At 44.4% G+C, this 68,178-nt stretch overlaps 10 protein-coding genes across 11 annotated transcripts in view; 4 read left to right on the top strand and 6 right to left on the bottom strand.

The window, feature by feature from the left end:
- LOC8080084 (jacalin-related lectin 3) overlaps positions 1-799 on the bottom strand; it is a 9,836-nt gene extending 9,037 nt beyond the window's left edge. The window contains exon 1 of the mRNA XM_021448189.1: positions 75-799. Coding sequence (XP_021303864.1) covers positions 75-555 — 481 coding nt within the window. The 5' untranslated portion in view covers positions 556-799. The remainder of the gene's footprint in view (positions 1-74) is intronic.
- Positions 16,222-21,026, bottom strand: LOC8080082 (calreticulin-3). Of its 2 annotated transcripts, XM_002439993.2 has the most exons (14): positions 20,824-21,025; positions 20,215-20,322; positions 19,595-19,787; positions 18,780-19,038; positions 18,640-18,696; positions 18,516-18,563; positions 18,123-18,209; positions 17,984-18,041; positions 17,753-17,820; positions 17,553-17,648; positions 17,408-17,464; positions 17,204-17,293; positions 16,655-16,678; positions 16,222-16,559 (listed from the first exon to the last, which is right to left on the bottom strand). In XM_002439993.2, exons 1-14 carry the CDS (start codon positions 20,933-20,935, stop codon positions 16,548-16,550), a joined length of 1,269 nt encoding a protein of 422 aa, XP_002440038.1. In that variant the 5' UTR covers positions 20,936-21,025; the 3' UTR covers positions 16,222-16,547. The 2 variants fall into 2 exon arrangements, 1 of the variants encoding a protein (XP_002440038.1); XR_002447651.1 differs by having other exon boundaries at positions 16,655-17,293; positions 20,824-21,026.
- LOC8067484 lies at positions 24,724-25,582 on the bottom strand. The gene has a single exon (XM_002439992.2). It carries the CDS (start codon positions 25,422-25,424, stop codon positions 24,927-24,929), a length of 498 nt encoding a protein of 165 aa, XP_002440037.1. The 5' UTR covers positions 25,425-25,582; the 3' UTR covers positions 24,724-24,926.
- LOC8080081 (ribosome production factor 2 homolog) lies at positions 25,885-29,176 on the top strand. The gene is made up of 6 exons (XM_002441305.2): positions 25,885-26,170; positions 27,316-27,519; positions 27,904-28,149; positions 28,228-28,464; positions 28,564-28,629; positions 28,716-29,176. Exons 1-6 carry the CDS (start codon positions 26,099-26,101, stop codon positions 28,821-28,823), a joined length of 933 nt encoding a protein of 310 aa, XP_002441350.1. The 5' UTR covers positions 25,885-26,098; the 3' UTR covers positions 28,824-29,176.
- LOC8080080 (GDSL esterase/lipase At2g27360) lies at positions 30,206-30,828 on the bottom strand. Its single transcript, XM_002439991.2, has 2 exons — positions 30,535-30,828; positions 30,206-30,448 (listed from the first exon to the last, which is right to left on the bottom strand). Exons 1-2 carry the CDS (start codon positions 30,796-30,798, stop codon positions 30,326-30,328), a joined length of 387 nt encoding a protein of 128 aa, XP_002440036.2. The 5' UTR covers positions 30,799-30,828; the 3' UTR covers positions 30,206-30,325.
- On the bottom strand, positions 30,928-43,049 carry LOC8067483 (protein RNA-directed DNA methylation 3). The gene is made up of 21 exons (XM_021446924.1): positions 42,727-43,049; positions 41,287-41,531; positions 41,049-41,204; positions 40,381-40,539; positions 40,189-40,272; positions 39,507-39,574; positions 39,014-39,394; positions 38,885-38,933; positions 38,661-38,813; positions 38,187-38,336; positions 38,056-38,113; positions 37,823-37,981; positions 37,724-37,760; positions 37,526-37,584; positions 37,241-37,292; positions 35,265-35,314; positions 32,933-34,336; positions 32,635-32,679; positions 32,416-32,526; positions 32,262-32,312; positions 30,928-32,157 (listed from the first exon to the last, which is right to left on the bottom strand). The coding sequence occupies exons 1-21, from the start codon at positions 42,983-42,985 to the stop codon at positions 31,112-31,114; spliced, it is 4,776 nt and encodes a 1,591-aa protein (XP_021302599.1). The 5' UTR covers positions 42,986-43,049; the 3' UTR covers positions 30,928-31,111.
- LOC8080079 lies at positions 46,447-47,082 on the top strand. Its single transcript, XM_021448188.1, has one exon. The coding sequence runs from the start codon at positions 46,447-46,449 to the stop codon at positions 47,080-47,082; it is 636 nt and encodes a 211-aa protein (XP_021303863.1).
- Positions 47,380-47,821, top strand: LOC110430621. The gene has a single exon (XM_021448459.1). It carries the CDS (start codon positions 47,457-47,459, stop codon positions 47,772-47,774), a length of 318 nt encoding a protein of 105 aa, XP_021304134.1. The 5' UTR covers positions 47,380-47,456; the 3' UTR covers positions 47,775-47,821.
- LOC8067482 (protein SULFUR DEFICIENCY-INDUCED 1) lies at positions 48,313-50,735 on the bottom strand. Its single transcript, XM_002439989.2, has 4 exons — positions 50,349-50,735; positions 49,339-49,551; positions 49,102-49,257; positions 48,313-48,983 (listed from the first exon to the last, which is right to left on the bottom strand). The coding sequence occupies exons 1-4, from the start codon at positions 50,469-50,471 to the stop codon at positions 48,579-48,581; spliced, it is 897 nt and encodes a 298-aa protein (XP_002440034.1). The 5' UTR covers positions 50,472-50,735; the 3' UTR covers positions 48,313-48,578.
- LOC110430479 (putative nuclease HARBI1) lies at positions 53,051-54,751 on the top strand. The gene is made up of 3 exons (XM_021448187.1): positions 53,051-53,085; positions 53,514-54,408; positions 54,701-54,751. The coding sequence occupies exons 1-3, from the start codon at positions 53,051-53,053 to the stop codon at positions 54,749-54,751; spliced, it is 981 nt and encodes a 326-aa protein (XP_021303862.1).

Raw genomic sequence — 68,178 nt, 5'->3', positions numbered from 1 at the left:
GAAACAGATGGGTCTTGCAAATACCAACCTAAGCAAAGCAAAGCATAGAGTAGATGGAGTAAACGGACGCTCACCGCAGCTGCCTTGGTCCTTGACCTTGGTGACGGCCCCATTCTCCCTCCAGTCCAGCGCATCGGGCACCGCGCCCAGACCGCCGTCGAGGCCCCGGTACACGGGCGCGGCGGGGCTCCGGAGCGCCGCCGCCCCCGCCGCGATGCGGCCGAGCCGCGCGGCCCGGAACTCCTCGTGTGTCAGGTCCGCGAAGGCGTTGAGCGCGAGCGTGTAGGACGGGGGCGCGCCGCCGCCACCAGCGGCGTTGACGCGGGCGTTATGCGCGGCGACGAAGGCCGCGTTGTCCGCGAACACGGCCAGCCGCGCCGCGCGCTCCTCGGGCGTGGCGTAGGCCTTCCCGTGCTCCGCGCACCACGCGTCGAACAGCGCCTCGTACGCCCGCGGGTCCCCGCTGGTGCCAGCGCCAGCGCCAGCGCCAGCGGTGGCTGCCGCCGCGGCCGAGGCGGCGAGCAGCAGCAAGAGAAGGTGGAGGACGGAGGGCATTTTCTGGCGATTCCACCTTCCACAGCACTCCTTGCGCCTGCTCGGGGCGGAGTTTTAAGGAGGGTTTGGATTGTACGTGTACGGATCGGAGCCGTACGCCGGAGAGCGGAGAAGTGTGGAGAAGATATGGCGACGACTAGACGAGCGCGCTAGGAGAGCAAGAGCAAGAGCAAGGCAGGCGGCGGATTGGGAGGAGAGGTTTCTGATGAACAAGCCACAAAGAAAGCGACGGCCGACTCGGGGTCGGGGGCAGCGCAGCGAGCAGATTGGTCCAGGTGTGTGATACACGTGGGAAGAACAGGGCGGGTAGGTTGGGGAACCGCCTCTGCGTGTTTGGTTAGGCTTTGGGGCCGGCATCATGCCACGCAGCGTCCGAGCGACGCAGTTTCATCGGTGAATTTTTTTTGGATAGACTCGCGCGAGTTCATTCTTTTACGGGGTGTTTGGGTTGTGTGTTAGTAAAATTTAATAGGTACCGTATATGGTAGCATTTTTGTTTAATTTAATAATTAGTATTTTAGTTTTGTAAATTATTTTTAAGCTGTGTTTTTAGTTTCGTAAATAGTACTCTTTCGTCCTAAATTATAAGTCATTTTAAAAATTTTGGAGAATCAAAGTATCTCAAGTTTAACTAAATTTATATGATAGGATAATTTATATTTATGATATCAACTAACCATTAGGTTTCTTCATTAATTATATTTTCATAGTATATTTATTTGATGCCACAAAACTTTGTAATTTTTTCTATAATTTTGGTCAAACTTGAGATGTTTTAACTCTCCAAGATTCTTGAAATAACTTATAATTTAAGATGGAGGGAGTATTGTGGGGGGATAGACCCCTATACCCTTACGGCTAGACTTGGGCCAGGAGGCTTGGCCCATTACGAGACGAGTTCAAGGCTTGGTCCGACAGCCTGGAGTTTCGCGCAAGGAAGCAAGATGTGGAGATCAAGCAGGATTCTAGTCGGTTAGAATAGGAATTGATATCGAACTATCCATGGCAATTGTAACCGGCTAGGATTAGTTTCTAGATCTGTAACCCTGCCCTCCAGACTATATAAGGAGGGGCAAGGGACCCCCCTAGGACATCATATTCTCTCAGCACAAATCAATACAACCAGACGCAGGACGTAGGTATTACGCCAACTCGGCGGCCGAACCTGGATAAAAAGTTTGCCCGTGTCTTGCGTCACCATCGAGTTCGTAGTTTGCGCACCGTCTACCGATAAACTACTACCGTGGGTATACCCCAAGGTAGACTGCCGACTAGCTTTCGTCGACAGTGGCGCGCCAGGTAGGGGGTGTGCGTGCAACTTCTCCGGCGAACAAGATGGTCACGATCCCAGCTTCCGCGACCGTGCCCGAAGGCCTCACGTTCACCGTCGGCCAGATCACGTGGACGACGTGCAGCGGCGGCTTCGCGACCACGGTTCCGAAAGAGATCCAGATCCAATCTGAGATCACGCCGTCTCCGACCACACGCATGACGGCACCAAGCTCCCGACCACCGTTCCCGCTCTACAAGGGAAAGGAGATCGACTGCTCGGACCTCCTCCAAGCGCTCGATCACGCTGACTCCAAGCTACTCGAAGTCTCCCAACTAATAGATGGAGTTCTGCGCCGGCCCGACCAAGCTGCTCGAGCGGATTTTTCGAAATTCCGCCGGCCAACTCGTGTCGCCACACACGAACGGCTGGGAACGTCCCTGACGATAACCTCAACCCCCTCAGGACGATCCGTCGAGCTCAAAAAGGAAGACTATCCTTGCGGCCTGAACAACTCGGCCTCTGTTTACTCACAGCATGTCCAATCCGTTTTCAGCAAAGCGAGCTGGTCGCCGACAAGGAACAATCGTCACCATGTCAACATGGTGACCATCCGAGAGCTACGGGACGGCCAGGTTTCCAGCACCAACTCAAGCACCGGCTCCGTCCCCACCGAGGTTATAAACACCGAAGACGAGGGCTACGACCTGGATTTTCCTTCACACCCTCCGGGTTTCGACCGATTCCCGATATTCCCTCCCCGGCGAGGGGATATTGTGTTCAATGTCAGCGCCGACGAACCGGCTGTTGACGGAGAAACAGATGACCAGAGGCAACTCCGCGAACAGCGTAACGCCGATCGCGCCCGACGGCGTGCGGACGAGCAACAACAGATGCCACCAAGTAACCTCAACAATGCCTTTGACATGGTCGGGGACCAGCCGGTCTACAAAACGCCAAGCGCCAACGTGGCTGTCGCCATGGCCAACCTGGATCGGCTTCCTGACACCCCCGAATGCCAGGGAGTCCGGACCAGCATCCGAGCACACCTGATCGCCGCGATGGGACAGACAGCCACTCTGCTCAAGAGAGTCCAGGACGTTTCTTATACGGAAGCCGCCTCCGACCAGACTAATCGTAGCCGGGCCTCACCCAGCAGGCGTCACCGCAGCCGCTCCCCCGACAACCATCGAGGGGACTCACGGCGCGACGATGGTGGTCGGGACGCCGATGGCCGCCGCCAGCAGAACCGCGCACGCGGCCAAGAAGAAAATCAACACAGGGATCTCCGCCACAACATCCCTCCCAAAGATGCCCGGGACCGCATCAACAGGCGCGCCGCAGAGAGGGCAGTCCACGAAAACCTGCGCCGCATCGAGTACGATGCAACTCACGGTCCTCCGGGCCTAAGGCAGTTCTCCTCACACCTCCGCCAGGTCGTGTGGCCCCGCAATTTCAAACTCGAAAAACTTAAAAAATACGACGGCAAGGAAAATCCAGAGAACTGGATCACTCTCTATGAAATCGCCGTCCGATCAGCGGCAGGAGATGAGCACGTCATGGCTAACTACTTCCCCGTAGTCCTCGACCAGGCTGGTCATCAGTGGCTTCTCGGCTTGCCCGAGGACTCCTTCGACTCTTGGGAAGAGCTACGACAGGCTTTCATCGACAACTTCATCGCCACATGCGAGCAGCCCGGAAACAAGTATGACCTTGAAAGGATAAGAGACAGGAAGAATGAACCTCTGCGCGATTACATCCGACGATTCTCGGATATGCGCCTCAAAATCCCGAAGATTTCTCATGACGAGGCCATATCAACCTTTATCAAGGGCTTGCGTTTCCATGAAGCGCTGAGGAACAAGCTGTTGCGTAAGCGCCCATCAACGGTAGCAGAGCTCCTCGCCACGGCTAAAAATTACGCCGATGCTGATGACGCAGAAAAACTAATCCGAGACGATGCGAGAGGCCCCGACCAGCCCTCCCGACGAGATGACGGTCGTGGTCGCTACGACAACAGAAATCACCGCCGCTCCGACAACCGCGATCACCGAGAGGTTTGGGATCGGCGGCGCGACAGCCGCGATGACTTCAGAGGAAAGCGCCCTCGCGAATACGACCACGAAGTAAATACGGTCAAACGTCCCAATGGACGACGGGACTACCAAGACGACTACAACAAAACGTTGAAGGGACCGTGCCAGCTACACCCAAAATCTAGCCATACGATGGAAGAGTGCCGCGTCCTCAAAAGTATCTATACACGGTGGGCCGCCCAAGAGGACTCCGCCAAGAAAAATAACAAGCGCGACGGGCACGACCACGAAGATGAGGATGAGGACCAAGACAGGGACCCCCGACACCAATACGTCAGCCCCACCGACGTGGTCCACTCCATTTTCGGGGGCAAGGTCTCCACTGAGTCCAAGCGAGAAAGAAAGCTGTTAAAGAGAGCCTGCCTCAACATAGACAGCACGGACGGGCTGATCGCAGATCCGAAATTTCCCGCGTGGTCCCACAGGGAGATCTCGTTCAGCAGGAATGACCAGTGGGCCGCTATCCCAGAGCCGGGTCGTTTCCCACTGATTCTTGATCCCTGCATCAATAGTATCAGATTCGAGCGCGTGCTCGTGGACGGGGGAAGCTCCATCGACATCCTCTTCCGCAACAGCCTGCCCGCCCTCAAGATATCACCGGCGCAACTAAAACCTTACGACGCCCAATTCTGGGGGGTTTTGCCAGGTCAAAGTTCGGTGCCCCTCGGACAGATAACATTGCCTGTCCAATTCGGCACACCCGATCACTTCCGGACGGAGTTCATCAACTTCGTAGTCGCGGACTTCGACGGGACCGACCACGCCATACTGGGCCGCCCATCGCTGACAAAGTTCATGGCAGTCCCGCACTACTCATACCTAGTCCTTAAGATGCCCACGGAGAAGGGTGTCCTAACCGTCAGAGGCAACGTCTACACTGCGTACACCTGCGAAGAAGAAAGCTTCAAGATCACCGAGGCAATTGACCTCTCAATCCGCATGGCGGAAACAGCAAACCAAGCCGCACAGCTGCCCCCCGACCAGCTCCGATTACCTGAGCAGGAGACAGCCAGAAAGAATTCGAAATCCAAGGAGTACAAAGAAGTGCAGCTGGTCGAAGGCAACCCCGAGAAGACAGCCCTCATCGGGGCTAACCTGGATCCAAAATAGGAAGACGCGCTCGTCAGGTTTCTAAGGGACAACGTGAGCGTTTTCGCATGGAAACCCGCAGACATGCCCGGTGTCCCACGAAACCTGATCGAGCACTCCTTAAACGTCTCGAAGACCGCAAGACCAATCAAGCAAAAACTGCGACGGTTCGCTCGTGACAAAAAGGAGGCTATTAGGACAGAAATAACACGGCTTCTAGCAGCCGGATTCATAAAAGAAGTGTATCATCCCGATTGGCTCGCCAATCCGGTTCTTGTACGCAAAAAGAATAATGAATGGAGAATGTGCGTTGATTACACCGATCTCAACAAACACTGTCCTAAAGATCCTTTTGGTCTTCCTCGCATCGACGAGGTGGTCGACTCAACGGCCGGATGCGAACTCCTCTCCTTTCTAGATTGCTACTCTGGTTATCACCAGATCTCATTAAAGGAAGAAGATCAGATCAAAACATCCTTCATCACACCCTTCGGCGCATACTGTTACACTACCATGTCTTTCGGACTTAAAAACGCCGGGGCCACTTATCAAAGGGCCATCCAGCAATGCCTCCACGACGAGATTCGCGATGACCTCGTCGAGGCCTATGTGGACGACGTGGTCGTAAAAACAAGGGACGCGAGCACCCTAATCGACAACTTAGACCGAACCTTCAAGGCACTCAATAGGTACAAGTGGAAGCTCAACCCCAAGAAATGCATTTTCGGCGTTCCTTCCGGTCTACTGCTCGGCAACGTCGTCAGTTGCGACGGCATACGACCAAACCCTTCAAAAGTCAAAGCCGTACTCGACATGCGACCACCGAAGAACGTCAAGGATATTCAGAAGCTAACCGGATGCATGGCCGCCCTCAGTCGTTTCATCTCAAGGCTGGGAGAAAAAGGCCTCCCTTTCTTCAAACTACTGAAAGCGTCAGAAAAATTCTCTTGGACAGAAGAAGCCGACGCTGCGTTCACTCAGCTTAAGACCTTCCTCACTTCACCGCCTGTCCTCACAGCGCCTCAGCCCAATGAAGACCTACTCCTTTACATTGCTGCAACCGACAGGGTTGTTTCCACGACAATAGTGGTCGAGCGAGATGAACCAGGTCACGTCTTCAAGGTCCAGAGACCCGTTTACTTCATAAGTGAAGTTTTAAACGAATCCAAGGCCAGGTACCCACAAATACAGAAGCTTATATACGCCATCCTGATAACGTCAAGAAAGCTGAAGCACTACTTCGACGGCCATCGAGTCCTGGTGACAACCAGCTTTCCTCTCGGGGACATCCTGCGCAATAAAGACGCCAATGGCAGAATCGTGAAATGGGCAATGGAATTATGTCCATTTTCCCTAGAGTTCCAGAGTCGCACCACTGTCAAGTCTCAAGCCCTGGTCGATTTCATTGCCGAATGGACGGATCTCAACGAGCCTTCCGTTCCAGATGTCTCAGACCACTGGTCAATGTTCTTTGATGGGTCCTTGAACATCAACGGTGCAGGCGCTGGGATATTGTTCGTATCACCAAACAAGGACAAACTCCGCTACGTCCTTCGGATCCTTTTTCCGGTGTCAAACAATGTCGCCGAATACGAAGCATGCTTACATGGCGTACGACTAGCCGCTGAACTGGGGGTCAAGCGCCTCTATGTCTACGGCGACTCCGCTTTGGTCATCAACCAGCTCAACAAGGAGTGGGACGCAACCCACGAGAAGATGGATCTCTACTGCAAAGAAATTCGCAAATGGGAAACTAACTTCTACGGCATAGAGTACATCCACGTGGTCCGGGATAAGAACCAAGCAGCAGATGCGTTGTCAAAGTTAGGCTCATCTCGGGCCCAAATCCCGCGGGGTATTTTCGTCCAGGACATCCATGAGCCGAGCGTAGGCTCCCCCCTGGTCGACAAACAACCCACCGAGGCAATGCTCATAGATGACGCTACTCCGACAACCGGTGGGCGTGACTGGCGTACCCCGTTCATCAAATACATATCAGACGGGACAGGCTTTCAGGACAAAACAGAGAACGAGCGTCTCATCCGACGATCAAAGAACTACATCCTGGTCGACGGAAAACTCATGCGGAAAAACGCAAGCTCCGAAGTACTGCTCAAGTGCATACCCCAAGATGATGGTATCAAGCTCTTGGAAGACATACACGCCGGATCCTGCGGCAACCACGCCGCATCTAGAACGCTGGTCGGAAAGGCTTTCCGAGCAGGTTTTCATTGGCCAACCGCGGTCAGCGACGCAGAAAAGCTGGTTCGGCATTGCGAAGGATGTCAGTTTTTCGCTAAGAGGACCCACGTACCCGCCCATGAAATTCAAACCATCCCGTCGTCTTGGCCCTTTGCTTGCTGGGGGCTTGACATGATCGGACCATTTAAACCAGCCCCGGGCAATTTCAAGTTTGTCTTCGTGTTAATCGACAAGTTCTCCAAGTGGATTGAATACATGCCCCTGGTCAAGGCAACCTCCGAGAAGGCTGTGGAGTTCCTCAATCAAATCATACACAGATTCGGCATTCCGAACAGCATAATCACCGACCTGGGCACTCAGTTTACTGGCACCACTTTTTGGGATTTCTGCGATGACAGAGGCATAGTCATAAAATATGTGTCAGTGGCACATCCACGTGCCAACGGTCAAGTTGAACGTGCTAACGGAATGATCGTTGACGCCCTAAAGAAAAGGCTGTACACCGAAAACGACAGAGCACCCGGTCGATGGATGAAAGAATTGCCGGCTGTGGTCTGGGGCCTCCGAACTCAGACCAGTCGAAACACAGGGGTGTCTCCCTACTTCATGGTGTACGGTGCAGAGGCGGTCTTGCCGTCCGACATACAGTTCGGATCTCCTAGAATCGAGCACTTCGACCAGGCGACCGCCGACAACGCCAGAGGACTCGAAATCAATTGCATGGAGGAAAAGCGTTTAGTGTCGTGTCTCCGAACAGCAAAATATCTCGCAGCAGTCAGGCGATACTACAACAGGAATGTCAAGGACCGTTCTTTCGTGGTCGGCGATCTGGTGCTTCGATGGAAAACAAGCCAGGAGGGAATGCACAAGCTATCCACTCCCTGGGAAGGACCCTTCGTGGTGACCGAGGTCACACGACCTACGTCCTACAGATTGGCATACCCAGACGGAACACGAGTGCCTAACTCTTGGCACATCGACAAACTGCGACGTTTCTATCCATAAAGTTTTAATGACTTTCTTTTGTAAGTATCTTATAATTTTTGATAATGAAATTCTCTATTTTTGGCCCATACCTTGTCACACACAGCACTCGGCAAAATTCCTGCAACGGATGCTCTTAGCGACAACCAAGACAAATACGGTGACACGTCACTCAGATATTCTTACAGCGCTCAAAACAACAGTCATGACAAAAAGCAAACTTTATTACAAACTTTACATACAAAGTTTACAATAAATACCCTGACGGACAAACACTAGTCTATTCCTACAGACTACTTTATTGGCCTGGCTGCTCGGGCTGATCACCCGCCTGGCCCTGCTGCCCGGACGAAGGGGTCGGGGCCACCGGCGCCTGGCTGGTCGAGACCGCAGGCGTCGACCGCCCATCTCCCGCAACGGACGCGCCCGACAACTCCCTGGCCGACCTATCTGAGCTCGGCTGGTCTGGAGGAGTGGCCGTTCCGCACAGATTGATGTCGCCGATCACTGTCGACGACAAGTCTAGCAGATTACCCCGAAGTTCGTCCGCTTCCTGTGGGCCGACTTCCTTCGGGTACCCCTTCTCCAACCTGCTCAAGTCGACCAGGGGGTAGTGGGCGCGCACCATGCTGAGGACGTGCGCGCCGGCAAACTCCCCGGCGTCCTTCACAAACTGCTGGAGCCAGTCCCACGCCCGTTGCGCCTTCTCGACCGGGGTCAACTGCGGCACGCGGGGCTGGCTCTCCGGGAGCTCGGGACTGATCAGGTCTAGGACCGGGGACACTCCTTTCCAGATCCTGCAACAGTTGACCTTCCAGGAGTCCCGGTCCTTGATCAGGTCATCCAGGTGCTTTTTGGTGTTCACCTTGAGCACTGCAAACGAAACGAAACGTTACTTTCGGCATACCAGACAAATAAAGGGGCAGGCAGCAACCAACAAGGCGGCACCCATTACCAGATAGCTCCCGGTCTTTTCGACCCAATTCCTCTTCTGCTCGCCGCCCGGACTCCAGCGCACCGGCGAGCTGTTGGCTGAGCTGCTCCTTCTCTTGTTGGAGGCTCGCCACCTCCTCCTCCAAGTCTGCGTGAATCCTAAACTGGTCAGCAAAGCAAACTATACAAGTACGCGAAGCTGCTCGGAGCGTGTGACTAACCTTCCTGCAGCCGGTACTGGTCGGCCAGACGACGAGCGAGGTCGAGACGACGCTCCTTTTCGGCACTCATCTCGACCACCTTCTCCCCGACCTCCGCGCGCAACCGGTCTACCTCCGCGGCAAGGGCCTTGTTCTCGGCCATGACGCCTTCTATATGGTCAAAGCACCGTTTCCGGTACTTCGCCGTTTTCATTACGTCCTACAAAGCAAGCATATAACGACCATGCAAGACAAGGCAAAAGAATGCGCAGCAGTACAAAGAGCCGCTTACCTTGACTTCGTCGACAAGGCGCTTGGCCGCGCGCTCCACCCTGGCGGCCTCTTCGGTCTCGGCGAGCTCCTCATGACCGATAAAGTGATCCCCGCGTTGGCGCCACACATACACGTGTTGGCGGCCATCACGGGGACGACCCTCGATCTCTTCCACCTCGTCATCGGAGGCCGCCCGGGTTTCCTCCTCCTGTGCTGCGTCACCCCCGGTGGTGGTCCCAGGCATTACTGGCCCTTGGACCAGACCTGGGGAGCCCGCAGCCGAAGAGGCTCCTGCTCGGGGCGGCGGGGGGACTTCACTCCCCCCGGCAGGAGGAGCGGTCGGAGATCTTCCCTTCTCTGAGGAGTCAGTTGGGGGAGCCTCTCCAGCCCTGGTCGGGCTGCTTGTTGTAGTCGGCGCCGCGCTTGGGAGCCCCTCGGTGCTCCCAGGCGCGACTACAGCTGTTGGCTGCTCTGTGGTCTGGGGGGCCGCATCCCCAGAACCGCGGGCAGGCTCGCCCGTTCCCTGGCTGGCAGTTTGGCCAGGGTCGACATCCGATGCCGCACTACAGGAACAAAAGTTAAAAAAAAAGAGAGGAGTCCAAAATACGTAAGTCGAACACTTACAGGTCTGACCGACGGTGGGTCGCGGTGAACCTCCTCCTTGCCCGGCTGGTCGGCACCTGTGCCCCCGTCTCGGCAGCTTGCGGGGCAGCGGCGCCGCTGGCCACTCGATCAGTGGCGACCGGCGCGGTGTCTGGGCGGCTCCGAGGCCGACGGACCAACGACGGCGCAGCCTCCTCGTCGTCGTCGTCGTCGACGATCCGCACGAGCCGACGACGCTTCGGTGCTTGGCTGCTCTCCGCCGGTAGATCTGCCGGCAGCTCCGGTGTCGGCAAGGGATCTGCCGGCAATGGCCTTTTCCCCGCTACCCTCTCCTCGGAGGTCGGGACGGGGCGGGCTCGGTCTTCCTCACTGCTGGTGTAATGAGTACACCGAGCAGCGTCCTCCTCTGGCGAGACCTCTCCCACCGGATTTTCCATCCCCGGTGCCAGTGATACATACACTGCGCACCGGTCGACATCACCGACCTGCAAAAGCAACAGAGATGAGTCAACTGCAGACGATATACGAATGATCAAACAGAATCTGCTACATACCTTTGGTGCTGGTCGTCCTAACTTGAAGGCTTGCACCCGATCACTGCCACGGATGAAGCCCCCATCCGCGAAGTTAAACAGCTCGTTCAACAGCTGTTGTACCTCCGCTTTCTCCAAGATCTCCGACCGCATCCTGGTCGGGTCTGCGCTTCCGGCATACTCGTACGCCGAGTGCACCCTCTTCTGGCAGGGCATCACCCGGCGGCAAATGAAGTTGCCGACCACGCCAAGCCCGTCTAGGCGCGACCAGTCGATCAGCTTCATGAGATCCGCCACTGGACCGTCGAACTCCGGGCGGTCGGTCCAGCTCGCCCTCTTCTCGGGAATGTATCCCACGTCGCAGAACGTGGAGCTGCCCGGTTCCTCCCTGATGTAGAACCACTTCCTGTACCATTCGGTCAAGGAAGTGTTCCATGGGCAGTGCAGGTAGCGATTCTTCATCCCATCACGAAGGTTGAGGTATACTCCACCTGCAACCTTGGAGCCTCCAACTGCTCCCTTCTTCCTCAAGCAGAAAAGATACCGGAAAAGATCGAAGTGCGGCTCTATGCCAACATAGGCCTCGCACAGGTGGATGAAGGTGGAAATAAGGAGAATTGAGTTCGGGTGCAGATTGCAAATCCCGATCTCATAGTACAAAAGAAGACCTTGAAGAAAAGGATGAACAGGAACACCAAGGCCTCTCTTAACGAAATCTTCAAAAACGACGATCTCACCGGCGCGAGGGTCGGGGTAGCTCTCCCCCTCCGGTGCCCTCCAGCCGCCGAGCTCTGCGCCGTGCAGAAGCCCCATATCGACGAGGTCACCAAGAGATTTTGTGGTGCTGCGAGACTTCTTCCACTCCTTGGCCATCAGTTCGGCCCTTTTCCTGGAGTCGCTCTTCGCCATTAGAGGCGCGATTGTGGGTTGGAGTTAGGAAGATGCAGGAGATTGGAGAAGATGAGAGCGTAAGGTTTGAAGGCAATGGCAGGCGAAGCGGTACAGGCGGACCTATTAGGCCCTTATAAACCCGCGACTCCACCTCTCCCACTTCCTGTATTCTCGGGAAGTGGGCAGGCCATGCGGCGGACGCGGCGTTTCGGTTTACAATGATTATAGACAATTAATACGGCGGAGTTTTCGTACCAATTGATGGTTTCCTTTTCTCAAACCATGCAAAGAGCGGTTGTACAGTTGCCAGGCGCAACTTTTCATGCATCCGTCTGACATATCGTCAGGAGACCTCGTCACGACAACTTTAATTGGAAAGATCTTTTCAAAAGTAAGAAGACACATACGCCAGTGAGTCAACAATCCGGGGACTGCACCGACCACCGAGCAATCGACGCTCGGGGACTGGTCGCCCAGTCTATCAGCTCGGAACTTGAAGGACTGCACCGACCACCGAGCACTCGACGATCGGGGACTGGTCGCCCAGTCTATCAGCTCGGAACTTGAAGGACTGCACCGACCACCGAGCACTCGACGCTCGGGGACTGGTCGCTCAGTCTATCAGCTCAAAGCTTTAAAGCATGCACCGACCACTGAGCACTCGACGCTTGGGGACTGGTCGTACAGTATAGCAACATATAAATCCAAGAAGCACACTAAGTGCTTGGGGACTGGTCGATTGGTTTTTTTCAATTGCAGGCGAGCATGACATGCTCGGGGACTGGTAAATTCAATTTTTTAGACCTTGCTACAAGGCTCATACTTCGCCTTCCAGCAAGCTCGGGGACTACATCGGTACGATGCATCTAGCGATGCATCTCAGTCTCAAAACTACTTTGGGGAATTTTCTTTTGACCCTGGCACCACGTGCCTACGTCACCTACTACCAGGCTCGGGGACTAAGTGGGCACACTTCACCTTGCGGTGAATATGCTTGCTATTTTTGAGGTCTATACTTTTCAGAAAAGTAAAGTGGGCACACTTCACTAGGAAAGAAATCTTTTTTAATTAAGAGCACCATGCATTCTTCGAACAACCTGCTTCTTCGAGGTCAATGTTGATCAACTGTCTTTTGAGTTGGTCAAAATACCGTTGCAACTGTTTGGGCGACTTTCCTGCTTATTGAAGACGTCAAGCCTCACTGATCGAAGAAGCTCAAGACGGCGTGTTACATCACAATACATGGTGCTCGGGGACTAGCTGTGGGGGGATAGACCCCTATACCCTTACGGCTAGACTTGGGCCAGGAGGCTTGGCCCATTACGAGACGAGTTCAAGGCTTGGTCCGACAGCCTGGAGTTTCGCGCAAGGAAGCAAGATGTGGAGATCAAGCAGGATTCTAGTCGGTTAGAATAGGAATTGATATCGAACTATCCATGGCAATTGTAACCGGCTAGGATTAGTTTCTAGATCTGTAACCCTGCCCTCCAGACTATATAAGGAGGGGCAAGGGACCCCCCTAGGACATCATATTCTCTCAGCACAAATCAATACAACCAGACGCAGGACGTAGGTATTACGCCAACTCGGCGGCCGAACCTGGATAAAAAGTTTGTCCGTGTCTTGCGTCACCATCGAGTTCGTAGTTTGCGCACCGTCTACCGATAAACTACTACCGTGGGTATACCCCAAGGTAGACTGCCGACTAGCTTTCGTCGACAAGTATATATTTAGTACTTCATGCATGTGTCTAAACATTCGAAGTGATAGAAATTAAAAAAATCAAGAGGAACCAAACATGGCCTTAATGTGTTTGGTTATTTGGATCTACCTGGATGAGATAGAGATGCAGTGTGTTTGGTTGGTGGATCAAGATAAGAAAATCCATGATAGAGAATATTCCACTCAGATACTAAATTTTATGAGCACTTCAAGAGCTTGACTAAAATTAATAATTAAAATTTATCGTTTAGTTATTTTGTAAAATAGAAAACTTCTTGAGAAAGAAGTGGTCTACAACAACATTACTATTTTACAAAATCAGATCGCTAGTTTCAGTGGTTGGCTATATATGTCCACCAAAAATCAAGAACAACCAACTTCTATTTTACAAAATTAGATAGCATATCTGTTGGAGCCTACTTTTTGCTATGCAAATTCTAAAATAGCCTACACAACAAAATAGCCAAATTGTTAGAGTTACTCAAAAATCTGGCGAACTGACTTATCTATGTCTTATAATCTTTGTTATTACTAGTAAATAAATTAAGGATTATTAGAGTAACTCTAAGAGTTTGGCTAAAATTAGTAGCCAAATGTCATTTTTAGCCATTTTGTAAAATGGAAAACTTTTTTTAAAAAAAGAATTTCACAACCACCTTACTATTTTATAAAATTAGATAGTTAGTGTCAGTGGTTAGCTATATATGGTCATCGAAAATCAAGGGACAAACAACTTTCTATTTTACAAAACCAGATAACATATTTGTTGAGAACCTATTTTTTGCTATGCAAATTCTAAAATAGCTTCCATAATAAGAATAGCCAAGCCATTGGAATAACTCTTAGTGTGTTATTTTAATACTTAGTAATTATAATGCTAGGATTCGTTTTGATAAGTGCTAATATGTTGATTAGTGTATGTTTCGTATGCTAATTAGGATATTTAGTGGTGCTAATTAATATATTTTTTTAACAAATAGTGTTTGTCATGACAAAATAGTATTAGTGTATAATTATTAGTGTCTAATTGAAAGGACCTTGATATCGTTTAGGAGGCCTAGCAAGAGTGTGAATAGGCCTCCCAAAAATTCAGTTCAATAGAAATTAAAACTCAGGGTGACACTGCCTTCTTTGAGGGCGGCACTGCCTTTCTATGACCCTGTATCTAATAGAGCCTAAACTTGGTAAATATATATTAGAGATATCCAATGATGATTCTGCAAAATTTCAACTTGAAGTTCTATCAGATCAGAGGTGCCGCCCTTTGAGGGTGACACTGATGCCCTTGCACAGTAGAACTTAGCACAATTCAAAATTTAACCAAAAAAATTTAGATCAGGTTAATTTTCTAGCTTCCTGCAAGTATGCTAGTCACTGAACAACAATTATACACAACAGAACAAGTACCACAAAGTAGATCGACCATGAACTCTACAAACACCACAACAACAATAGTAATACAAGAATGTAAATGAAGCACATGGTGACACGGTTGTTTATCCCGTAGTTCAGCTCGCCACCAACGCTTGCCTAAATCCACATTGTTAAGGTATCCACAAAGGATTGGCTTGCCACCCAAGACTTGTTGTACCCTTGTTCTCAAATCAAGAGAATGAACTCTTAAAGTGAGAGGTGATTTCACTAGCTGCAAGAGATGATTACAAACTGTCCTCACTGCTCACCACAAGTATGGGAGTTCATCGGGCGACGCCTAGCCGTCTAGGAGGCTTCACCTCCAAAAATAACAAATGTGCGACGAAGATCGACGAAGTCCAACAAGTGCTCAAGGTTAATCTTACTCTAATTAGCTCTCTAACTCTTAAACACATAGCTCTAACACTTAATTATGCTTTAGGCATTTAACTCTCACAAAGAGAGGGTTGGATAGAGGTTTTAAATGAGTTTGGAAGGTTTGGAGCATCAGCAACACGACCAAGAGCCGTAGAATGGGTATATATACTCATCCCACTTAAACTAGCCCTTAGAATTCAAAAACTAGCCGTTATAATTATACAGGGGTGGCACTATAACCCTTCTAGAAAACATCACACTTAATTGCTGCTGTTACGACCTTACTTTGACTTTGATGTTCTTCAGCCTATTGTTTTAGTTGGTAGAAGAAATATAAGTGCTGTTAAGAATTTGATGTACTATGTTAATGCCTTCATGTTAAATCGATTGACCTTAATTATTTTCTTGTATTATAACAGCTGAGAGCTCACATGTTCGTCCAATCTGAATTTTTGGGTTGTTCAGTAGGGCCTCGTTTAGTTCCCAAAAAATTTTGCAAAATTTTCAGATTTCCCGTCACATCGAATCTTTAGACAAATGTATGAAGTACTAAATATAGACAAAAATAAAAACTAATTGCACAGTTTGGTCGGAATTGACGAGACAAATCTTTTGAGCCTAGTTAGTCCATGATTGGACAATATTTGTCAAATACAAACGAAAAACTACAGTATCCATTTTGCAAAATATTTTGAAACTAAACAAGGCCTAGATCTATGTATATTCATTGTTGTGGCATGCATTTCGTTCTCTGGATACTGTAATGCGTGGCAGAGCTCGGTTAGCATCCGTAGGCCTGAGATTTCAAGCCATTTCTGCTATCCATCAGCCTGTCGGAACAGGGAGGCCTGACAATGTGGCGGTGGTGCAACTGTCTGCAATGTATGTCAGGAATTTTGCACGTGTGTATTGCCTTTGTTTTGTTCTGACCACATTTCCCTTCCATCAAAGGATTCTGGTTCTGCAGTATAATATAAAAGGATTCTGATTCGGGCACACTAGTCATTTTAAGTCGTAAAAAGTTGAGTGACTAGGGCCATTTCGTGTTTTTCCTTGTCCCGACTCCTGACAATGAAAGGTTTATCAACGTATGCAGCACGAATATAACATTTCGAGGTAAATGATAGTGCAAGGATACTACAGCTCATATTGCCTCGCAATGGGGAAATTTAGTTACAGCCGCGATGGTCAATCTCTACCCATCGCCAAAAATCACAAATTCAGCTTGATTCGTGTGTACAACATACAAGTTCTGCACGTGTGCGTGTGCTCTCAACGACTGTAACAGTACGGTTAAGGACTTCAAACATCTGTGCTCGCCCTGAAGTGGTACACCTTATTGACACAATCATCAAGGCCCAGTTCCATAGACAACCAATAACGTGCAGATTTCAAAACACATGATCTATAGCTCGTCCTGAACACGAAACAAACAATTAATAACGTCAGGTACCTTTTCTTGTGTAACTTAGGGTGTTCCAGGATAAGAAATGAAGATACTTTGTAACTTACATGGTAGTCGTAGTGTCTATGGCGCTGCAAATGCAGAGGAAAGAAACAATATGTTAGCATATGGTTGATATATAAAGCACTGGGCCATATTACTGAGACTGACTGTGCAGCTAAGAGCTATGAATACTTGGCACATATTTTGCTAAATTTGTTCACTGGAGTGAAGATGCTGAAATTCTTCATAGGTGTGCGGGCCACGTCTATTATATTGTCATATTATTCGTGCAGTGATTTATATCACTGATCTACAGGGAAGCAAGGACCAGTAGTAGCCTGAAACTTTTGGCGAGATAATAATCCTTAAGAAGGCTAGTGTAAATTAAGGGGATGGAATATTGAACTACCCCATTCCAAATTATAAGACGTTTTGGCTTTAACTATACTTATATATAGACATAGTGTATATCTAAGTGCATAGCAAAAGTTATGTATCTAGAAAAGCCAAAATGTATTATAAATTAGAATGGAGGGAAAGAAGGTCCTAAGGACAAGACAAACATAATTGCAACAGGGAAAAGGGATCCAGTATGGAAAATGGAAGAAATGTACCTTATATCTATCCCTGTAACGGTCCCTGCCACGGTCCCTATCCCTCTCCCGCCTTCGTCTCTCCCCTTCCTCCCGTGCTCGCCGTGCTTCCTGCAGAAAAACAACACCTGTTAATTCTTCCAAGGCTCATGTTCAGAATTTCAGAATTGTTAACAGGCAACAGCGACCAGAGCAGAAAGAGGATAAGATTCCATGTTAATTAACCTCTTCTTCTCTAGCCTTCCTCTTCCTTTCAGCTCCTTCAAAGGCCTCTTTTTCAGCCTGCAGCATAGAAATAAAATGAGACAGGGTTCCCAGGGAGGGACAACATGGATCACAAGTTCACAACAGCCGTCAGCCGTGTGTCTACCTCCTTATTTGCAGCAAAAGTTTCATCTACAACATGTCTTGCATAGTCTGGATCATCGCAAATCAAAATGTTGTCAAAAACCGAACCAGCTTTGACCTGTATACCATGGTAGTAGTTAGTTCAGATAGGATTTAAATCATTTGATACAACCAAAGATTGTGATGGGGCACACGTCTTTGCCCAGTTACAATGTTTCATACCTGCCAGACTTCAATCCCCACATACTGCAAAGGTTTCAAAACATATAGGTCTGGGTCATCCTCAAACTCTGCAAAATATAGTTTAATTAATGTTGGGTCAAGCGTGCAAGATTCAGTTCAAAGACACATATGCAGTAAAATTACTGTCAAGAGAAATACATAAAACTGTCATGCGAGACAGTAGACATAGTCTACATATGTAAAGGGCAGAAGATCAGACATATGTCTCACCTGGATTGTCAATCCACGGGGTCTTCCATTTTCCTTTGTAGTTAGGATTCTTAATTTTCTGAGAGCAGAAATTTCATGAGTACATAATTATTCAAAGAAACAAAAGGTCACGAGAAGATTACTAGTCAAGTAAATAAACCTTCCGCTTCCATGGTCCCTTGTATTCTGGATTAGGTATCATTCTGGGCTTCCATGTACCGTCTTCGTCATCATCCCATGACTCAGGCTGATTTAGCATAAAACAAAAATACTGTCATCTTGTGTTCGTTTAGGATGAGTGTCTAGAAATTACTGAGACACACTAGTGAATCAGGAAAAGTAACTGGGATGCTTAAATAGAAGAAAGAAAAAGTAACAGGCATGAATGAGTAAAATTGAATGTTTCTCTATCCTCGTTTGTTTCATAATATAAACAGTCAAGGTCTATCATTTGCATGCTGAGATCTGAATAAGTGCTCTGAAGCATGAAAGTGTTAATTAAATTGTTAAAACCGAACTGGTGTATATTAAAAAAACTCAGAATCATGCATACCTTTTTGTCCTTTGGATTAGGTATCTGTTTAGGAATTGAATCATATCCCTGTTCAGTGCAGGTAAAAGGTTATATAGAATTATTGATCAAATAAGTTTAAGACGGGAAATATGACAAGGCATACCTCTGGCTTAACTTGATCAGGATCTTCAATATATTCCCTGTCATCCCAGTCTTTTGGCTGAAAGAAACAGATGCATAAGGAAAGGCATGGTTGAAATTACTGTATAACAATGTTTTCATCACACCAGAAAATTCTCGAACCTTTTTCGCATTAACATCTTTGATCTTACGAGGAGGAAGGATATCCCAGTCAGTGTACATGCTTCCAAATTCTCTCTCCCGGTTATCAATAAGGATGCTATAAGTGGCATCAGGTCTTAGAATAAATGTGTAAAAATGTGTCAACTTGTCTGCTTCGCATTTTAGATCTTTCTTGATAGGGTAGTTTTGCCCTTGGTATGAAAGTATGAGATGAAGCTTCTTTTTCTGATCCCCACATATATCAGGCCCAAACATGAAGCTGCATAAGCAAATATCAAGACATTTAGTAGGTAATAGTCAGTAGAAGCTAAGACAGACTGAATAATTACTAACAGTTCAACAGGAAGGCATCCAGGACACTATACATTAGTAACTACTAACTAGATTGACTCTGTTTTAGATGATCTTCCAACTAATTTTCAGCTGGTACGTACCACTAAAGATATTTCATGATACCCATTGACTTTCTGAAGAAAAAGACAGTTAATGATTTTTTTATAAGTTTGAAACACAGCGTGTTAATATATTTTTTTGGTAAAGTTATCGACTTTCCTTAACAGCTGCAATCAACTTCAACAGGTGATCAATACACCAAATTACCACTAACCGATTCTCTAGGAATATGTGCAAGATCCGAAGGTAGGATTACTACCAGGGTTTATGAAAAAATTGTTCTACATCAAGGTTAAGACTGAAAATCTGCAATTGTAGAGTTGATGGATAGACAAGGACACATTTCATATCTATAATTTTGAACATTACACGAAGGAACCTCATAAACTAACTTTTAGGCCAAACACAGAGAGCAAGTTGACCTGTAAGGAGTGTCGCCGCCAAACTTCTTCTGGTTGAGATAACCAGACATAAGTTTGATGTAAGCACCACCACATTCAATGTCTTGCTCAATCTTTAGAGAGTACTGGATCACCAATGTCCGGTCCTTGTTACTAAATTCTGGGAATTTTGCCGATATAGCAAAATGTTTGGCATCCCCAGTTGTTTGTATACCTGAAAAGACAATTGCAGAATGCAAATAATCATATGAGGCATGAATCAAACCATGGAAAAGTAAGGCTATAGCTTTTTGGTTTTAAAAGTTGAAGATGGTGATAAAGTATGTAGAAATCTTGAAATGTTCCTCTCTCTTTTTTAACAAGAAAGTATTTATGATAAAAAACAGGGGCCAGATGAAATGCAGCCTGAGCTCCTCCTCTGAGGCTCTGACTGAAGTTTCTAAAAAAAATTCTCAACTTTAGTAGTTGAAATAACATGAATAGACCCAAGGCATATCTAGCTGGAAACTGAGTATCAAAATATCCACTGTCACTATCAAATACAGATTTGTTTTTTGGAAAACACAAGTTACTAAGTAAAGAGTGGGACCACATGCCCCTTACTGCATTTAAGGTAGGTACACTCATGAATAGACCCTCACCTTTATCGTCAGGATCTCCAGAATAGGTTCCTGCTGTGTGTCTGAAGGTTCCGGTTTGTCCTTGGCTCTTCTTCCAATCAGATTTCACCCAACGGCTATCCCAACCATCTGAATGTTACCATGTTGCACAATTTCATTAATCAAAATAAAAAAAAAATTAAAAAAATCCAACATCAACTACTGATAAGTTCATGGACTGCACATGGCATCACATCGATAGGACGACGGACCACTGTAAGTTCTTCGAGTCCTGGAGGCAGGACCGCTGGAGCATATCAGAATTCAGAAGGCACAACTAGCAGCAACAATATCTCTAGACTAATTCACTTCTCTGGAAAGCTAAACCATATGAATAACGAACAACTCTGAACCAACAAACCGAAAATCTGAATCTGTCGGCGTTACCAGTCACAGTCAGTCAGTAACTCGCCACAGTGACACCAAAGCTAAACTAAACCAGCGAATAGCACAAAGGAGCACCAAATTGATCCAACGCAGTCACAGAATCAACCAATCGCTCCTCCAATACAACCGTTGACCACCAAACTAAACGCGCAGACTAGCTAAATCGGAAACAAAATCAACCCAGCACACAGCCACGCACAGTACCATCGAACCGCTCCTCGAAGAAGATTTCGCCCGAGGCGAGGAGCAGCAGCGACGAGAGGACCAGCGCGCGGTGGAGGAAGGCTCGCCCGTCGCGGAGGCGGCCCATCGGCATCGCCTCCGGCCTCAGTACCCGACGCTCGCTCTCACCTGAGCCGAGCCCCGTACGGCGACGAGCTTTCCTACCACTCTCGGTGGGCGACTGGGAACCGCGAAGGGAATATTTGTAGAGAGAGCGGATCCGAGAAGGGGCTCAGTTACGGCGTTTATTCACGATAATGCCACTCCGTCCCGCGCCGTCTCACAAGCGCGGGTTGGCATTCCTGTGGTTATCGCGAACGCGCGGGTCAGCTTGGGAGAGAGTGGGGAGGTCACTTGCTGGTGAAGGCCGGTCTCGGGGTCTTCCGTGGCGGACCGGCGAGATGGACAGCGACGCGGTGGGCGACGACGTTGACTTGTCAAAGTCTGTGGCCGACCTGGACTCCCACGGCCACGGCGGCACGGGCCGAGCAGTAGGTGGGGCCCGTTGCCGGAGATCTGGGCCTACTGAGCACGACGTTGACTTGTTGTTGTCTGCTAAGGTCCATTAAAAAAAAATGCTGTCCGCTAAGCGTCACAGATCCCCGCGGCAGCGAATCGCCGCTCGTCGGAGCTGCGGAGACAGCCACTAGGAGCTCGCCATGTCACCGAGACGACGTGTAGCTTTGTTGCCTGTGTGCATGGCATAAATTGTCATGCGTTCGTGCTCCCCGGTGGAAGAAGAACGTACCTTTTGATCGTCTTAGCTTCCGGTGTCAATCACTATCAGATTTTCACATCCAAGTATCCAACGCGTGAAGACCATTTTATTGCGAAATGACATGAACCTGCAAGGTAACCGCTTGAACTACTTGAAGTATAAAGTCTAGAGTAGCTATAGAAATAAGCTACCCACGGAAAAAGACGATGATAGTGCTCCATGTCTTAGAGATTGGCTTTGCTAGAGATATCGAAGTCGATGGGAAAAAAAGGAACTTCACTGGAGAAATGCAAAATGAGCTCATAAATAGTGACACTGTAATAACCACTGAACATAACATTAGAGGACAGGTCCTCTAAAGTTCCACCAAATAGATTTAGTGTTGAGCTTAGTAAAACTATAAAGATGATGTTAATACGATTTTCTAAAGTTCTAATTAGATACATTTATAATGTTTTTTTTTAAAATTTTGAGCAGATAAGTAGTATGTTCCTAGAAGATAGCATAGCATTAGAAGCATAAGTTAACGAAAAAGAATCGGTGTCATTTTTTAAAAGCATGTTTGGTTTGAGGAATGAAATCTCAATTCCTTCTTACTCACTTCTTCTGTTTGAGAGTGGAATGGATTGGTTCATCACCATCTTATTTCTCATAAATAATATAATAATAGTATTTATATATGAGGGATGAGTTCATTCCATCAATTTTTTTGGATGAACTCATGATGTACCACCTCATTAAGTATGGGATGATTCCACAAACCAACTGTCATTTATTTTGTTTGTGTTGGTTGTTGTCATTTTGCAATTTTATCTCAGACATCAATTGCGCAATATACCTATTTCATGAGTATTAATTGTTGTATCAGCCTACTTTAAATCAAATATTTGAGTGCATCCATAAAAAAAATTCATGGAAAAACATGTCAAATTCCCTGCAGCTAAAGTTATCTGGAGCTCAATTTTCATCCCTGCTATGACAAATGCTCAATTCACTTGGTCAATGCCATAGCCTTAATCGATTTTTTAATCCTAATTTCATGGAATTGGATCTATTCCCTGCAGCTAAAGTTATTTTCCATACATGTGTGCTTGCCCTCACTCTTTGCATTCCACATATCCTAGCGCTACCGTTCTCTTGCAGACGGGTGGGCGCAGTCCCTGAGCGGAGTCTGGAGTGAGCTCAGCGGCCGTAGCGCGGGGACACGGCCGTGCATGCGCCAGCCACTGCTCATCCCCCGCGACTCGCTGCTCCGTGATCTCCGGCAGGAGCACGCGCACGGGAACCATGCCGCTGTCGGGCTACCCGTGCGTCGAGCGCATGCGCGACGCTCGGAGCGTGTTCGATGAAAGCGCCCTCGGAACACCGTAGCGTGGAATGCCCATGGTTACTGGCTTTGTCCAGAACTCCAGAATGGGGACATTACCCTTGCGCGCGTACTGTTTGATGCAATGGCAATGCCGAGCAGGGATGCCTCATCGTGGAATACAGTGCTTACTGGGTACTACCATAGCCGACAGATGGTGGATGCAGATGAATCTGTTTGAAGTTTGAAGAAATGCCGGAACGCAATTTGGTTTCTTGGGCAGTGATGATTTCTCTGAGTATACTCTAATTGAGAAGGCAACGTCTTGGGACATGTTTGGACTTTGGTGCAGTGCTCTGTGAAGGAATGCCATCAGCCATCTCGGTAACCTTGGCATTCTAGAGAGTAAGAGTACCCATGTTCTCGTGCTTAAGTCTGTCTTCGAGAGGAATGTGGTTGTCTGCACTGCCATACTTAGTGTCTACACTAAGGATGTGAATATACTTACAGAGCACTAGAGTACTTTGGTCAACCGTGAATCCTGCACTGTCTCAGGGTACATGCAAGAATTTTATTTGAGCAAATAAAATTTGCAAGGTAACATGCAAGAATTCTCGAGCCCAAATTCTTTGCAGGGTAACATGGAAGGGTACATGCAAGAGTTCTTTGGTCAACCTGATTAGTGATGCAATAATTTTATTTGAGCAGATTCCTGAGTCAAAATTAATGTTGTATCCTTGGATGTTGGATGCCATGATTACTGGGTACATGCAGATTGAAATGGTAGATGAAGCAGAAGAGCTTTTTAACAGGATGCCTTTCAGAAACGCAAAATCTTGGCTGGGATTATTGCAAGGTAACATAATGGGAGGAGTGAACAAGCTTTTGTTTTGCTCCAAGCACTATGTATATAGGAACGGGATGTTACCTAGCCTGTCTAGTAGCTTCTTTGCTTGTTAAAATAGTGAAGCTCTTGAGACAGGAAGTCAAGTGCATTCACTTGGCCAGGTGTCAGTTTGATAGGTATGTTTGTAATGCACTGGTCAGCAGAAACATAGCCACATAGGGTTCCCGAGACAGATCTTTGATTAGATGACAACTAAGGATACAGTATCGTGTATTTCTTTCATACAACATTTGTACAAAATACTGAATCAGTTCCATCATTTTAGGAACGGAAGCTGTTCCTAGTGACTTCAGAAGTCTGGAAGCACTGAAACGCCTGCGTGTTTGAGGGAGCCAGGCCAAGTATTCAGACTTTGTTACACCGATGAGTTTGTGCCTTTGTGGTGTTTCGCTCACACGCCACGGACTCCGTAGGTTGCTCAAACCCTGACTCTTAATTTGTTATAGGTATTATTCTTTTCAGTCACATTAAAACAAACACTGTCGTACTATGGTCTTTAAGTTGGCCCCAGACTGATAAGCTTCATGTTTTAATCATTCTGTTTTACAATCTGCTCGTTGTACGAACGTGCTAATTTCAGGCTGGCTTTCCTTATCTTTCAGTTTGCATTCTTTTTTGTTCTTTTTGGTAATGGTGGATGCCTGACCTTTATTTATTTATTCAACTTATTGTGTCCATTGCACATAGCTGTAGAAAAAGATTAAAATTGCATTTGTACTGAGGCTTGTGTGCATATTCTACTTGGTGAAAAGTATGTTTCCAATCCTTCAATATTACTTCTTGGAAGTTTCTTTTTAAGCTTTTTTGTTATCATTGCTAATTAAACTGACAATCTTTTTGATAGGTTATTTTTAAAATTACCCTCAACTGGATAATTTTACTACCATTTTGTCATAGTGATCGAGTCTACTTCGCTTGGATGAAAAGGATTAGGAGTCACACTTTTACGGCTTACTGAATGAATATTTTTTTATTGCAATTTATAACAGATGAATTGAATACAGTGCAAAGCAAAACATTTGCCTTTGCACTTGGTTCATGACCACAGTAACAACAGCGGAATAGATCCACAGCTGTAATTAATAGAAGAGAAAAAAAATCCCTCATTTCTGATTTCTGTGACTGTAAGTCTCCGGTGCCTGATCAGAGCAGAATCAGACATGGTACCCTGACGCCCAGCTCTTGCAGTGCTCGCCGTCAATCTCCTCGCCGCCATCGTCGTCAAGGCGGAGCGCGAACGCGAGCGCCAGCGCGGCCCACTCGAGCACGAAGATGGCGGTGCCGAGCCCGCCGATGAGCTTGAGTATGACCTCGCCGTCCTCCTCCCGGACGTAGGACCGCAGCTCGGCGAGGAAGTCGGCGGTCCGTGTGAAGGCGAGCAGCGCGGCGGCGCCCTGGAAGATGGCGGTGAGCACGGCCCCCGCGGTGTGCGCGGCGTGCGCGCGCCCTGCGCCGCCCTCGGTGAAGGAGCCCGAGCAGCCCGCGGCGGCGAAGACGGCGGTGAGCGCGTGGAGGAAGACGAGGAGCAGGCCGCACGCGGAGGGCGCCAGGCGCAGCGACAGCGTCAGGAAGATGCACGCCGACGCCGCACCCAGCAGCGTGTAGTTGATCAGCAGGAACGCCTTGTGCGCCGCGCGCGTGCTGCCCGCCATCGTCGTCGATCACACCCCCTCTGCTGCGCTGGCCGCTGGCGCCGGCTTGCTTCTTGCTCGACCGGGATCTGCGACCCGCGAGACAGCAGAGAGATCGAGAGGGAACGGAAGGATGGATGCGGCGCGAGGAGTGTAGTGTGACTGGCCGGAGAGCGAGGAGGCGAGCATTAATAGAGGGGAGCGCGCGCGGCGGAGATGGAGCCGTTGGGCACCGACGGCTCAACGGCTAGTGCTGCCGGGGAGGAGCCTGTCCGCCTGGCACTGGCAGTCGCGTGCGACGGAAGCGAAGGGAGAGAGACGTTGAGGGCCGAGACCGAAAAAAGGGAAAAGGAAACTTAGTTTCATGGGCTAATGGGCCTAAAGAGACACATGTGATGGACTGATGGCAGCCCAGTAACTAGTGAGCCGGAGAAGCCCAGCAGGCCCAGCGAGCTGGTTAGGTTAGCCTCGCCAGGGGGAGGGACGCTAGCGCCGCCGCCGTTTCTGTTTCTCCACACTCCCCTTCGACCGTTCGACGGCGCTTCTCTAGCTTGCCTGCCCTCCTGAACAAAAGCGGCGCGAGGGTTTTCTAGGGTTTAGTGGTCCGGTGCTGTATTCTCAGGTAGCCGCCGCCTCCCCTCCCAGCTTGTTGTTCCTCTCCGCGTCGGCGGCTTGCATCGGAGCGGAGGGAGAAGATGGTGGCGGCGATCAGGGTGCCCAAGACCCAACGCGCTAGGCGGGAGCTCCTCAAGCATGCGCCCAAGCTTGTAAGCTTTCTTCTCTGTCCTTCCTCCCACCCCTGTTCCCTTTTCCAAAACCTCCCCGCGGCGAGCAGGAGCGCGGAGGCACCGGTCAGGTGACCCATGCGGCTGCCCACCAGCGTATCTAGTTTTAGAACGGCAGGATGGTGACCGTGCGAGTTCTCCAATAAATTATGCGCCCTTAATTTTTTTTTTCCATCAAGAATTATGCAGATTAGTTGCGACACTGATGTGGGAGCAGAGACAGTAAAAACGTAGGAAGTCTTTGGAGAGAAGGGAGATTGCTTCGTCATACATCTAAACTACTATCAGATCAGAATACCCATCGATGAGGGTCCTGTATATGTCAGCTACTCATCCGGATTTTGTACCTCGTCTATCTTATCTACAAAGTACAAACTAGCTAGCCTTGTCTGTGTGGTACGGCCCTGCAATGTATGCAGAGGCCCTTGGAAATGTGTGGTATGGCCCTGCTGCTCACGGTGGGCTGCCACTAGAATCTGTCGCCCTTCTTGCGTGCCCCTCCCCTAGTTGTCTGCTCCAATTGGTGCTCCTGTCCGCAGGGCGCCCAGACAAGGAGTGTTCCTGGTGTCTCACGAGATTCGTGTGTCGTGTGTTCCAAACACACACTTTAGTGGATATAGGACAAAAGTTTCATACTTGCTTGCATAGCTTATATATGTGTGATTGCTATTTGCCCTTGAAAAAAATGATTTATTGCTACTGGATACTAGTAGGGCACCTCGTCGTCATACCATGTCCTGATCAGCCACTACCATGGAACACTGTGGCTGTGCTGCCGTCCTGCACAGGAACCATCTTAGAACAAACAGTATTGCCGAGGCAATCTCGGGGTAATCTTTAGCAAGTCTTGTGTGATGTTCATATCCTTTCTAGTGATGAAGCTCTTAGCTCTATATAATCTTCATCAAATCTAGCAGTGGGTTGGCTAGCTGGTTAAAGACGTGACCTTTTGGCACATTGTGCAATGCACTATGCTTTATGCTGAAAATCATGTGGTATTCTTGGTCTTAGCTATCTAGTATCCGCGTAAGGAGGTTCTGTGTAATTTGAAGTGGTAATAGAAATAACATCTTTGGTGCTTTGTGTTTCAATCTCACATCTGCCTTCTGCTCTGATAATTTTGCCAGGTTGAGACCAGCAAGAAGACACTGATCCTCCATGGTACCAAGACTAGTGCTGTGTTGAACTCTGTGCTGTCAGATATTTACCACCTAAAGCGTGATAATGCTGTGAAATATACCAAGAAGAATGATAACATTAGGCCTTTTGAAAGTGGTGGAGAATCTTCTCTGGAATTTTTCTCCCTCAAGACAGACTGTAGCCTTATAGTGGTGAGTGACATCATTTTGACTAGTTCATAGTTTGCCATTTGGATGAACGCTTGAAGTACTTGACACCACTGAAAATTTGTTTATGTGATCCTGTATATGCTGATGTTGTAACAATTCACAGTGTGGAGTAGAAGTAGAATAATCTAGTGGCTACACAATTAATTGCTGTCAACCATGCCTGCTAAATCTTATCTGTAAATGAGTATAATATTTTCTATTTCTGTTTCAGTGCCTTACGCTTGTGTGTATCTTAAACGTGATGATTTGTATCCTTGTTCAGTGCCTTACGCTTGTGTGTATCTTAAACGTGATGATTTGTATCCTTGTCTTAAAGAGATTATCTCACTCCATTGTTTTCAACTGTTTGTTGAACTCATGATGCAGTATGGTTCTCATTCAAAGAAGAGGCCCAACAATCTGATTTTGGGAAGAACGTATGACCACCACATATATGACCTTGTTGAAGTAGGAGTTGAGAACTACAAGTCGATGGAATCTTATGTTTATGATAAGAAGCTAGCACCGAAACTTGGATCGAAGCCTTTCTTTGCTTTCATAGGGGAACACTTTGAGAGTGCTGAAGAGCTGAAACATTTGAAAGAAGTGCTGCTTGATCTATTCAAAGGAGAGGTATGCCATTTTGTAACTATGGGGTAGTTATGCATGGATAATCTCTTGAGCTTCATAATAAACTGTTGTTGAATGCAGGTTGTAGAGAATCTAAACCTTGCTGGTGTGGATCGGATCTATGTGTGCACTGCAATATCTCCTACTACTGTCTACATAATGCACTGTGCTCTCCGCCTAAAAAGGTCAGGTACATCTATTCCTAGGATGGAGCTGGTCGAAGTTGGACCTTCAATGGATCTGGTTGTAAGGAGGCACAGACTTCCAGTTGAAAGCTTAAAGAAAGAAGCTATGAAGACTGCTGAACATGCTAAGAAGGTAAACCCGATAGAACTAACATCTGCCTTTTTCTGTGTTCTCACTGAAATCTTCCTCTTGAGTCACTGATATTCACAACTATCCTCAACCTTCTTGCAGATGAAAAATGTCACTAAGGATCCAGTGAAGGGCAAGCTGGGCAAGGTCTACATGCCAGACCAGCAGGTTCGTACTGAGTTTTGCTTTCCGAAAACTTGTAGCAGGATTGCCTTTGACATGATAACCTGATTCACGGTTTTGACTGAATTCAGGTTGGAAAGTTGACCTTATCAAACGACGTAAAGGGTCTAAAGAGGGAGCGCCGCGAAGCCAAGAAAAACAACGAGGACTCGAAGAAGCAAAAGGTCAACCCTGAGTAAAGATCGCTGAAGTTTACCTTTGTCTTGGATACAAACCAGATTAAGAAACCCTGGTTGTAACTGTTCCCAACTGCTGCGTTATCCAAGTGGAAGCCGCTTGCTGTCAGATTATGTGGTAAATAGTTTAGTGCCATCTTCTTAGGCTATTTGTACGACTTACACAACAGTTTTTGTGTACCAATTCATGTTAAGACATAAGCATGGAAATTTTGAGAATGTTATCCTACAGTACACTTGCTAGTCCTGATGTCACTGGTCCATGATGGATGTGCTTTGCCCTCACGAATTGGATGGCATTTCTATGATTCTGTCAATGTGGTTCAAGCTGTTAACAAATTCACAGTTGCTATTGAGTCATATTGCCTTGCAATCTGCCGTTCTGTGCTTTCTGTGCTGTGCCAAGATCACCTGTCATCTCCTCTACTTGTGTCTACCGTCTTGCTCTTGCTTCTGGGACTCTGGGTACGTGACCCAGTCTTGGAGCAAATCACATCACTGGCAGAGAATAATAAGGCTTTAGAGCTTATATATGGTTGGGCGATGTGAGAGTGCCCAAAACGAAAATGCAAGAATGGGTAAAACCATAGTAGGGCCTTGTTTAGTTCAACCTGAAAACCAAAAAGTTTTCAAGATTCCCCGTCACATCAAATCTTGTGGCACATGCATGAAACATTAAATATAGACAAAAATAAAAACTAATTACACAGTTTAGCTGTAAATCACGAGACGAATCTTTTGATCCTAGTTAGTCTATGATTGGATAATATTTGTCACAAACAAACGAAAGTGCTACGGTACCGAAAACTTTTCACTTTTCGGAACTAAACAAGGCCTAGCTTCAGAAGCTTCTGTTCTAATTGGCCATGTTCTCTCCTGAGTCTGAAACGCTGAAACTCAATTTTGTCACTCAATTATCAGAGTGGCCGTTTCAGTTTTCAATATTTTCTTTTGATGCGATCATCTAGGCCAGGGGAAAGGAGCGCTCGGTGGAGGGACGGGCTGTGGCCACGACGTCCTATGTGGGATAGTGTTGGGATTTTGTGGGGAAAGGACTTGTGGTGCCTGGCCACTTCGTTGACGCTGCGCAGGCAGCCGATGCGGTGAGGAGAGCGCGGGCGAGCACCCGATCGGCGGGTTCCCCGGCACGACGACGTGCGCCGCGCCGTCCCGGACGATGAGCCTCTGTCACACGGTGTCACGGTCATGTCATGCAAAGCTCTCCATTATATCACTCGATCATCATGCATCACACGTACTGCGGCTAGCGACTGCATGTGTGTGTGACACCTACCTCGACGGCCGATGCGATGGTTCTCACAACTTTTGGCACGTACGCCATCACTAGGGATTCAGTCGTGTTCGCCATCCAGATGAAGGTGTAGTCGTTGACGCCAAACTCCCCGACCAAGAAAAGTGATTTGCTGAAACATTCCCCACAAGAAGACCCCGCAGCAAATAAATCGTCGGTAGTACGTAGTACACAAAATAAGCATCGCATGCAACTATGGAGTTTGTTCCTCTCGAAGAAGGCCCACGTCGATCGCCGTCGCCCCGCCGACGGCGAAGTTGACGCCCCGCGAGACGTCCGAAGCCGGGAGAAACGGGATGCCAAACGCCTCAGCTGCCTGAAACCCGTACGTTCGCACCAAAGAAACCGCCGTCAGGGTACAAATTTTAACCCAGATATAACTATCAACGGCTAGCTATTTACCCATGAAATCTGTGATGGCCCTTCCGTCGCTGGTGCGCCCTGTAGGGCGGCCGAATTGAAGGTGATGCCGTAGGGGGGCTTGTCGATCAACACCGGGATCACCGGCGCCGCCATGATCACGAAGTTGCCGGTGTCGATGTACGAGTCCCCAAGGGTGAATATGGAGGTGAAGCTGCGGCGCGATTGCGAGCAGCCTGCAGATGAGCTGCTCACCACGCTCGAGAGACAGCAGGCCACGAGGAAGAACACAGGTGTAAGCGCCATGGCTGCTGGCCTGCTGCAGCTAACTACTACTGTGGTTGCATGTGGCGCCCGGCATAGGTTGAGAAATCAGAAATGCACGGGGACGTTCTGGTCAACTGAGGTAACCAGCACGTAGCCTCAAACAGGACGGAGCAAAGGCACCAAATTACAGCAAGCACTTGGTAACATTTAACTGGTCACAAGCCATGCTCTTGAGTTCGCACGGCCAAAATAACTGATTCGAACTAGACACGCACCAACACAGTTCACACAGCACGGGCACATTATTTACATGTCAGCGCCAATAAGGCGCAAGTTGATTTTCGCGAAAGCTTTACCATCCACCACTGCCAGTATCAGTACCCTTGTTGCCGTTCCATGCACCATCTGCCGCTTTATCCCAGGTACTGCCAGTGCCACCATCTGCCGCTTTATCCCAGGTACTGCCAGTGCCACCTCCTTGGCTCCCGCTCCCCTCGGCACCACCGTCCTCTTTCTTGGGAGGAGCTCCTGACCCACCGCCCCATGAAGGCTTCTCTTTGGCAGATCCTCCAGATGGGTTCCAGTTATCCTCGTTGCTCTTTCCCCAAGAACCTCCGCCACCAGCTGCTCCACTGGGAGCACCCCAAGTGCTAGACTTGTTAGCATCACCGCTTGGCTGACCCAGGATAGATGGAGATGATCTGTTCTGGCTCCAGGAGTTGTTGGCATTACTCTTTCCTGCCTGATCATCTCCACCAGAGGTGTTCCAGTTCCTGTAACCACTCCGGCCACCGTTTCCCCTGCCAGAGCCCCAGCTGCCACCATCTCCCGCGCCAGAGCCCCAGCTGCCACCATCTCCCCTGCCAGAGCCCCAGCTGCCACCATCTCCTGACCCAAAGTTGTTGCCTTGATTACGGTCACCACGCCCAAAGCGACCTCTCCCTCTTCCTCTGCCACCATCAAAATCCCTCCTGTTCCATGGCTCTCCAGACCTACCGCCACCTGATTCATCGTTTCTATTGCCTCCATTCCATGATGATCCACCACCATCCCCAAAGTTCCTTCCTCTCCCTCTGCCACGATTTCCACGTCCAAATCCGCCTCTATTATTTCCATTGTCATCATCACCAAACCTTGAGTTGTTCCAAGTAGGTTCCTGATCCCCCAAAGAGAAATTCGGTTTGCTCCAAGAAGATTCCTGATTCCCACCTGACGAGCCAGCACCCCAGGTGTCAGTTTTCTTGCTGTCATCATTACCCCCCTTCCTATTCCAGCGATCATCAGCCTCTTCCTTAGATGGAGTGCTCTTTGCTGTTGTGTTCCAGCTACCATTCCTGTCATCAGCACCCACAGTAGAAGACATCTTGCTGGCCCAAGGATCATTTTCTTGTTCTTTACCTACAAAAGTAAAATAAAAACTCAAGAGACCCAGAACAGATAACACTGCTGTTCAGCTTAAAATGGTCCAGTTATGCCAAACGTTCAGATAATTTCTTGAGTACCTTCATTAGAACCAATCTTGTTTGCCCATGGATCGTTCTGTAGTCCTTCACCTACACATGGCAGTGTGAATAAGACCTAAGTAATAACTACATCAACAAGTACGTAGAATAAGAAATTTCCTTGACACAACGCTACCAGCATTATCCCACTTACCCCCATCATTGAAGGAAGAGTCTTTCGCCTTGGTGTCCCAGCCACCACTTGTATCCTCAGCACCACCAGAAGTCATCTTACTTGACCAAGGATCATTCTGTTGTTCTTTACCTGTAAAGAGCCCCCAAGACAGCAAATGAATTAGGAAGCTCAGAGGAAAACTACAGATAGAAACACTAAACAGAGGGAAAACAATTTCTCTGATTGCTTCTCAATCACCTTCAGTAGCAGACACCCTGCTTGCCCAAGGATCACCTTGTTCACCTACACAAGAGTAATACAAATAAATGCTCTGTAGCATAAAACGGACAGCAAGAATGTCAATTATTTGATTATAATATTGTTAGCTCTCAGCTTGAGGACCAGTTTGTGCTTTGCACAAATTTAAAATGTAATAAAAGCAGCTGGAGCCTTAGGCAAATCAAGAAATTTGAGAAGAATGTTTGAGTTGCCATTTTCATAGTCGCTTGATACTTTAACAGGGAAACTAGAGGTAGAAATTAAACAGGATACTGACCTACAGATTGTTTGTTATCCTCTGAATTATTCAGAGTGGAAGGCTGATTTTGACCATATGACTTGGTGCCTCCACTACTACTCCAAGGCTGGTTACTTGGTGGATTTGTAGCGTTCCAATTACCTCCACCACCCCATTTTGCACCATCACCACTGTTACTTTCCCTTCCAAACACAGAATCGCTTCTGTCACCATTTCTCCAACCATTGTCTCTCCCTCGTCCTCCATATTGCCCCCTTCCTCCTCTTCCCCTTCCCCTATATCCACCAGAACCTCCTTCATTGTCTACCTGATTATCAGACCTCCAAGAGGGTCTTTCAGCATTGTCACCACCCCATGAATTCTTCCAACTTCTTTGATCATTCCTGACATTGAAATCTCCAGATTCCTGGCCCCTATCTCTCCCTCGTCCTCGCCCAAAGCCACGTCCTCCAAAATTTCCGGGCCTGTTCCAACTGCTATTCTGATCATCACCCTTGTTCCAACCATCACCACCAAAAGATTTCGGTTTATCCCAATTACTGTCACCAGCTTGGTCCGAAGCTCCAGCTTTGTTCCAATTTCCAATATCATTGTTTGTTTCTTCAGACTTAGCAGATGACCAGTTTCCTTTGCCCCAACCTTCATTCTGTGCATCACCCGCAACAGATGATTTAGTCCAGTTGGCAGCAGAAGCATCCCAACCTCCTGCACCACCTGCTCCATCACAAGTATTGTCTTTTGACTTGCCCCAGGTACCATCTTCGGTGACAGGCAAAGAACTGCCCCAAGCCCTATTGTTGTCCACATCTTTAGAAACATTGTCTTTTGTTTGGTCTTCAGTTGAGTTGCCCTTAGGTTGGCCCCATCCTTGACTGGCATCCTCCAGCTTGCTGTCTGGAGGCACTGTAGCCTTTTCCCAGCTATTTGGTCCTTCCACATCTACTGCTTTGACCTTGCTTCCCCAAGGGTCTGTGTCAGCTCCGGTTCCCATGTCCATAACCCTGCAAGCCTCTCCCCAGTTGTCACTCTTTGCACTCTCCTTATTGACAACCGCTCTGTCCCAGGAGCTGCCAGCAGCATCAGATCCACCAACTCCAGCTTGTTTGTCCCATGCATTGCTACTAGAGCCTTCCTTTTGAATGGCACTAGTGTTCCAAACTTCAACAGCTGATGATGCTGCTTTCTTACCCCACGGATCAGAATCACCATCAGCAGAAGACACCACTTTCTTACCCCATGGATCAGAATCACCAGCAGCAGAAGGTACTGTTTCCTTACCCCATGGAGTGGAATCGCCATCAACAGAAGATACCGCTTCCTTACCCCACGCATCAGAATCGCCATTCGTTTTCTTACCCCATGGACCAGAATCATCTTCAGCAGAAGTTTTCTTACACCACGGGTCAGCTTCTGATTCTCCACCTGAAAATGTAAAAAGTTTCACACCCAGCATAACTGTGAAAACCTCAAATACTGGCAAACTGGCAAATGCGCTTAGCCTATTTAATAAGCATAAATGCAATATCTGCAATAGTGCAAGAACCATCAACCTAAATTTCTTTTACTACCTCTGTTTCGTGATGTAAGTCCAGGGCCTGGGGAGCATCCATTTCGCAAATTAGGTCCATGTATGATGACTGCTTTCATGGTGCGAGTTCTGGAAGGTATAACTAATCTAAGTAGGACATTTAATTTACATTTGGAGTTGTGGATTGACTTATTGTTTCTTTTGCATCAGTGCTCGGTTTCCTTGGTCTGCTCGCAATGGAGGGCATGGACAACTGAACATAACATTGATATCAGTAGAATTAAATCACTAACTTATAATTTTGAGATACTTTTTGGTCAATGTGGGCACTTGTTGGGTCTCATCTCTAACCTATCCCAGTTTGTTTGGGTAAGGATTCATTGATGTTTTTACAAGAAACCTTTACTGAATCCAGAAATGAAAAGATGCAAAAGTCACCTATTTCAACAAGTTGCAAGCTATATGTGCAGCAAATGTCTAAACCAAGCCCACAAGAAAAGTCTGAACCACATTAAAAGTGTATCATTTGTATACACTCTTTATAAAAGAAATTCAAAAAGCTTGTAAGAAATCTTGATTAATAGACCACGCCTCTTTTAATCCCACATTACTTCAATTCTCACCAATAAATAGATTCGTTCCATCGTTTCTTTCCTAGTGGCATGATCCAGTAAAGCAGGTTTTTTTTGGCAGATTTCACATAGCAAGCATCTGAACAGATAGTAATGCAATGTCTTTCCCTAAAAAATGATGAAACAAAAAATACCATTGTGCTAAAGGCGCAAAAAAAAATGGTGACACAAATAAATAACTAATTATTACCTGCATTCTGGACTGGTGCCGTGGAACTGGAAAAGGGTTGCCAAGAGTCACTGCAGCCCATCAAACAACTTGGTGAATAACAAGATATATAATAAGTTAATAACAATAAAGAGTAGTTCAGACTTGAGAACATCTATTCCTCCAAGTAAGAGGAATGAGACAAATAAGAAAGAATTTAGCATCTTTGTTCTGTTCAGAAATTGGACCAGATACAAGCAAGGAGTTAAAACTCCAACAACTACATCCTTGGGCAAAAGGTAGACTCAACGAGCAGCTCACTAACACAACCTCGACAATTCAATAGCCACGATCAGGCATTTACCCTTTAAACTCACTTATGTACATATCGGCAAGTAGCAAGTAAATATACCAATTCTGGACCTAGCAGACAAGGGGAAGTGAAAAACAAACATCACAAAGCCACAAGGAAATATATCTTAAATAATCCATACTAATTGTAATGCAAAGACAATCTTTTCTTAACTAGGAAACAAGGCAGGCTTAAATAAGTACAAAATAAAGAAATTTGGTTCCTCACTTTTCAGGTAATTTAGAACTCCATGTGACTACAAAAAAGAGGATTCTGACTACTTTATTCCTAATCTCAAATGAAGGGCTCCTGTACATCTTGTCTTATTTTTATGAACACCTGGACTAAATTTATTCCTAATCCCAAATGAAAGGTTCCTGTACATCTTGTCTTCTTTTTATGTGTATCTTTCGTGAATTAGGACCCTAACAGCATGTGCAGCAACAGCACAAATGAATAAGGAAGTCCATTGTTGGCTGTTGTGGACAACAGGACATACATTAGGGAGCAAGGAAGAGTAGCTCAGCTAGGAAAAGGCATGGCCAATTGTTTGATAAAGTTCAGGCAGAATTAGGAAACCAAGCAGTACAGAAAGAAAGATAATGTGCAAATGGTCCAAGACAACTATGAGGTATAGTGTAGTCGGCTACCAGATTAGGAGGGATGAAGAGATAAGATGGGATCTATGTATCACCAATATGGGATTTTGGTTTGGCAAATGGTCCAAGACCAGCTATGAGGTACAGTGATACATAATCTGAAAAAAAATAATGCTGTGGTAATATAAACAATATAAGAGTATCAAAATATCAGATATCGGATCCGGGTCCAGATGGGCTAGTGAAGTATAGAGTATGCAAGTGTAGATTAAAAGCAATTCCAAAGCCTGGCTGTTTTATAAAAAGAAGTCCTAATCTATAGCCCGTATTTGGCTATTTGCTATCAATCAACATCGCTAGTTGTTTCATCCCAGAGACCCAGCCTATCTGCCTATGTCTATTCATCTCCCCATGTATCTCTGATCCTAAAAAAAAGCATGTTGGCTCTCATTGCCTGGTGCCCTGGTAATGGAATTTATTCAAATGTGAACCAAGATTTGCAACGACAATTCAAAAAGATCAAGAATTGTTAATTTATGCACTAGTGAATAGTGATGACTGATGAACAAAATGCTACAAATGACAAAGCATGCCAATATAAAGAAAAATAGGCAGAGCTCGTGATTTATCTACCAAAAAAATATTCCAACAGAAGAAATGCTGCAGGACACTCTCTGATCAAGTTTATTGCTTGCCCTGCTAAATATATAGATTGCTAATAAAGAGTTAAACAAAAATACCCCAACAGCATTTTCCAATGAATCAACTTGATGATTGGTGACCACTTCTAGCGAAAGAAATAAAGTATCAACAGAAATCTTTCTAGCACAGCAGCATTGCAATGGTAGATTGAATTTGGCTGCTTTGGTTTTGCATTGTTGATATATCTATGCAGTAGATTACCCAAACTTGATTAGGGCTAAAAGGCTTTGTTGTTGTTGTACCTGTGCGGTAGCAAATCCGCTCCAGTGGTTCGATGGGTGGGAGGGATTGGACACCCAAAAGCGAAAAACAAGGATTCTAGATGTACGAGTAAACAGAAAAAAAGTGAAGTATATAAAACAAACCTGCCAAACGATGGCAACCCATTGTCCCATGAAGTTTTGCCAGCTTCTGAACCTAATAATCAATGAAAGTAACAAATCCGATAATTTTAAACATCAATCCAGTAGTATAAGAGAACAAAGAACTCAAATCTTGCAACGTATGAACTTCCTAAATTCATCTTTTCCATTAAAAGTAACTCATCCCTCAATGGTATAATATTTGGAGACTTTCCCATTTACACTGTAGAGACTGATCCAAGAAAGAAAAACCCAAAACTCTACATAAATTATTAATCTCACACTTACCAAAGAAGGATGTATCTTGACTTCCAAATTTACTAGCTGGAGCACCAGACAAGTTATCCCTGGTAGGGCATGTAACATAATGAGAAGCTAATATGGAAGTGATACCATGCTTTGGCATAATGATGGTGCAATTGCATTACAGGATTTACAGCATAAGCAGCAAAGAAAAGAAAACTAAAACATGCTTCAGTAGCTTACCCCCTATTAGCTGGGACTGAGAGAAGATCAGCTTGTACTGCACACATGAAGAAGTCAGTCATTGTTCAAACAACTCCAACAATATGTAAGCTAACCAACCTGTAACAGTTTTCAGTAGAGAATCTAGCTTAACAGTCACATCGTTCCGAAATATCCGAACTACTCGACAGAGGTAGCCCTTCAAAGGACCCTTTCTAATACGCAGCATCTGCCCAACAGAGAAAAGTTGTTCTCTGGTGCTCCTATAAGGCCTTTCAGCTGTATTATGAAGGAAATCAGAATGATATACTTACATGCAGGAAATATTACAGAAGAAACCAAGAAACACTTACTGTCCCGATGCTCATTTTGCTCATAAGTAGGTTCAGAAAACATGGGAGTTGGAAAGTCCTGGTACATAGAAAGCAAATGACACAAAGAATATTCTCAATACATTGACAAGTAGATACCCATATCTACGTACCGAACTTTCAGTAGTAGAGCTTCCCAGACCCTTCCGTATCTTTTCGCATGACCCACTTTGAGCACAGAAAAACCCACAGTTCTCACTTTCACTCTCATTATAAATGAACAGTATTCCCAAGTACAAGTGTTTAACAACCCCTTGATTACCCTGCAAATATATTTAATCAAACCGGTATTCTTGAATACTCTAAAAAGACAAAAAAAAACATATGCTGGAATTTAAAAGCATGATACATGTTACTGCAATAACAGTGCAATGTATCTTAGATAAGAACAATGTAGCACAGTAGCAGTACTAGTACATGCACAATGTTAAAACTATCATTGCCAATACTCAGTGAAAGAATCCACACCATGTCTTTTAAAATATCTAAAATGAATGTTTCCTTGAAATAAAAGAAAAAAAACAAAACACAGAAATTCCCATACTGCCTACAACAGATTCCTGACAGATTAATACTTCAATTTTCACCTGAAATGGCCCGTCCACAACATTAACAGTGTCGTTAATGGATATTGTCTTCTTTTGATGATCGACAGCTGTAAACATTTTATCTACACAGACTTTCTTAATATCCTGCTTTCTCACTGTCACTGCAGATCCTTCAGGACCACCCTTTAGTATCTACACGGAACCCATTCTTCTTAGACAAAATTAAGGATACAAAACTGAAGTGTGCATTATAAGATTATTACCCTAAATCCATCTTTCTCAACAGCAATGATCACACCAAAATCTTTTCGCCTGCTCATTAGAAAATAAAATATAAGGATAAAATCCGTAGTTAGTGGACAGCGATTATAAACCATATATCACACGCTCACCCATAGAGTACAAGATCATGAAGGTTGAATACATCATTATCATCATAATTTTCAGTAGAAGTTGACGCTTTAAGGTCCGATGTTTTGGAGGATTTTAATTTAGAAGATGATGGCTTCATATCCCGTTCTGCTGGAAGGTTCCTTTTCTTAGAGCCATACATGCCAGAGAGCCAATCCAAGTCATCAGCAGAAGCTCTATTGGTTGGACTAGAAGAGAACTTCAAAAGCTCTGTTTCTGTCGGTTGTATCCCCCAATAAATCAAAGAACTAAGTGCAACCTTTTTATACAGAAATCCATCTTTGAACATCAGACCATCAAGTACTTCAAAAACTTCACCAGTCTGACGATCGCGTTTAATTTCAATATGAGGCCTGAAGAACCTGCATGGCAAATGACATTTTCAAAGCTGTGTCAACTGTCAAGACTGGTTAAAATAAAATAAAAGTTTAATAGATGTAGGACAAGGAAGCTTCAGAAGTAAGGAAAAATTACTCTAGTTCTTGGGAGCTGATCAACCGTGGAGCAGGAACTGCAGCTTCTTTTAGTGAAACTGCACCACCCTGCAAAGACCAAAGTGTGAGATAAGTTAAGTAGTTAGCAATCAGGCTGCTGCCAAAACAAGAACTGTGAAAGGAGAAAGGTGAAAACAAATGGTTGTTCGCAAGCACATGCGAGCCAAACAATATTGTGGGGTGACAAACAATAAGTTATATAATCAGTTGATCAGTCAAGGGAATATACATTCAGTAAATAGAACCCCACTAGCATTCTATCCTGACATGCAAGCTGTCCACCTCAGCAGTCCACTATCACATGCAATTACAACTCATTAGCACATGCAATTATGATATCCACATCAGCGAGACACATCATCCACTAACATGCTTTTGGTTGCCCACATCAATGTGTCATGCCATCCATTAACATTATTTATATTAGTTTATCGTTTCATATAAGTAATTATATGTTTCATATTCCTGCAGCAACGCGTAGGGTTTGCTTCTGGTTACATCTACTGTAGAACACAATACTATTGGTGGATCTAGATTCCAGAGATTTCTCACAGATTGAAGCTTAAGTCCCCCCACAGATACTAGATATCTATATCCTACTTAACCATGGCCAGGAACAAAATAAATTCGAGTAGCTTGGATAAATAGAGAAGGGGCATTACAAATTTTTTTGAAATAGCATGAAGGTCAACTCTGGGTATAATTTTTATCATCACTTTTTTGCGTCCATCATCCACAATAACAACCTAAAAAGTCACAGGAAAAAAGTGATGTAAGAACATACAAAATGAAAATATATGAAGAGGGATGGTGCCCCCAGAAAAGAAAAAAGGCACAAACACATTATACCATACCTGTGCCAGATCACCTTTATAGTTTCCATTCTTCATGCGGACCCATGTACCACGAGAGAGTACAAATGGTTTCGTACGGCTAGATAACAAGCTAGGAACTTCAGCTGCAGGAACAGAAGTAATTCTGCTTACGTAGACACTACAAAACCCTTTGCATGCCTGTAACATGGGATGTCTATGGTCAGTGAGCCATTTTACAGCCAAAATACAAAGCATATACATAGAGATATTAATAGAAAAGAAAACATTCTGTTTACTAAAAATAGTTTTTACAATTTCATTAAAAGGTTCCTCTCTTTCTTATTAAGTAGTAAATCTTGGAGTGCGTACAAAATGAGTAAAACAAAGCTAAATTATGCCGCATAAAAAATATCAGGGTTTTTAATCTTAAATATTACATTATACTCCCTCCATTCAAAATTATAAGATGTTTTGGTTTTTCTAGATATATGTAGTTTTTGCTGTGCACTTAGATATACACTGTCTTGATACATAGTAAAAGGAATGTATCTAGAAAAGATAAAACACCTTATAATTTGGAATGGTGACAATATATTACACAAAACAGCTATAGCATAATAAGTACTGCGCTACATGTCAACAAGCATGCTCTTTCTAGTATGCATGAAATTTTTTTTCTCCTGCTGTAAAAGGAACAGATTGTGTACCTCTGTAACATCACACGCCTTCTCCGCTTCAACAAAAACAAACCCTCTTATGTGATCAAGAGCAAATGCTGTGATAATTGGCACTTTGGTACCAATTTTTCGCAGGTCAACAAATTTTTGCATGAAACAGAAGGCCATTTGGCGCTCACGCCCAACCTGGAAAGCAATTAAACAAATCAGCACATCCACAACAAATGTTAGTCGATCAATGTCAGGTCAAGGGTTCATAATCACAAACCATGCATTTAACTCTCCAAATAGTAGGCTCTTTGAGTGCACAATCATTGGGGAAAATGTCATCATCTTCTCTAGAATAGCTCCGATCAGCAGCGTATTTCACACTATTACTGTATCGGGTCTTGATGAATTCCTCAAGTTCATCGCCGCTAAGCTCCTCTTCCTTTACAAGAAATGGAAGAGGGTGTGACCTTTCGGTTCTTTTGTGACTCGGATTTTGTACATGTTCCCCACCAGTAAAGAAACCTGGTATGGACATAAACAAGATCACATGAGCAGAAGATTGTGAGAATCACTAGGCAATAAAACCTTCATATACATTTATGGTCAAAGAGTATGGGATGAAATGACATTAGTGCAATGATGAGTATAGAACATAGACCCTAGGCATCCAGATAATTGATGACAACATAAAGTCAAATCACAATGGCAGTTTGCTGTAAGGCGTAACTGGTTGATGACACTGACAAAGGTCAAAAAAAAAGGGAAGAAAAAAAGTGGAGATTGCTCATGGAGAAGTAGAACAGCACATGATGGAACAGGCAAGAAGAACTAACAGCTTACATCCAGCATTGCATGGACACGGATGTTTGTTTAGGAGACACACCAAATAGCCCTTGGAATCCAAGAGAGGTGTAGGAATCTGATGCGGGTGCGGGGTTATCGGATTCAGAAACAAAAAATAGGACACATGTGTCCAGGTAACACTGCTTATATCCGAATTGCACAATAAATGAGACAAAAGAGCACAAGGCAAAGCTGATTTTGGATGGTACATATTTGTAGATTCATGAATTCTGATTTCCCAAAAATAGAGGCAACAATAAAAGAATTTGCCATTGATGTAGAAGAGGATATTAACATACAGGACTAATTCATTTTGTGCAAAACGTGTTCTGGAAAAAAAAACAGTTCTGAAGGTTATGTACTTTGCTAGTGCATCACACTAAATGCACCACATTGTAAAGATGTATTGTAATAATAACAATAATATAATAACCACATAAAAGCACGATCTTGGATAACAAAGGTCAATCATCACATTTTGCCCAAGGACTCACACCAAAACCAAAACCAACAAAATCGAGTTTCTATCTATTAGAACATAGGGATGATTTCGTCCTCGTGCAACTAGCACGCTACTCGAATATCAGATTCTACAACTTTTAGTGAAGAGGTGAAATTTCTACAGTGCTGTATAAGGGTTCCTGTCGTTAAGAAGGGAAAAAACCCACCCCAAAACCTCTTATCAATCAACACAGAACCTCTTATCAATCAACACAGATCAAAACCTAGGTAACAGATACAAGGTAAAAAAAATGTATACGAAAATCATACGACCAGATAATCCGCATTGCGGGAAACACAAACCCCAGATGGATCCACTCGACCTATCCACGTCTCACGCGCGCCTCGGCAACCGAACCGAATCCGTACTCACCGTCATCGGGGTCATCCTCGGACTCGAGCTCAAGCTCGTCCTCCTCCTCCTCCTCGTAGTCGTCGTCAACGCCGGCTACGTCGTCGACGAACTGGAGGACCCCGGCGCGACGGCGGCGCTTCGCGGCGGAGGACGACGAGGGCCCCGCCCCCGCGTCGCCGGAGGCCTTCCGCCGCTTCCCGCCGGACCCGGAGGCCCCGCCGGCGCCTGGGCCAGGGGATTCGGCGGCCACCTGCTTGCCCTTCCCCTTCACCGCCATGGCGAAGGGAGCAGCGAGTGGCGGAGTGGGATGGAGTGGGGAATGGAATACGACGCGACTCGCCCGAGGTGGAGGTCCGGCCTTTAACCACTCCCGGCCGAGAAGGGCCACCTTCCGAGGACGCAGAGGGGCGTTTGCAGATGCCCCCTTGAGGTAGTACGGAATTTCCAGGAGTGGCATCTGGCATGGCCCGATAGCCCGCCGAGCGCCGGCCGCCGCATGGTTTCGGGGGGCGGAACTGAGAAATTTCGTCTTTGTAAGGGTTCGATTTCGAAAGGTGCGAGTGGGTTCGGGTGCAAGTGGGTTGGGCCGGAACAGCTGGAATCTGAAGAGAATGGGCTAGAATCACAGTGTGTTGACACTTGGAAAAAATATTTTACGGCATGATGCTCCCTCTGTATAAGGCTCTGTTTAGCTCACGAAAAAATTTAGGTTTGGTTACCATAGCATTTTTATTTGTATTTAAAAATTATTATTTAATTATAATCTAATTAGTCTTAAAAGATTTATCTCATAAATATAGATAAACTGTACAATTCGTTATTTTTATATGATGAGAAATTTTTAACAAAATTTGGCAACTAAACAAGACCAAAATAAAAAAAAACGTAGCTATGGGTTACGCATCAGCTATTGACGTTTGGTAAGCTTGTATTGAATAAGATTACATTTATGGCTCCAAATCAAGTTTTATATAAGCTTGTAGTGAATGATTCTCACATTTATGGCTCCATATCAAGTTTCATATACTTGTAGTGAATGAGATTCACATTTATGTCTTCAAAATAATTTATTATGAAATATGAAAATAAATTTTGTAATTAATATAATGGCATTTATTAATATAAAAATATCAATACTCCCTCCAGTTTTCTAAGGAACGTCACGATCTCCATAAAATAAATTTAACAATTACTTTTTATTATAAAATATAGTCTATATACTTGTATGAAACCACATTTCAAGATAAATCTACTTACATCACTTTTATATTTTGAAATTTAATCTAAAAAATTATTTCATAGTCAAAGTTTAAATATTAAACTTAAGACAACCTCAAAATGACATTCTTTAGAAAACGAGAGGGAGTATTATCTTTACTATAATTGATCGAAATTACTCCCTCCATCCCAAATTGTAAGTCATTCTAAGAATCTTGGAGAGTCAAAGTATTTTTACATTTGACCAAAATTATAGAGAAAAATACTAAGATTTGTAACGTAAAGTGAATATACTATGAAAATATAATTAAGAAAGAATCCAATGATACTTAGTTAGTACCATAATAATTATTATTTTATAATATAAATTTGGTCAAACTTAGAAAAGTTGGACTCTCCAAGATTTTTGGAATGACTTACAATTTGGGATGGAGGGAGTATAAGATATACTAAATCATGACATTATTGCTATAATTGTGTTTATTTGGATGGAAGGAGTATAAGAGAGTAATTGCTAGCTATCTAAAAATTAGCTCAAATTAGCTCTAGGTGTTAGCCAACTAGGTAGTCAACCATGGCTAATTTGGGTTAGTAACTAGCCGTATATATCAAACACACCCCTACTACTCTATCTATTACAAATTATAAGATATTTTATTTTTCCTAGATATATTGCTTTTACTATATATCTAGACATATCGTATACATAAGTACATAGCAAAAAAATATTTAGAAAATCCAAAACATCTTATAATTTTGAATTGAAGGAGTATCTTATCTTTTATGGAGTCCAATTTTCATGAACTCAAACTCAACTATGGTTGTGTCCATTTTCGGTGGAAATTGCAATGGCTTTAGCAAACATACCAACTAGATATGTTTCTTCCTTCGCCATTGTGTCTAACTATGTGTTTTATTAAGAGTAGTAGGAAGTTATATCAGGATTTTAGTAAGCATGGGCTTACCAAGATCAACACAATCCTTAGATCTCGCAATGATCAATAAAGCGTTCACCAATTAGTAACTACAAACAAACAATGCATGATCGACTAAGGGATGTGCAGGCTAGTACCTTATTGAGTATAGGTATGTCTCACTATTAACAGGGATACATCGCTGAACTCTGACAAATGAAAATGCTCAAGAAAACCTTTTGTGAGAAATCTAGAGAGAAAGATCTAACCGGATTGGACAATCGACTTGGCTAGGTTTGGTAATGTAGCAGGTAGCTTTTAAGAGAAACCTATGAATACCTCTCCCACTCTACTTGAGCTGGTTGTTGGTGCCTTCCACCTTCCATGCATGCATAAGAACCAATGTTTTTCTTCCATACCTCTCTTTTTGTGGGCGATAAGTGATTATAGAGTAAAATCCTTAGTTTGTTCTGAGAGATTTGGAAGTTTGAGTCTTACTAGTCTTAGATAGCTTATATGAGATGTCAAAGCCTTGAGCACTTAAGCAAGCCAAGGTTTTGGTTGAGTATTTGTTGTTTTAGGTTAAACCTCCTAGGCTATTCGACAGTGTCAATGAGTACTTAAGTTTGTGGAGTGTTGTAGGAAGCTTGTGCAGGCTATGATCCTGCCCTAGGAAGAGAAAATATAAACTAGTGAAATGTGGAAAGTGGTTGAGAGTAGAGTGCACCTCGAAGTGGCCACTCTCGATCTCATAATAGAGAAGTAGGATCCAAGTGGGGATGTGAATTCCGAGGAAATGCATAATTGTGTATTCTCTCTTTGTGTGTCTCGCTTTTGTGTTACATTGAATATCGTGTTTACTTTATTGTGTAAAACAGAAGTTGTTGATAAAGATGTGCCAAACAGAACCTAAAATCAAAACACTACACGCATTAACAAAATTATTTAATTGTAGATTATATGTCACATAATTGTTTTTTCAATCTAGACCTAGGTCATCATAACATCTATTATTTTTGTGACTGATCTTATATTTTCCTAGTAAATCTAAATGATTAGATCATCAAAACATCTTATATATTTCATTAATCTTGTAATTTCTACATTCTCGTATGTCCTTTTAACACGATTATGAGGGTGGGGAGGATCAGAATGTCCTTTGGGGGGTTGAAATCCTGCCATTGCCTTGTTTAGTTCACCTAAAAATTTTAAAACTTTTCAAAATTCTCCGTCACCTAAGATCTTGTAGCACATGCATGAAACATTAAATATAGACGAAAATAAAAACTAATTGTACAATTTATCTATAATTTATGAAATGAATGTTTTGAGCCTAGTTAATCTATAGTTGAACGATAGCTATCAAATGCAAACGAAAATACTACAGTGTCAAAATAAAAAAAATCACAAAGGCCCATATATCCAACGGCGAACGGCCCGTTGGCCTCTCGACCAAAACCTCAACCGCCTTTGCTAGTTGCTACCTCCCGCCTAAACAAGAACTTCCTCCGCGCTCCCCTTCCGTCCGCGCACCAAATCAAGAAACGCCACCCCGTTCTTGGATTCTTGATCAGTCCACCGCGCGCACGCCGACGCAGACTCAGCAATGGAGTTCTTTGAGAATGCGCGTTCCGTGCGGCTGAAGAGCCACCTCGGCACGTACCTCTGCGCCGCCGACGACGCCGAGGTCGTCTCCCACGGCTACCGCCGCAACTCCCGCGGCACCGTCTGGGCCGTGGAGCCCGCCGGCGACGAGTACGTCCGCCTGCAGGGCCAGCGCGGGCTCTACCTCGGCGCCGCTGACCCCGCTGCGGCACTCGACGCCGCCACGCCCAGCTGCAGGGTCGTCCAGGGCGTGCCGTCCACCCCCAACGACAGCGCCTTCCTCTGGACGCCGCGGCGGGAGGGCGCGGAGCGCGGCGGCGCCGGGTGCCTCACCCTGTCCGGGCCACTCGGCCGCCTCCTCCGCGCCAGCTTCGGGGAGACGCCGCGGGACAACGCCGTCACCCTCGACTTCGATGTCGGCCTGGAGGAGAGCGCGTGGGTGGTCGAGGGCGTCCCCGCGGAGCAGGCGGCGCGCCCGCCGCCCTGCCGCGCCCAGTCCTGCGAAGCTCGGATGCAGGCGACCGCGGCGACGTCGGACACCGCGTCCAGCTCCTTCGTCAGGTTCTACTCCGCCAAGGTACTCGAACAGAAGCGTGACCCTGATTGTGATTGGCTTGTTTGCTTCGTTCTTTCCTGATCTGATGCTTTCGGTTCTTGCATTTTTTTTTCCAAGCGTGTTCTTCTCGGTTGATTTCTTGGAGAACGAACGCCTCTTGTTGAGTCTCTAAGATTCATTCTAGCGAAATTGACATCTTGTTCGCGCAATTAGTTAACTTGGGGTAAAAAAGAACGCTAACTTGATTGGTTTTGGGGTAATTGAAGCTTGTTCTTGATCGTTCTGTTCTGAACGAAAGCGTTCTGCTGAATTGATTCATTTGTTGATCATGTTATATGAGCTTAATGGTCTTGATCAATTCGTATCCAATGCTAAGAAGAAATTCGTTATGATTTTTTTTCCAGGAATCCAAAACCAATGTCGAGGAGCCGCCATCAATCGAGGAGCCTCTGCACATGCCAGCGCGGCGCACCATCTTCCACAACACGGCCAGGGAGGACGGCGCCGTGGACGACTTCGACGAGGGGACTTGGAGGTACTTCACGTTCGACGAGCAGAGCCTGTCCGCACTGAGCCGGAGGCTGCAAGAGGAGACCAAGCACAAGGACTTCGTCATCTGCCGCCGGAGCGGCGGCGCCGTGCCTAGGCTGTTCCCCGTCGTCCTGGACCTGCCGCCCGGCAACGACGAGATGGAGTTTGTCCTGGTCCTGGTGCCATCTAGAGGTGCTACTCTACTACTACTGGAGCTTATGGCTCTCCTGAACATATTCTAGGCATTATGAAACAATTGCTAACATTGTGCATCAACTGTAACTGCAGCGGCAAATGATCTTCAGTGGCCATAGGAACATGACCTGGTGATACCTTTGACAAGGATGGGGAGTAATTTGGCAGTTCGGCAAGAACTGAACATTTTTGTTCTAGTGTATAAACTGTAGAAGTCTAGAGCAGTGCATAACGGAAACTGAAATTTATTGTTAATGCTCTGAAATTTCAATCACCTCGGGGGTTTAGGAAGCTCAATTTTGGTTTCGTCCTCTAGTTCTGGACACTGAACTTGTAGTTAGCTTGAAACAGACTAGCAGATGGACAAAGGTTGTCAGGAAGGTGTGCTGAATTGTGTTCAGGAATGATCATGGAGATTTCTTTAGTTATTCCATCTGTTGTGAGTTGCTATACTTTTTATTTCTGATGCAGTGATTTTAATCTGCCTTTGTTGTCAGATTGGCTTTGCCTTGGCAGAAATCGTAATTTACAGATGCTTGAAGCCGAGTCGTTTCAATCTTCATTTGAACAAGCCAAGAAGCGATCAGTTCACAACAGCCAACTGTAAATCCTGTAGAAGTTCAGGACATGCACCAACATTTGTTCACTGTTTGAGAAAATCTGAACCATACAATGATACAACATGAACCAAAACAACACTATCCTAAAGGGAACGCTTTGCATAACCCCAGCTATATGATATCTACTGATCTCTATTTCTCACTGTCGCCCTCACCCCCGCGCACCCAGTATATGAACAAAAACTTCTAGAAGGGTGACACTGACAAGATAAAACCATGCAGAATAATGCATCAACAAGCCATTTGGTCCCGGAAAGTTGCTATCTCCTCAAACACAGGCAGCCTCCTTGACCTGAACGGCGTCCACTCATTCATCATAAGATCTAGTTTACCCATGATCTCTTCATGGACACTGAGGCCAACTTCAAACGGCGATGAAACACACTTCAATGGGTTTAGTTCGCGGAGAAGCTGCTCAGCACGGGCAACCACCTTTTCATCTTCTGATCCATAGATTCTACGTAGTCGAACATCCTCGAGTGCTTGTCGTGCCTCCTCGTGCCTACCCTGCTTAATTAGGCACAACCCAAGGTTGCACGCCCTGTTGGCATCAGGTTCAATAGTTTGAGCCTTACGGTACACCAATTCGGCGGCTTCAAAGTTGTTCTGCTGCATGTAAGCCCAGCCAAGATTGCCCTGTGACATATACCAGACATTTTTTTTCAGCAAGCTGACTAGCTGTGCACAACTGAAAACTTCGTGGACAGGCGAATAAAGTTATCAGAATGAGTAACCAGGGGAGCACAAATGGTACCAGAATGCGAGACGTCTCTTGTTGGATTGAGACCTGAAACTTCTTGCCATGGGATCGTGCTTTCTTTGTCGCCTTCCCGTTGAAGGCCTCACCGAGGTATATCATCTTCAGCTTCTGTTTCAGAAGCTCAATCTGTTCCTCAACTTTCCCGCATTTCTGAAAGATGTGACCGCATCACATTAGAATGTAGGAACTCTTGAGCACTTGTGCAAAGATTTGCAGCGGCAAAAGGTGTACCTTGTAGAGATCAATGAGGAGGTTGTCGAGGGATTCTTGAGCCTGCTTGGAGCAAAGGTGCCTGAAGGATCTGATGGCCTCGATTGCCTCCTCAGAACGATCCTGCTGCTTCATCACCACGGCCATGTCCTTCAGGGCACTGTCGACCCTGTCCCCTGAGTTGATTGCCTTCCAGAACCACACAATTGCCATATCCGGTTGCTTCTCCACAAGCTGATTCATGCAATGAAAAAAATAACATCCAAGTTAGTGCTCAGGGCTGTTTTAGATGGAGTTGAGGAAAATCCTGTATAGTAAGGCCTTGTTTAGTTCCTAAAAATTTTCAAGATTTCCCATCACATCGAATATTGCGGCACATAAAATTAATTGCACATGTAAATCGCGAGATGAATCTTTTAAGCCTAGTTACTCTATGATTGGACAATGTTTGTCAAATAAAAACGAAAGTGCTATAGTGTCGAAATCCAAAAAATTTTGTGAACTGAACAAGGCCTAAGCATAAATTAAGCTGTCACAATTAAGTGTTTAGGTACTTAATTCTAATAATCAGTTACGAATCACATCATTTACTGAAGCAGTGAATAACTTTATACTACCCGTTGGACCACTCCCCGTTTGAGACAACCATGTACTCGACGCCCAATATGGCAGTCAATAAACAGTGTATCTAAAAGCATAGAACCGAATAAAAAGAACTATCACAGTCAATATCCATATAAAGTAAAAGGCAATCTAGTCGTAAAGTTGCAAATACACGATATCAAGTTTCTACTGACGAACACAGCGAAGACGCTAAGATGTTGGAATATCGTGATTATGAAGAAAATTACTTCTAGGATTTGCCAAAAAAAAAAGGGCATACTAACTCATGAGTATATACATAAGCTAACAATAGCGCCAGGGTTGCTGCTATGCCGCGATGGAGTATTGCTATTACAATCTCGACTTCTCGAGTAGTCAAGAAAAGGCAGCAGGGATAATCAGCAAGTGCAGGAAGGAAGGACTGTAACCTGGAGGTGCTTGGCTACGACGTACGGGCTGTCGCCGGCGGGCACCTTGTGGACAACATGGAATAGATCCTTCTTGTCCCCGCCGGCAACACCACCACCGCCTCTCCTCTTTGAAGAAGCCATGGTGGCTGAGGTCCGAATGGGGAGAGACGAGAGAGGAGCAGAGGTGGGCGATGAGAACGAGCAACGTCCGCTGATAGGCGGTTTCTTGTCGCGGTTTGCGGGATCTGGGGGCAACGAAGAGGGGACCGGGAGAAGGAAGATGAGGGGGGTGGAGTGAACCTGGACGGGATGGCGTCCAGATTCCGGAGACGGGGTTGGATGGGGACATGGCGCCCATCCAGCTGAGCCGCGGAGGCAGGTGTGGGTGACGTGTGATGATCCGAGGCCGGGTGCAACGACGTGCTTGCGGCGCCTTGAGGTTGATGGCGTTGGCGTGGGGAGAACTGACCCGAGTGAGTGGTGATGGACAGAACAAGAAGGTTAATTACTCCGCTCACATCAGCACTGAACACGTCCAAATGTGTTTGGATCTAGGCCTTGTTTGGTCGCTCTTGTTTTATTTAACTTATATAACATCGAATATTAGATACATATATAAAGTACTAAATATAGACTATTTACAAAACTAAAACATAGCTAGAGATAAGCCTGGGCAAAGTACCCGATACCCATTACGCGTACCCGAATTATCTGGACCCAGACCCGAATTACCCGAACCCGAGGTACCCGATCCTAAATTCGGATAGTTATTTTTATTATCCAAAATTAGTTTGGGTAATTCGGGTAATATGCCCCGTACCCGAACTACCCAAATATTTGTCTATATCTTTGTTTTTATCATGTGTTGTTAGTTAAATATTAGAACTTATCAATTTATTAGAACATAATTCTCTTTGTTTGAACAAGTGATAGTAATATATTATTCTCTACAAAATGCTATTGAAATTCTATACAAATTGCTGCTGAAATTATATATAAATTGCTATTGAAATTTTGTATAGTGTGTTGTTTTTTGAAAATTCGGGTAAATCGGGAATACCCGAATCTGAACCCGAATTATCGGGTACCCGAAATGCGGATAGTGTTTTTTCAGGACTAATATCGGGTACCAATTTTCATTATCCGAATTTTGAATTACCCGAATTACCCGATCCGAAAAAATCGGGTAACCCGAATGCCCAGGCTTAGCTAGAGAAGAATTTGAGACACGAATCTTTTGAACCTAGTCCTCTAATTGCTAAAAACACAAAAATACTACGATACATGTTAAACTTTAACATCATCAACCAAACACCCCCATGTTGTTTGATCGGCAGAGTTTAACTGGGACTGTTCCATATGGATTTTATCTATTTACATTTTAATACCTCTGGTTATAATAATTAAACATATTTTAGGCATAAAATTTGACTTATAATTAGCTATATGGGCATGTAGGGCCTGTTTGATTTATTAGCACTAAAAATTGGAGTAACAACTAAAATTAGTACTAATAGATTTAAACAAGCCTACTAACTATTAGATATAATAAGGAGCTGCTAACTATTTATTTATTAGTTAGTTTGGAGTTGCTAGCTAATAGGTCCTTAGTTCATATGCAACTTCAAGTCACCATCCAACCACTAATTAGCAGCTGAATCCACTAACTAAAAATTACAACTTACTTAGCTATTTTTTAGTGCTAATATATTCAAATATGTCTTTTTACTTGTGAGACTCAGTTACAGACGCAGACAGTCACAAACACGAGCGCACACTTCATCTTTAAGAACGTATGCACACATACCCTACCCCTAAGTTTTTTTTTGTATTTATTTTATAGTAATACTCCTAGTATTTGTTTGCGATACACAAAATTTCAAACCTACACTTCATGATGTCTGAATTGTCCTTTTGTATTTCTTTATGTACATACATCCTTTTCTACTTCCTCTATTTCAAATTAAAAATATTTTGACTTTTTTTAGATATATATCATTTTTATTATGTATCTAGATATAGTGTACATTTAAGTGCATAACAAAAGTTATATATCTAAGAAAAATTGAAGCATACTATAATTTATAAATAGAGGGAGTATATTTTTTAGTTTTCTCTCTCATTTGTACGTAAACATAATACACGTCTCTCTCATACAAGGGCGATCGGGAGCTCCATGACGGCTTTGTTCCTCTGAGCGGCGTGGATATGACCAAACAAAGCAGATCGACGGCTACTGGGGAGAGAGAGATTTGATTGGACTGGAACATGGGCCGGGTGCGGACTAAGAGCATCTCCAAGGCCCTCTCCAAATCAGTTTTGCATTTAAGGTTATTTGCAAAGTCTCAAAAGAAAATGCAAAGCCTAAAAAGATGTCTATTCCAAGGGCCTTTGCAAAACTGACTTGGCATTCTCAATTTGGACCCGGCAGCGGGTTTTTTTTTCTTTCGCGCGCTGCTTGTTGCGTTTCGCGCGTCCTCGCCGCCGTCGTGTTTGCCGCGGAAAAAACAAACAGGGCGCCGCGAAGTTCCAGGTCGAGTTCGCCGCCGGTTGTTGCCGTCCCGTCTCCCGTGGTCGTCGTCGAGATCGTCCCAGTTCCAGTTCGTCCCAGTTGCCGTTCCCGTTCGTCCCGAAGTTCATCAAGACGTCGCGAAGTTCCAGTTCGTCCCAGGTCGCTGCTGCCTTCGACGGCTTCTAGATCGAAGTTGCTGCTGGTGACGATGCCGCCGCCGACTCCATCAAACAGGCTTGCACTGTGACTCGCCAAGGTTTGTTGTGCGTGAATTCTTGTGTCCGTCCATTAATTTTTTGTATTTTGTTCAATGTTGTGAGGCGCGTAATTGTTCTCAGCTGCGGCGGAAGAGGGCTTCCAGATCACGTCTCCGGAGACAATTGGATGACGAGTCTTCAGAAGACGATGATTTTTTTATATGCGCAGCTGCTCGGATTTTGCACAAATATTCTAGTAAAAAACAAAGACATGCTGGTTCGGTCCCTGGGCATGCTGTCATTCATCGCGATAGAGAAGGCGGCCACCAGAGGATGTATCAGGATTATTTGGCGGATAATCCTACCTATGGTCCAGATTTATTCCGTCGTAGGTTGTTATTCTTTCACATTAGATAATTTCATATTATTTGAATTTTTTTGTCAATGTGTTGAACTATTATTTGTTGTTTTCAGATTCAGAATGAGGAAGCCCCTTTTCCTACGCATCATGAGAGCTGTTGAAGAACGCGATCATTACTTTGTGCAAAAAAGAGATGCGGCAGGTAAAAAGGGTCTTAGTTGCTTCCAGAAAGTTACTGCTGCTCTTCGAATGCTCACATATGGGGTTTCTGCTGATGCCACGGATGAGTATATTCGCATTGGCGAAAGCACCGCTCTCGAGAGCCTACGTAAGTTTGTTACTGCAATTGTAGAAATTTTTGAGGTAGAATATCTGAGACACCCCACTGAGGCTGACATAGCACGCTTGCTAGCGGTCAATGAGAAAAGAGGATTTCCGGGCATGTTAGGGTCCATCGATTGTATGCATTGGAAATGGAAGAATTGTCCAATGGAATCACAGGGCCAGTACAAGGGGCATGAGAACAAGCCAACTATAATTTTAGAAGCTGTTGCATCTTATGACCTTTGGTGTTGGCATGCATTTTACGGGATGCCTGGTTCTCATAATGATATCAATGTTCTTCATCGGTCTCCTCTATTCGACAACCTGGCAGAAGGTAGAGCTCCAGAGGTGAACTATACAATTAATGGCCATGAGTACAATATGGGGTACTTCCTCGCAGATGGTATTTACCCCCCATGGGCGACTTTAGTCAAGACCATCTCAACTCCTATGGGAAACAAGCAGAAGTATTTTGCAACAGCACAAGAAGCAGCAAGGAAGGATGTTGAAAGGGTTTTTAGGGTACTGCAGGCAAGGTTTCCTATCATTAGACAGCCAGGTCGCATGTGGGACAGGGAGACACTTGCGTTGATCATGAGGGCTTGTATTATCATGCACAATATGATTGTTGAAGATGAAAGAGTCGTCGACCCAGATGAGTGGTTCCCGGATGTTGCTGAAAATGTGTGTCCTTCTCATGGCACGCCTACTCGCACACTTGCTGAATTTATCGAAGCCCATAAAAAGATCAGAGACAAGCCAACACACTTTCAGTTGAAAGAAGACCTCATCGAGCACCTATGGAACCGTCATCCTGATTTATACTCCACACATTATGATTTATATACAAGCCAACTATTATTATTTGTACTTCCATCGATTTATTACCATTTGAACAAATGTATTAGCATCTGTTTATTTGATTCTGAATAGTGTAGTCTGGAATGTATTATTTGATTTTGAACAAATGTATTAGTCTGAAAACGTGCATGGTCCTGTAGCAATGCTCAACGTCCCTATCAGGTAGCAATGATCAACGTCCAGGTATCACAAGCAAATTGGCATATCACAAGCAAATTGACATTTATTTCAATAACAAATAATATAGCAAATTGTCCACACTTTGAATGATTTCAAATAAAGCACGTCCAGGTATCACAAAAGCACGCCAAAATAAAATATAAAGTGACAAGGGAAATAATAGTTCCGCAACTAAAGTGGGAAAATGAATAGCTTTGTTCAAACTGAAACTAAAACTAAAACTAAAGGTTGTAACGCGCAAGGATCTTCTTCTTCATTGCGTTGTGCCACTTGAGCTGATCTTCGTCGAGTTTGCTCGTGTCTGCTAGCATTATGTCTTTTTCCTCCTTTAGCAAGTTTGCTTCAGCGACTTTTTCATCATTTGCTAAGCGCTTCTTCTCAAGCTCACGAGCAGCTTCCTCCTTTGCCAAGTTTCCTTCAGCGACTTTGGCTTCATTTTCCAGTCGTTTCTTCTCAAGCTCAATAGCAGCCTTCTCTAACTCAAGAAATTCCTTCTCAACATTCTTGTCATCCTCTCTTGCCTTGTCTCTTTCCCTGTCACGTATCTCCTTCGTTTCCAACATCTTCTGCAAAACTGCAAGAGAGGCGTCGTCCCGCATAGCTTGTTTTACCTGTTTCTGCCCCGGTGGCCTCTTACGCTCTTAACCTGGGGTTGCAACCTCTACCACTTCATCATTGTTGCTCAAAGGGTCACTGCTCGGCGTAGACTCCTTGGTAGTCTTCTGTTTTTTGTTCTTCTGATTTAGTTCAATCCGCAATGTCTTCCACTTGTCTTGATCCTTCAGAATGTGATAACAATGCATAAGAGTGAACTTTTGCTGTTTGTTCTCGTCGTTTTTTCCAACGTATGTCTCCAATGCTGCATTAATCTGTACATGTAAAAAAAATTTAAATATTTATATATTCACAATTGAACCAAAACTTGGAATACAAATGAAAGAACCAAACTACGAAAACTCACCATGTCCTGGATAGTCGATCCACTAGCGTTTCTACGCTCAATTTTCTCGTAGCATGAACAAAACTTGTTCACCTCCCTCTGAATAGTCCCCCACCTGTGCATAATAGAAGCCTCTGTCCTATCAATGGTAGATGTCTTTTTGTCCCTGTGTTCGTTAAAAAATACACGAATTCTACTCCAAAATGTTGACCGAGGTTGATTCGCACCGACAATTGCATCTTTGCTAACTTGCAACCAAGCTGAGCATATGATTTTGTCCTCCTCTATGTCAAATTTCTTTTGCCTATGGGAGGCACCCTTTTTAGCACAACGCACACCAACAGAAGGAACTACAGCTGGCTGTGATTGCATATGATCAACTTGAAATTCAGAAGAATCATTATTACTATTGAACTCATTGTCCTGCGTCAGCGAAAAATTCAAGTCCAAATCCAAGCCCAATGCAACATCACTCGGATCAGCGTCTGATGTGAGTATGCCGGTATAGTATCCAACGTCCTCCGTTACAAAGGAATCTGCTAATGGAAAGAACAACACATGTCACTAGATGAACAAAAATTAAATATATCAAAAAATTAAGGCCTTGTTTACTTTCAAAAAATTTTGCAAAATATGATAGTAACACTTTCGTTTGTATTTGACAAATATTGTCTAATTATGGACTAACTAGACTCAAAACATTCGTCTCGTCAATCCCGACCAAACTGTGCAATTAGTTTTTATTTTCATCTATATTTAATACTCCATATATACGTCTAAAGATTCGATGTGACTGGGAATCTGAAAAATTTTACAAAATTTTTGGGGAACTAAACAAGGCCTAACATGTTCTTTACATAGACATTCAGGTTTCTATTCAACATGAAAATAAAACAAAATCGCTGCCACGCCATCAGTGAGCAGTCCATCAATTCAAGGCATATTTAGTCATATCAAATCATCACATCACAACCATGTTAAGGCATTAAACCGTTTCTAGCTAGCTATCGTATGCATCAGATCAGATCATAGGCATTAAATCCTATCTACTGGTCCACCAATTCGATGCATCAGATTAGATCAATATGAAGGCAATAAACTGTATCTACCTATCGTATGGACTACCTTGATGAGATGGAGTCCTCGACAGCCCTGGAGCCCCGGTCACCTGAAGAGCAGGCCGCGTCCGCTGGAGGTCGAGACGTGATGCCGCAGTCACATGGAGGCCGCGTCCGCTAGCTATCGTATGCAGGTCCGCTGGAGGGCTGGAGCAGCGCCGGCGATATGTCCAGATTGCCGGCGATATGTCCAGATCGCGAGAGATAGAGGCCAGGGGGGTCGGCGGCCACGGAGTCGGGCGCGAGTCCGCGAGATATTCCGCGCGTGCGAGGGGAGCACCGGTAGCGCGGGAGGAGATTTTGCCAAACCCAGAGTCCTCTGCATAAATGCCAAGTTGGGAGGAAGATTTGCAAAGTTTGCACAAATGCAAAACTCATTTGCAAAACCATTGGAGCCCTCTTTTTGTGGTTTTTTTGCAAATTATCAAATACAAAACTGATTTGGAGAGGCCCTTGGATATGCTCTAACCGGGCCCAAAAATGTGACCTTGATGGAAAATAATTAAGAAAATGTTTAATTGCTACTTCGAGGTCTGCATTTTTTTTTTGAAAGAGATATATCGGAGCAGTTCTCTTTGAAAAAAAAGGTTATCACCAAAACATCTAGGATGATATTGAATTGTGTTGGTACACGTTGATGGCTTTGACTTGTTGGTGTCACTTGAGAAAGAGTGTAATTGAGATTTTTAACTAAGGATTAGCAGAAAGATTTGGCAACCTAGTCTTGGGTCGTTATATGATCCATACTATCCTCTTCCTTGGATCTAGTCGGTCACGCTGCTCTATGGTTTGCCTATTTCTCACGATCTCTAGAGTATGAGTAAGCATTGTATTCCATGCTTGCTTTTACCCAGGACTAAAGACCTTGACCCATTAGTCTTAATTGGTAACACTAACCCGGACTAAATGTAGATCTTTTAGTCCCGATTAGTTTACTAACTGTAACACCCTAAAAAAATTGTTTTCTGGGAAATAGAGCTAAAATGATTTAATTATGAATTTTTGTGCTCATGAAACATAGGAAAATAATATTTTTCATTAAACTAAAATTCATCATAAGGCTAGCAACATGCTTTTGCATTCATGCTGAGACATATTTTCTTTTGTGTTGATTTCTGTTGGTTAGAAATAATTTGTGCTTTCAAAATTCTATTTGGAAAGGATTTGGAAAAAGAAACAGAAAAGAAATAAAAAAAAAGAAGAGAAAGCTCCTGGAATCCAAGCCGAGGCCCAACTCCCCGGCCCAACCGCGCGCGGCCCGCTTCCCTTCCCTCCCTTCTCCTATCGCTGACAGCACGGGCCCGCTTGGCAGCGACTCCTTTCCCCCTCCTTTCTTCTCCAACGTGACCGAGCCGGGTTTCTCGTTGGTCTCCAAACGGAAATCCCAGAATCTCGGGATTCCTTGCTACCCTTGCCAAATCCGCGCGGTATGCCCCTATAAGACTCCTAAATCAACCCCGCATGCCCCTTTTCGTCCCCAAGCTTTTTAATCCGAGCCCTAGACGCCTCTGTCACGTTCTTTCGGATCTCGCCGAGCTCAAATCCTAGCGCCACCGCGGCAAGCTCTCCTTGCTCCACCTCGGGCCGAACCAAGTGCATAGGTGAAGTCGCGGTGAGCTGCTCGTCATCCCAGAGTTTTCCTTTCGCGAAACGGTGCTCGGAATCGAGAAGCCCGTCGACGCCGACGAGCTCCTTCCGTCCGGCAATGGAATCCACCGTGCCGGAGTTTCTGTAGCTAGCCGGCTCTCTCCATCTCACCTCTCTGGTTTGATTCTGTGCCATCCGATCCTAAATCAATGGCCCAGATTAGAAGATACCTCTTCGTGGCAATTTTCCTAAAGAGTCCCTGCGATCTTTACAAATCAACCCGCGGTCCAAAGCGCATAGATGGAATACGCCTTTCAGTTTTGAAAACGTAAACTGCCTGGCTTGATTCAAAATACGCTTCCTGATATTTACAAGTTTGCCACTGATTTTATAATGCTCATAAAATAATCATTTTAACTCCGTTTTTGTCCATTCAAATTGCGTTAGGTTCGTGTCACACCCGGTTTTAAAGAACAAAACCAAGCTATTCATATGTGTGCCCAGAAAGTCCACACATACAACAACAGAAGCAATAATATCAGAAACAATGTTATATAGCGAAAACATATATACTTATAATTAACACTTACATCAGAGTATCGCGGAAAGGTAACTAATCTTCCGGCTCAATCTGCACAGGGACGGTTGACTGGGGTAACATATGCCTAGCACTTCTTGTATCCTGAGAACATCCTTCATGACTCCATCCTTCTAATCAACTCTTTCTAGTGGACTGGAGTGGTGGGAAATAGCAAGAGTGAGCACATATCGTACTCAACAAGTATAACCAGGGGTTCATGAGGCTCAACTAGCTGACACTGGTTTCACTGCAATTAGCTTTTAATAGTGGATAGCATATTCATAATTAAATAGCAATTGTCAAGGTAACATAAATAATCCATTAATCCCATGATCAAGTGTAAGCATAATTAATCTCATAGCATAAACGATAATCAAATGAACATAATAACATAACAAGCTCATCATCTTGATGTAGATGTCCCCAAGGCCGCTCCTGACCGTGAGCTCGGCTAGTATACCAGTTTTACACTCTGCAGAGGTTGTACATCTTTACCCATGAGTCATGATTTACCCTTTCGCCCGAGGTAGCTAATCTCTTAACCCCCTTTCTAGGGAGGTCGGCAGGGATCACTATGAAGCCTTTCAAAAGTTCGTCTAACATGTTAGGGCCGCAAGGTTTCCTTTGCGAGCAGATATAGATACCCCCCTTCCGAATGGCACAATGACGCGCAGCCTATACACACAGGGACAGGGGCTCGCACTATACCCGTGTCGGTTCAGCCCCTCTAGCGCCCTTTCGGGTAACCGCTAACAAGTTAGAAAAGGTCTTCATACTGAGCTAAAGCCAGAGCCATAATAGCCCTCATGGTTGCACTGTTATCCCGGGTGATCACGTACAGACAAGATCTCATATCGTTATTTGTCATTCTTTTATGTTCATTGCATAGCTATTAATCATCTTACAAGATCATGGATTATATCAAGCACTAGCACATCTACACCCAATGCATATCAAGTAGGTAACAAGGAATCCATGTAACAATCATCTATGATTTTGCTAAGGTCGACAAGGTGATAGCATGCATATGATATATATGTGTAATTATAAGTGAATAGGTAACAAGGATGGTCCCAAGTTATACTTGCCTTAAACACTTGCTCAATTCTCACACCATCAGCTTTTGGTCATCATCTTCTAATCTTCCGCGTCCACGAACAGTTCTTGTCTACTCGTAGCAAACACCACACATAGACAAACATACAAGCAACAAACAAAAATAACTAAGAACAGTACACCGCACAAGTTTAAGCAACATACTATATGAGAGCTTATTTATGAGTCTATTATATGTAGCGTATTTAAATTAATTATATAATTAGAAATATATAAGTTAATATTAATCAAATTAATATTTATTTATAAAAATACGATGTTTACTTTCATTGCTTTTAACTATAAAATTGGTTACATAGATATGAATTAATTTAATATTAATTTAATATTTAGCTATATATAGAAGACATATAGAAGACATGAAGCAAGTTAACTATCGTTGCCATACATTAGGGTATATTGATTCAGACGCGACGCACAAAGAATATATTGAAGTGTGGCTAAAACGATTAAGTTATGATGAAAATGACAATGTTCATCATATTTAACTATACGGAGATTCAAGGCATCCTGAGCAGATCCACGATATATATGAAAGATATAATTTCATGATTGAGGAATAAATAGAGAATAATGATTTATGATGTATGAATGACAAGGCATGACATCAGCACAATATTTGATCAATAAAATAGCGGACAGGAAGATATGCTTCTCACCTGAAAGCTAGCGACAGCAATTTCCAAACAAGCTGCTCGTCAAACATCAAGAGGGGTGGTGGCCAGCATAAGCTAGTATTAAGCAGCCAAGGAGAAGATGTTTATATTAGTTTCAATTCCAAGGGCAAAGAAGTACACCCACGGTGAAGAACTGACGACTTACCCCTGCAAGATTCAGAGCGGAGCAGAACACACACGGCATGGATGGCCAGACGCTGGAGCGGCTCTACAACACTAAGCTCGGAGGATCGGTTATGCCTGCGATGAGGTTGCAACATCACGCAAGCTCCGCTATGGAAACACCATGGATCAGAGAATTTGCGAGAGGACGACACGGAGAGAGCGAGATTGTGTTGCTGCAGCAAGCTTCATGTTCGGCAACGATAGAACACGAAGGCAGGAATACAGGATCGAACAACAATACAAGATCACTTGGAACTAGACAAGCCTCACCTCTCCAGCAAAGAACGACAGCACGTGACTTGCTCAAGGCACTCAATCGATTTCTCCATACTTTGCTCGGCGTCGACTTTTCAATGTCACAGGAACGAAGGGCAGATGCGCCGGGGACAGGAGAATTTTGGCGGCGGCTCAGATATATCAAAGAGAGAAACGTAGGCATGTATTTATATGTGCTAGGTTAAAAGCCAAGTTGGAAGAGGATTATATTTTATTATTTTCGGAATTAATTAATCATGAGATTAACATAATTTCACAAAAGTCCAGAATAAATTTTTATGTGCCGAAAAATACTCTGAAGGCTCCAAAAATTCAGGGAAAAATCTCGGAGATATTATGGAATATGGGAAACCAAATAAAGTATTTAGAGCTTATGAAAAGATATCTAGGAGCATCTAAAAATTAGATTATGCTCACAGAAAAGCAAGAAAGGATTCCAGGAAAAGATGGAAAAATTCCCGAGAAATTTTAATAGATCGGTTGATGGAAGATGAACTCAAAGGAATGATTTGGAGCAGAATTTGGGGATCTTATAAAACTCCAAATAAAAAGATTAAGATTGAGAATGTCGGAACTTGATAAAAAAATGACAAAGATACACCGGAGATAGACCAACGACCTACTCAATGCATTTTGAAAGTTTTACTCACTAATCACACAAAGTCATACAACAAGCAAGCATCACATCACATCAACAAAAGTCCATCAGTTTAATTCAGAACAGTTTGAAAATTGGCATTTTCCTATAACTTAATTTTCACTAACTCAAACTAAACTTGATAAATTTTATCCAAATATTAAATTCATTTTATATTTGTTTAGTGTTTTCTATGCACAACCCAAACTCAAAAATTTGGGGTGTGACAGTTCGTAATTACATGCTCTACATGTTAGAAATATTAGTTTACTGTTTTGAAACTTTTTATTTCTGCAGTAGCATTTAATTAATTATTTACCTATAGGAAATCTTAGAAAATTCATATCTTACTCGTTTCAATTCCGATTTTCGTGAACTTTACGTTTGTGTGATCGTAGCGCTGCGTAGAATATTATCATAAACTTTTATATTTGTTTTACCACTGTTTGGTGTATTGTTCTAATTATATCTTGTTTGCTTCGTGTATGATTGTCTACATTGGATTGCGTGTTGTTGATTGATGATTGGAATTAGACGGTGAGCTGTACGTTGGTGATCAAGACCAAGCTTTTGAAGACCAGCGGGCTCAGGAGAGCTTTGGTCAAGGCAAGTATAACTTGGGACCATCCTTGTTACCTATTCACTTATAACCACATATATATCATATGCATGCTTCCACCTTGTCGACCTTAGCAAAATCATAGATGATTGTTACCTGTATTCCTTGCCTACCTACTTGATGTGCATTTGTTGTAGATGTGCTAGTGCTTGATATAATCCATGATCTTGTAAGATGATTAATAGCTATGCAATGAACATAAAAGAATGACACATATAACTGTATGAGATCTTGTCTGTAAGTGATCACCGGGACAACAGTGCAACCATGAGGGCTATAATGGCTCTGGCTTTAGCTCAGTATGAAGCACTTTTCTAGCTTGTTAGAGGTTACTCGAAAGAGCGGAGGGGCTGAACCGTTTTGGGTATAGTGCGAGCCCCTGTCCCTATGTGTATAGGCTGCGCGTCATTGTGCCATTCGGAAGGGGGGTATCTATATCTGCGCGCAAAGGAAACCTTGCGGCCCTAACATGTTAGACGAACTTTTGAAAGGCTTCATAGTGATCCCTGCCGACCTCCCTAGGAAGGGGGTTAAGAGATTAGCTACCTCGGGCGAAAGGGTAAATCATGACTCATGGGTAAAGATGTACAACCTCTGCAGAGTGTAAAACTGGTATACTAGCCGTGCTCACGGTTATGAGCGGCCTTGGGGGTTCTTGCTGCGACGACGATGAGCTTATTAAGTTGTTATGTTCATTTGATTATCGTTTATGCTATGAGATTAATTATGCTTACACATGATCATGGGATTAATGGATTATTTATGCTTCCTTGACAATTGCTATTTAATTATGAACATGCTATCCACTATTAAAAGCTAAATGCAGTCAAACCAGTGTCAGCTATTTGAGCCTCATGAACCCCTGGTTATACTTGTTGAGTACGATATGTGCTCACTCTTGCAATTTCCCCCACACTTTAGGAGATGTTAGGCTTGTGCTCAACCAGTCAGTTGGATCCTGTGGAGAGAAGTTAATACCCGAAGTTTGATGTTGTCTATCCGTTATTTGCTATCAAAGGTTATATCTTTTATACTACGTTCGTTATATAATTTATGCATTGTCTTTTGATATTACCCCTTATTTTGTAGCTATATGTGAGATTTGGCTTTTAAAACTCACATATGGTGTATATCTGGTTTTGTCCTTAAAATCGGGTATTACACTAACGCAGACTAAAGATCCTCCGATAGGTTAGTTCAAAAGAAAAGCATCCCATTCAAAGTTAAGGGTGCTGTGTAGGGAGATGGTAAGCTACGCGCGAGACAATGCATGAGGCCTTGTATTTCAAACTCACGAGTCGCAGGGGTGCAAGGCATTATTTTTTTAGTGTGGAAGGGGCTTTACTCTCGGTTGAGATTAGGAAAACCAGACTAAAGCCTGGTATTATTGACCATTTCTCTACTAGTGGATGTTGCTCGTGTGTTTATCTTCTTCTTCAAAATTCCTTAAATATCATCGAAAGTTATAAGCATCACTTTATGTGCCATTAAGGCCATTCTCATTGAGAGTTTCATGACCCAGTACGTTTCCAACACATTCATATTTTGAAAACAGTGCAAAAAAGTTTAATCCCCATGAATCTCTCTTTACTCTCATAAAACTTTTATCATCTCCCTCTTCATTAATATGGTGCCACATCAACATATTTAATGTCTATGAAACTTTAATAAAAGTTCATTGAGACTAGTCTAATATTTTTTCCTTCAATACCATCAATTCTACCTTTTCTTACAGAGTATCGAACAGTAAATCTGTAAACTAAATAACTAATGTCTATCGAAGCGTACATCAAACTAAATGTAGTGGCACATATTAATGACAATGAAGGGATTCTAGAGGGGAAAAATCTAAATTGTTGATGACAACAAGAAGATCGATCTCTAATATTTTTGAATGAAACATAAAGGATGACTTTCGTATGCTGTTCTGCTTGATATCAATACGTTTTTTTTTCTTTTAAAAACAGAACAGGTTGGGCATGCCATTACAGAGCCCTAAAGAGCAGAGGGTATCGGTATATACGGATATGCAGCGTATCACTTCTTTTACAAAAGATTGGAAGAACCTCCATCTGTCCATCATCATCTCGAAGTGCGTAGAGAGCAAAGTAAAAGACACCTGATTCGTATACGGAATCACATGCATCTGCCAGCAGGGATATACTCACGTATACGCGCCTTTTCAAAGGACCTATATATCTACGGCTTTGTTTAGTTGTGAAAAATTTTTGGATTTCGACACTGTAGCACTTTCGTTTGTTTGTGGCAACTATTATCTAATCATGGACTAATTAGGATCAAAAGATTCGTCTCGTGATTTACAGGCAAACTGTTCAATTAGTTTTTGTTTTCGTCAACATTTAGTGTTTCATGCATTTGCCGTAAGATTCGATGTGACAGAGAATCTTGAAAACTTTTTGGTTTTCGGGGTGAACTAGACAAGGCCTACATCTCCATCCATGCACGACACGAGCTCGCAATGAGTAGATTACACGGGCAGCTAAAGATGGCTGTATTTGACCGGCCCTTTGCGGCCAAGATACATCATGGTATATCCCGTATGCTCCCAAAGGCTCTGTGAAAGAAGGAAAGTGCAGGGTCTCTTTCGAAAAATCTCTCGGAATTAGTGAGGGGGAAAAAAGGAGCCTGCTGCGTACACGTCCATTAATCCAACCCCTTCGCGTGGCCGCATCATGCGCTGGCCACTGGCCTCTGCCCGTCCTGGTAAAGACTAAAGACGCATGTTGCACCACTGGAAAATTTTGGGTGTCTCCAAAGAAGAACGTTCTAATTCAAGATGAATTATGCTTATGTGAAGCCTAAAATTTTCTAATTCAGTTCACTTATCTTATAAGCCGTAATTTTCCTGTCAGTCAGCAATATTTTTCTCTCATAATAAATCAGTGAACAGTATCACAAGATGCTTTAGCACATCACACCCCAGCTAAATTATAACCACAATTAGATCAAGAGAAAAAGCTAGATGTTTTGGTCTAGCCGCTTTTCAAAGCCTCGCTTCATCTCTAATCTTGTTTAGCATTTGTTGATTTGTTGCGCCATTACGCTTGAAAATTCATGCATTTTTTTTCCACACTTTCTCATAGTACTAAGATGATCATGGAGTTTCTGTCAGTGTAGACATGGAAAATGCTACTCCACCATTTGAGTACACTTTCGCCATGGATCCAGTTGACAACCAGTAGATTAGATACACCAATTCCCATTGCAATGCCTTCCCATAATCATCTAGTGAAAGGGCAATTTAGGAAAAGATGGAAGCCGCTGGTAATTAACTGACAGCACAAGGGGCAATTTCCAAAGTTTGGCCAACCACATGCAGCCAAACGATCCGACTTCAAACTATATTGTAAAGCTAACAACTGAAGAATTTGCATTTTGACGGTGCTCAGATTCTCCAAGTAAGAGAGCAATTCTATAATTGATGGACTAGTTAATATCAACTAGAATCTAGTTGAGATATTCAATAAAATTAAAGAATTTATTAGATGAGAGCTCGTCGGTGGTTGGCCACTGTTGGCCACGGGGTTTGATACCATGGTCTCTGCTAGAGATGAAAAAACGACAATAATCTGAATTGAGTAATTTGATGAGACACTTTACTTAGGACAATTTGGTTTATGCAATCCGGAAAAGCCTTACTTACTAGTTTGTTTAAGGGAGAGCTAGTAGTTTGCTTAAGGGATAGCTAATGTTTTTCCTTATCAACTTGGGAAATTTGCACCATTTGGCACGACCAAGTTTTTATTTCTAGAGGAAACTACGTCATGCGACTGCAGACCTGAACTTTTATTTATGAATATGCAAAGACCAGTGGAAGAAAAGAGACTGAGATTACATTGCATTCTCAAGACTCGAGCTAATTGTAGAGAATAGATCGACGAGCAAGGTTTTCTAGCTCGGTTTGACCTTGATGGTCATAGTGGACTGAACTGAACTTCCCTGGGGGGAGCCACTCAATTTCAGGGTCTAAGTTGTTAGCAGATCTTCCACGAGTGGAATTGTCCATGGTTAAGGGTTTGGCTGAGGTGTCAAACGAGCTAATAAAGATTACTGATCGGCCTAATTACTTACTGTACTTGTCAGCAAGCTTCCTCCTTCATCGGACATGATATCTGATGCCGTGTCATTTCTTTTTCTTTGTATATCTACTTTAGGCTGTGAGTATCTCCGACCGGGAGTGATTTTAGTAGCAGTTGTCCAAGGCGATAGACTAGTTGTGCGCTTTGCACCGTGTTGGCCAGAATTTGAACCTCCATGAGGGCAGATTTGTTAGCCAAAGGAGACACAATTTATCTGTACGTTGAAAAAAAATCCTCTTATTTGTTCCACACCAAAGCACAGGTCTAAGGCCAGCCTAGTTTCATAGGAGCTGTGGTGCCACTGTAAATAGGTAGAGCCATAGGTAGAGGTTCGAGAATTTTTTCGACCTGTGTGAGAATGTCTTCTTCTGAAATACAATGCCCGGGGTTGTCTTACTCTCCGTGGATTGAGTTTTTTTCCTTATTATAAAAGAAACATGTACGTAAGCTAAAGAGATGTCCATAAAAAAGGAGAAAGTATACATGCTAAAGAAGTGAAATGACCGCGCCGCAAGTACAAATATTACTTAAATTCAGCAGCTAACCTCTGTATGAACTCATATGCTTGGACCTATACCTGCCATATAAAAGTTTCTTTCAATTTCTTTTCCCTCCAACACGCATAATGTTGTGAACTTTTGAAATTTCATAACAAGATCCAGTTTGAATGCACTGTGGGGTTCGGTTCACTGCGTGCCATTAACAGGAGCACACATGCATATATATATATTTCTAATAAAAGTTTGAAGTGCTCGGCTACATGTACCCAAAGGGTACGTCTCTCTTTTACTTTGTGACGAGATCGATTTGTTAGCATGAGACAGGCTAAAAGGTTATTTTTTCAGAAAATGGAGGCGACCATATCCTTTGTGGCTCTCAAAGTCGAATAAATAAATGAAGACAAATAAAAGAAGCAGTACAGCAGAAGGTTGATAAATTTAGGGATCGACTTCGTGGCGACAGAGGAAATGGTGCGCCTACTCGTGAGGTAAAGAGAGAGTGCAATCAAGATAGAAAAGCTTTGGTACCTAATTAAGATTGTTTAAATTGTAGATTCTAAATCGAACTTGGAAGCTTTAGGTAAGACCATAAACATAATAATCGTAGAAACATATAGACTTTACGAACATATTCTTGTCTATTAATATATGACTGGCAATTTTCTCACTGGATTTTATTTTTTATGCATATTTTCACCTAGTTTTTTTTAATAAAAAAATAAGACCATAAAATCAGATCCTTAGCCAAGATCGTAAAGACGTAAAATCGTAAGAAAAAATCACATATTTTAACAACTATGAGCTAGATAGTCGTGCATAGCTGTCTGGTTAGGACAAGCACCTGCGTGGGCGTTGAACCTACTCAAAGATGATTGTAATTCCCACTTGATCTAGTATGAGCACTCTCTTTGCCAAAAAAGCATACATGATGTATTTTTGTTATTTTCCTTCTCTTCGAGTGATTGAAATTTTGTATGTCAACTGATCTCAATTTTTGAGATAGCAATTATTGTTAGGGCTGAGAGGACCTGGGGTTAGAGTTTGGAGTTTAGAGGGAGTCAACGAGGAGGTTGCCACTAGTTGGCAGAATGACAAAGC

This window comes from Sorghum bicolor, chromosome 9, assembly GCF_000003195.3.
Source record: "Sorghum bicolor cultivar BTx623 chromosome 9, Sorghum_bicolor_NCBIv3, whole genome shotgun sequence".
Classification (NCBI taxonomy): domain Eukaryota; kingdom Viridiplantae; phylum Streptophyta; class Magnoliopsida; order Poales; family Poaceae; genus Sorghum; species Sorghum bicolor.
The sequence above is the reverse complement of the archived record's forward strand: the minus strand, read 5'-3'. Positions and strand labels throughout refer to the sequence as shown.

What these genes read in the sequence shown, in the direction of transcription:
- LOC8080082 (XM_002439993.2), bottom strand. Translation starts at nt 20,935, where the DNA reads ATGCCGATGGGCCGCCTCCGCGACGGGCGAGCCTTCCTCCACCGCGCG. An exon ending in TGGGGATTGAAGTCTGGCAG is followed by an intron (nt 17,649 to 17,752) that starts GTATGAAACATT and finishes CATGGTATACAG; the next exon opens with GTCAAAGCTGGTTCGGTTTT. An exon ending in GGAAGGCTAGAGAAGAAGAG is followed by an intron (nt 17,294 to 17,407) that starts GTTAATTAACAT and finishes GTTTTTCTGCAG; the next exon opens with GAAGCACGGCGAGCACGGGA.
- LOC8067484 (XM_002439992.2), bottom strand. Translation starts at nt 25,424, where the DNA reads ATGGCGGGCAGCACGCGCGCGGCGCACAAGGCGTTCCTGCTGATCAAC.
- LOC8080081 (XM_002441305.2), top strand. Translation starts at nt 26,099, where the DNA reads ATGGTGGCGGCGATCAGGGTGCCCAAGACCCAACGCGCTAGGCGGGAG. An exon ending in TCAAGCATGCGCCCAAGCTT is followed by an intron (nt 26,171 to 27,315) that starts GTAAGCTTTCTT and finishes TAATTTTGCCAG; the next exon opens with GTTGAGACCAGCAAGAAGAC. An exon ending in CAGACTGTAGCCTTATAGTG is followed by an intron (nt 27,520 to 27,903) that starts GTGAGTGACATC and finishes CTCATGATGCAG; the next exon opens with TATGGTTCTCATTCAAAGAA.
- LOC8080080 (XM_002439991.2), bottom strand. Translation starts at nt 30,798, where the DNA reads ATGGCGCTTACACCTGTGTTCTTCCTCGTGGCCTGCTGTCTCTCGAGC. An exon ending in GGCCATCACAGATTTCATGG is followed by an intron (nt 30,449 to 30,534) that starts GTAAATAGCTAG and finishes TACGGGTTTCAG; the next exon opens with GCAGCTGAGGCGTTTGGCAT.
- LOC8067483 (XM_021446924.1), bottom strand. Translation starts at nt 42,985, where the DNA reads ATGGCGGTGAAGGGGAAGGGCAAGCAGGTGGCCGCCGAATCCCCTGGC. An exon ending in TTTGGAGAGTTAAATGCATG is followed by an intron (nt 41,205 to 41,286) that starts GTTTGTGATTAT and finishes ATTGCTTTCCAG; the next exon opens with GTTGGGCGTGAGCGCCAAAT. An exon ending in AGGCGTGTGATGTTACAGAG is followed by an intron (nt 40,540 to 41,048) that starts GTACACAATCTG and finishes CCCATGTTACAG; the next exon opens with GCATGCAAAGGGTTTTGTAG.
- LOC8080079 (XM_021448188.1), top strand. Translation starts at nt 46,447, where the DNA reads ATGGAGTTCTTTGAGAATGCGCGTTCCGTGCGGCTGAAGAGCCACCTC.
- LOC110430621 (XM_021448459.1), top strand. Translation starts at nt 47,457, where the DNA reads ATGCCAGCGCGGCGCACCATCTTCCACAACACGGCCAGGGAGGACGGC.
- LOC8067482 (XM_002439989.2), bottom strand. Translation starts at nt 50,471, where the DNA reads ATGGCTTCTTCAAAGAGGAGAGGCGGTGGTGGTGTTGCCGGCGGGGAC. An exon ending in TCGTAGCCAAGCACCTCCAG is followed by an intron (nt 49,552 to 50,348) that starts GTTACAGTCCTT and finishes TGCATGAATCAG; the next exon opens with CTTGTGGAGAAGCAACCGGA. An exon ending in TCCTCATTGATCTCTACAAG is followed by an intron (nt 49,258 to 49,338) that starts GTACACCTTTTG and finishes CACATCTTTCAG; the next exon opens with AAATGCGGGAAAGTTGAGGA.
- LOC110430479 (XM_021448187.1), top strand. Translation starts at nt 53,051, where the DNA reads ATGCCGCCGCCGACTCCATCAAACAGGCTTGCACT. An exon ending in CCATCAAACAGGCTTGCACT is followed by an intron (nt 53,086 to 53,513) that starts GTGACTCGCCAA and finishes TGTTGTTTTCAG; the next exon opens with ATTCAGAATGAGGAAGCCCC. An exon ending in TCCCGGATGTTGCTGAAAAT is followed by an intron (nt 54,409 to 54,700) that starts GTGTGTCCTTCT and finishes CAAATGTATTAG; the next exon opens with TCTGAAAACGTGCATGGTCC.